The sequence below is a fragment of the Gobio gobio genome (genome assembly GCF_949357685.1).
Source record: "Gobio gobio genome assembly, chromosome: 12".
NCBI lineage: Eukaryota > Metazoa > Chordata > Actinopteri > Cypriniformes > Gobionidae > Gobio > Gobio gobio.
The window spans coordinates 35,901,410-35,973,498 of NC_137105.1; the positions used below are offsets into that span (position 1 = coordinate 35,901,410).

Sequence of the window (72,089 nt, forward strand, 5' to 3'; positions counted from 1 at the left end):
AACCTAGTATGCGTCATTCTGCATTTTTCTGAAAGGAAGATTTTATCTGTGATCTTAATAACCAAGATTCTTTTCTTTTTCTCTCCCCTATTCTCCAGTTTCCTCCCAGACAGTGCCCTACTTCTTTCTGGAGGATGCTCAAAAATCTTTAAAGCTGGCTCTTTTTCTCCAATCTTTAAAAGAGAAGAGATGGCATTTATCTTTGCTCTGTACCAAGATAAAAAAAAATTATTAATTATCTTTTAAACAAAACTTCATTCTATCAAGCTGTTTTAAGTCTCTCAAACCACTTGAAGTCTTGCCTAAGGGGTTCAAATCATGTCCAGCTGCCTTTTATTTCAGTGTCAGAGAAGAAGGAAGTCAGAGGTTTTATAGTGTTAACAGATAAATATGCATATCAAGATTCAAGATTCAAGAGTTTTATTTGTCACATACACAGTTATATACACAATATACAACTGGCAGTGAAATGTAAACAGGTCCGCTCCATGGACAGTGCAAATAACAGTTACAAGAAATTAAATAGAAATAGAATAAAATTAGAATAAAAAAGTATTAACATAAGTAGAATTATAAATAAATCAAGTAAAAGATAAAAATAGGAAATAAGATAAAAATAAAAATATAAAAAATATGTGGATATGATAAGTGAGATAAACTGTAGACTTAAAAATAAGTGGTTAACATAATATATATAATATGTATATATAAAGAAGTATAATGTGCAAGGTTTATTACAGGTTGTTACGCAGTAACAATAGGAACGTAAAGTGCAGTGCAATGCAGTATGTGAATGTTAATGTTTAAACTGTATGTTTATGCGTGTGCGGGGTGAAGTGAAGTCACGTGACTGAGTTCAGGAGTCTGATGGCCTGGGGGAAGAAACTCCTCCTGAGTCTTTCAGTCTTTGCCATCAGGCTACGGAAGCGCTTACCAGATGGCAGCAGGGTGAAGTGAGAGTTTGCAGGGTGATTAATGTCTCTGATGATTTTAGTAGCTCTACCTCTGCAGCGTTTGGTGAAGATGTCCTGCAGAGACGGGAGAGCTGAGCCTGAGATGCGCTCGGATAAGCGCACCACTCTTTGCAGGGCTTTGCAGTCGTGACTGGTGCTGTTCCCGTACCACGCTGTGATGCACTGAGTCAGGACACTTTCTATCGCCCCTCGATAGAAAGTTTTCAGGATGGCTGGTGAAACCCTGAATTTCCTCAGCTGGCGCAGGTGGTACAGTCTTTGCCTGGCTTTTTTCACCTGTGTCTGGATGTGTGTAGTCCAGGTCAGATCCTCGGAGATGTTCACACCCAGGTATTTGAAGCTGCTCACTCTCTCTACCGGTGTCCCGCTGATCATGAGAGGGGAGTATGACCGATGCTGTCTCTTCCTGAAGTCCACAATCAGTTCTTTGGTCTTGTTAACATTCAGAGAGAGACAGTTGTCCTGGCACCATGATGTCAGTTGCTCCACTTCGTCCAAGTATGCCGTCTCATTGTTGTTGGAGATGAGACCCAGGACAACAGTATCATCAGCAAACTTGATGATCGAGGTGGAGCTGTGTGTGGACAAACAGTCATGGGTGTAGAGAGAGTAGAGCAGGGGACTCAGCACACAGCCCTGTGGAGCTCCAACACTCAGGGTGATGGAGGTGGAGGTGAACTGGCCTACTCTCACCGCCTGGGGTCTGCCAGTGAGGAAATCTTCAATCCAGAGGCAGAGAGAAGAATTCAGGCCTAGATCCAGGAGTTTGTGTGTTAGCTTAATGGGAACTATGGTGTTAAAGGCTGAGCTATAGTCAATAAATAGCAGCCTGACATAGTTCCCACTTTTGCTGTCGATGTGAGTGAGGCAGGAGTGAAGGACGTGAGAAATGGCATCTTCAGTCGATCTATTGGGACGATAGGCAAACTGAAGAGGGTCCAAAGTGTCAGGAATGGAGGAGCAAATGTTGTTTTTAATGAGTCTCTCAAAGACCTTCATGACTAAAGATGTGAGAGCCACTGGACGATAGTCATTTAGGCAAGAGGGTTTACTGATCTTAGGTACAGGGATGATGGAGGATCGTTTGAAGGAGGTGGGGACAACAGATGTAGCAAGGGACTCGTTGAATATGGATGTAAAGAGCCCTGCGAGCTGATCAGCACAGGACCGCAGAACACGACCTGAAATACCATCCGGCCCAGCAGCTTTCCTGACATCCACACGTTTGAGTGCCCTCCGAACCTCGTCCTCCGAGACAGAGATCACGTGACTGTTGCTGCTCTGAGGGACTCTCTCTGACGCGTCACTCGCCGGAGTCGCGCTGCCGCGATTACCATCAAAGCGAGCGTAGAAAGAGTTTAACTCGTTCACCAGTAACGGATCAGCTCTCACCTCTGCAGAGGATTTAGTTCCAAAAGCACAGATGGTTCTCAGTCCCTGCCACATCCGCCGGGAGTCGTTGAGTTGGAAATGAGATTCCACTCGGTCTTTATAGCGGAGTTTTGCGGCTTTAACGGCGCGCCGGAGGGCGTAACATGAAGCTTTGTACTCCCTCATATCCCCCGTTAGGAGACCGGCATTGTAAGCGGTGGTGCGCGAGTTTACTGCAGTGCGAATTGAACTGTCCACCCACGGTTTCTGATTAGGGAAGGACGTTATAGTTATTGTTTGTGTGGCTTGCTCTGTCAGTGTGTTAATAAAGCAGAGCGCCACTTCTGTGAACTCGCTGACGTCTTCAGAACTCGCGCGGAACATGTCCCAGTCGACGTCATCGAGAGCTGCCTGTAGCGTGATCTCTGAATGGGATGACCAGCGTTTGACTTCCCTCCTCACCGGGGGCTCTTGAACGAGCCTTTGTTTATATTCCGGTGTGAGGAAAATGGCGGCATGGTCCGATTTGCCAAAAGCTGGCTGTGAACGAGCTTTGTAGGCGTTCTTAAACGGAGAGTAGCAATGATCCAGTGTGTTTGCTCCTCGTGTGGGACAGGAGACATGCTGGTGAAAGTTTGGCAATACTTTCTTTAGGTTTGCTTTGTTAAAATCACCCGCGACGATGAAAGCAGCGTCGGGGTGTTTGTTTATGAAGCCGCTGGTCACATCATGGAGGGCAGATAAAGCCAGCCCCGTGTCTGCTTGTGGTGGAATATAAACGGCAGTGGCGATGACCGAGGAAAACTCCCTCGGCAGGTAGAAAGGCCGGCACATGAGAGTTAAATGTTCCAAGTGAGGCGAGCAGGATCGCGAAAGAATGGAGATGTTCCTAGGATCGCACCATTTCTTGTTTATCATGAAACACACTCCACCGCCTTTAGATTTCCCGGCCTCGGCTGTTCTGTCCATCCGAAAAACAGAGAAGTTCTCGGACGGCGTCACGGCTGTATCCGGGACCGCTGGCGTGAGCCATGTTTCGGACAGACAATAGATGTTGCAGTCTCTCATGTCCCGTTGAAAACTTATCCTGGCTCTAAGATCGTCCATCTTATTCTCCAAGGATTGGACATTTGCGAGCAAAATGCTCGGGAGAGGAGGACTGAATGCTCTTTTTCTCAGTCTGTTGCGGATCCCAGCGCGTTTCCCGCGGTGTTTTTTGAATCTTCGCCGTCGACTCGAGTGGCCATTGTTCAACTCGGCGTCCCGGCGAATCTCAGATGGAAGATTGGAGAAAGTGTCCTGAAACAGGTCAGTGTAGCGGTAACCAATTTCCAGAAGTGTTTTGCTGTCATAACAGATCAAAGCAGATGATCCGTTGGAAAAAATAGAGAGTAAAAGAGAGTAGAATAATAAATAAAAGCAAAGTCTTAGCGGAGCGACCTGAACGGCGACCGAGCACGGCGGCGCCATCTTGTTGTTTTATTGTTGTTTTATGTTGTTTTATGTTCAAACAACATAAAACAAAATATGTTTTATGTTTATTGTTTATATTAAACCTTGCATTTACATTGGGACATTCTCTAGGTGTCATCGTTTAGTGATCTCAGTCTCCATACTGTAGGTATAGGTTGTGTACCATTTCAATTTATTTGCAGCATCTAAAACATTAAGGTGTGCAGCCACATTTACTGAAATTTCGCAGTCATTTTATAGTGCTTTCCTCTCAGTGCAGCTGACAACACTACAACGCCTCCACTTTGGGGTGTTTTTTCAGAAGCAGCAAGGGGTGGCGGTCCGGTGTTTGAGCTATCTGCTTCTGAGGAAGCGGATGTGCTCAGCATCGAGGCGGAGAATGTTGAATTCCCTTCCCGCTTATGAGGAGCTTGTGGAAGTTGTGACTCGTGCGGTGGACAGAGTAAACATCAGCTGGCCACCAGAGAGGCAGGTAGCAACAGTAAAAAGCATGCATGATGATTGCTTTCTGCAGCATAGGTCACAACCTCAATGCCGGGGTTTGCTGTTCTTTCTCGACTTACACAATGAGTTGTGTAAGTCATGGAACAGACCACATTCCTCCTGCCTTTCTAATTCACTGGTGTTGGACTACAACAACATAGTGGGGGCGGGAGAGAACGGCTATGGGAAGAGGCCGCAAGTGGAAGAAGCTTTAGCCAGCTACCTCTCTCCTGATGCGGCATCGTCCCTGAAAACCCTGGTGCTGCCCACCAAACCCTGTAGAGATACTTCTGCTATGGTGGGCAGGGCTTATATGGCACCAATGGTTGACCTTTTAAAAGATTTAGATTAGGGCGAGGGACCAACTCTAGAAGATATTGCGGAGTTGCGCAGAGCTACAGATTTGTCTCTCCGGGTCACCAAGGAGACGGCCCGTGCTATCGGCCGCTCCATGGCAGCTCTGGTGGCCACGGAGAAACACCTCTGGTTAAAAATGTCAGGTATCAAGGAGAAGGATAAATAATTTCTCCTTGATGCCCCGCACTCACCTTCTGGCCTGTTCGGCGAGGTACAGAAGGAGAGCGTTGCCTCTAGAGCCCCTCCTCAGGGAGCTTGGCAACAGAGGTGGCGCTCTCGCTAGAAGCCAACTGAGCAGAAGGTTGATCTGAGGACCATCCTTCAGGCGAAGAAGGCTTCGGGGAAGAGGTCTTAGCTTTGGCAGCACCTCTGAGGGAACACAGGAAGTTTCTGAGGTTCGCTTTCAGGGGCGAAGAGTTTCAATATCAGGTGCTTCCGTTCAGCCTAGCTCTCTCCTCTCGCACATTCACCAAGTGCATGGATGCAGCTCTCACTACATTAAGACTCCAGGGCATCCGTGTACTGAACTATATCGACGACTGGCTCATGTTGGCCCAGTCGTGAGAAATGGCAGTTCAGCATCAAGATGTTGTCTTTGGCCATGTTCAGAACTTGGGGTTGACACGAAAAATAGCATGTTGACGCCTTCCCAGAGAACCACATTCCTGGGAGTAGTATGGGACTCGACTACGATGCGGGCACAAATGTCTCCAGCACGTATCGAGTCCATACGGGTGATGGTCTCCAGGATGAAGCTAGGACACAACATCACTGTAAAGCAGTTTCAAAGACTCCTGGGGCTCATGGCAGCTGCGTCCAACACAATACCTTTTGCCCTGCAGCACATGAGGCCCCTACAGTGGTGGCTAAAAGCCAAAGTTCCCTGTCCATATGGAAGAAACTTTGGTTTCTGTCCCAAGGCCCAGTATTGGGAGCATCATGTTGCTGGAAAACTGTTTCGACAGACGCCTCCTTCACTGGCTGGGGTGCGGTCATGGACGGCCGCTTTGCCAGGGGTCTGTGGCAAGACCATCATCATTCATGGCATATAAATTGCCTGGAGATGTTGGCTGTGTTCAGGGCTCTGAGGAGCTTCCTCCCAGACATCAAGGGCCACCACGTTCTGATACGATCAGACAATACATCAGTGGTGGCTTATCTGAATCATCATCCAGATTGGCGCATCAGATCCTCCTGAGGTCCCAGGGGAAACTCGTCTCTCAGAGCGATGTATGTCCCCGGGGGACCAGAATCAGGGAGCAGACATTCTGTTGAGGCAATACAATACAATATGAACACAATAAGTACACTTATTTTTTCATATAAGTACAGTAGTTAAGGCCACCTAATGTAAAGTGGGACCAAAATGTGTGCTACAACCTATTTTTTGTTATATGAATATCTATAATTACTCATTACATTATATAGTAACACAAGTCTTTAAAGGGATTCAGACTTTAATTCTTTAATGGGTTGATTCATTAAACCCCTTTCCTTAAGTGAAAAAAAAAAATAAACATTAATTTTACAAGTCTCTTTAACATGGCCATAAAGTCATTCAGAGCTGCTTGCCAGTGGCATTTTAAAAGGGAGGCATTATGTTATCATGATTATGGGCATTAAACCTGAAGAGCCAAATATTACTTTCATTATCATGAAAGAAGTCCTGCCTATGCTACCAGCATTACAATGTGAGGAAAATCACCTCTGCAGTTGTCGGTGATACTAGTGCCTTGGATGCCAATGTTAACTTGGTTTGGTATGATGAGCTGCGATACAAAATTGTGTAGCTGTCTGCCATGCAGACTGTGTATTGATTCTGAAGAATGTTTGTTTTTATACAGGGTGCCATTTTGTCTCACTTTGATGTACTTTGAAATTGCACATCCTTCAAAAGGGTTGAAAGGGCATTTTTCTTATGAATATTTAAGTGTTGATTTGCATATACTGTACTCTTCCTGAATATGCCAAGACATGCCCATACCAAGAGTGCTATGCTATTACATACAATTTATGAATCTTAACCAGTATCTCAAATGATATTATGATGATATATTGTACCAAAAATGTGGTGTTGTTTTTTTTGTCCTGCAAAAAAAAAAAAAGAAATAATACGAGCATTTTCCTATTGCTCACTTATGCCAAGTTTAAATGGATGGTTTATGCGTACAATCATGCATAAGTAACATTCAAAACAAACATCACAGCAGATTTATTCTCCAGCGTTGCAGTATAATAAAATAGACAATTATAATCCTTCAGCATTTCAGGCTGCATATCTGACTGATTCTTCAAGATTAGCTGTTGCTGAGACGTTCTGTTCAGCCCCTTATTTTAATATATTGCTGATGTATATTTTGGTTCACCAAAGTGTGTCTTGTGCACACTTTGTATATCTGTCTTTACAACCACAAATTACCGTCCTGTAACATTTTATGATCCAATAAATATGGGTTATTGGGAGATGAAAGAAGCAATGTTCCATAAAACAGCTTTACCCTAAGGATGTGCAGATGCTGTTGAAACCTGCAATAAAATGTATCCCAGCAGCCCATAGCTAGTGCAGCTCTGGACACACGAAACATATTCCACCTGCTCATGATTAAGAGGGACTTTGAAGGGCACCATCTGCTCTCTGGATTTCTGACCAGAGCAAGAACGAAGGGAATAGAAAGATAACAACTGGTGAAGACCTCAAGGGAGCTGTGAAATTCAGTAAGACTAGTCTGTCTCCCAGTCACTTTAGCGCATTTACACTTCCTTGTGCTACCTTGAATCCTTGTCAAGCGGAATATACTGTCAAGCTAGTATTGAGTTTTTGAGCGAAACTGCAGGTTAATACACTTTTCTTTGACATCTGGAACTTAAGACTGCAGTATCATCTCATCAATCTGACTCTAAGAAAAAGTGGAACTATTGTGCAGCTTTAATTTAATTTTGTTATGTGCTTTTATCATTTTTTATTCGTTTTTGTTTTTAATATTTCTATTTAGATTTCATTTATTGTATTGCAGTTTTAATTATTTTAGTACTTTAATAAATCTTAAATGTCAAATAAAAATAAAATGTTAACATTAACAATCTTTGTTCAAGTTTTTCAAGTGCTTAATCAATAGAGTTTGGAAAAAATGACACACGCACACACACACACACACACACACACATACAAAAAACTGGCACATTATTTAAAAGAGAAATTCCAATTCTTAAATTGATTGCACTGCAAGTCCAGAATCCAGTGATTTATGAAGAAACCGGATAAAAGTTTAGTTTGCCATCTGACCACTGTCCTCATTCAGGATTACATGAAAGCTGCCAAAGAGAGAAAAGGGCAGTTTTTTTTTCATCTTTGACAACCTTCACATGAAGAAAACGTTTTGCAGAGGTGAATGATGAAAGAACATTCTTAACAAAGGTAGTTTATTGGTATCTATCCATGAAGGGGTCCATGAAGAAACTTAAACATCCATTGAACCTTTCCATTGCACAAAAGGTTCTTTATAGTAGAAAAATGTTTAAAAGATTTAAAAAATATTCTTCAAACTAAGAAAAAGATATGGTTCTTTTAAGAACTGTTTGCTGAAACGTTTTTGGGGACACCAAAACTGTTCTTCGATGATAAAAAAAAATAAAAATAAATAAATACTTTAATGGAACCTTTATTTTTAGCAGATTTAGGACCCTATCATACACCCGGCGCAATGCACACCACTCACATAGTATATATACATTAAATTACATTTTTTATTTGTCCAACTCATTGCTATTTTATTGTACTCACTCATCAACAGCACTTTGCCTTTTTGGTGATTAGATTCACTGATTTTTTTTCAGCCTTGAATTTAAACATTACAGCACAGTATGACGCGTTTGGTGTCCTGCACTCTAAAAAAAAAGGTTCTATATGGCACCAAAAATGGTTCTTGGCTCATAATCATAGGGGAACCTTTTTTAGTACTATATAGCACCATTGTTGGTGCTTCAGTGGTTCTTCAGCGGTTCTTCAGAGGTTCTTCATCAGTTCTTTGACTAAGGTGTTATATAGCACCTCTGAAGAACCGCTGAAGAACCACTGAAGCACCAAAATTGGTGCTATATAGCACTAAAAAAGGTTCCCCTATTATTACGAGCCAAGAACCATTTTTGGTGCCATATAGAACCTTTTTTTTTAGAGTGGGCGCGGCTCAATGCCTAGTCCTCCTGTCTTCTAACCGGCTTTATAGTAGACAACTGGAAACAAGAAATCTAACAGGACCAAAGACAAAAAATATATTATTTTAAAAGACAGGGGGAAATACCCAAGTCTGCTGCTATAATCAGTCCCTCCTGCACTCAAGATAAAAGCCTGGCACAGCGCACAGTGGAATTGATGAAAATTATGAAAACGGTGTTCATTCAGTTTTATTTTTGACAATACACACTTTCACATCCTACTTTCAACAGGCTTATTTTGAGCACTAAAAAATGCACATAAGTAGGGGAAGGAAGCTCAAGTAACATTAAATTATCCATTGCGTTTGAGTTCAGCAGATGATTATAGGGACCTGTTTTGATCCCTTAATTGTTTTAGAACTAAATGGTTACTAAGGACTTTGTTGCAACGCATAAAAGAACTTAAGGGAACTCTCTAGTAATTAAGTGACAGCCATAAAGTTCCTTAAGTGGACCCTTAGGTTTTTTTCTTGCAACCCATGTTAAGGGGTGCTAAGGGTACCCTTAACCTTATAACCAAGGGTTTTCTTAACGTAACCCTTGACCGGACCCTGAAGAGCACAAACTGGACATAGTAAATTAAGTTTCTCCTCCTCTGGCGTCGTGAGCGGTGGAGAACAGAAGGCTTCAAGAATGACTGGATGCACGGTCGAGAATGGAACTTTAGGAAGGTAGTCAGGGTGAGGGCACAAAATAGCCTTGACCAATCCGGGGGCAAAGTCTAAGCAGGATGGCAAGATCGACAGAGCCTGCAAATCCCCTTATCTCTTTACCAAAGTAATCGCCATAAGAAAAAACATCTTTAGAGTCAGAAGCTTGACAGGCGCTGACTCTAGTGGCTCAAAAGGGGTCTCGACCAGCCCCTCAAGAACTACAGCTAGGTCCCACAAAGGGAGGCTTTGACAGAAGGCCTCAGCAGCCTAGCTCTACCAATGAAGCGGGCGATCAGAGGGTGTTTTCCCAATGGAGCCCCGTCAATCAGGGCATGGCAAGCTGATATGGCAGCCACAAATATCCTGAGAATAGCGGGACATGTGCCTGCTGACAACTTTTCCTGCAGAAACTCCAGGACTGAAACAATCTGCCAGTGAACTGGGTCTGCACGACGTGCAGTACACCATCTTTCAAAGGCACATCATTTAAGGGCATAAATTATTCTAGTGGAGGGGGCTCTGGCACTCAGAATAGTCTGTACCACATCAGCTGGAAGCCCTGCATCTCTTAGTTGGTCCCACTCATATTTTGTCCCCTGCGCCTGAGACAGAAGGTCCCTCCTGATCCGAATCGCACAGGGTGAGCATTCGAGCTGGGATATTATCTTTGAGAACCAAACTCTGGTTGACCAACGAGGCACTATAAATAAGAGGCAAGACCCTTGTTGGCAGACCTTGGCCAGGACTCCCGGGAGTAGAACGGGAGTAGAACGTTGGCAGACAGCCCCTCCTCTTGAACACGGTGGGCAAGAAATTTTACGAAGGCCTCCTCATGCCTTTTCGGCACCCGGAACCTGCTGACAAAAGTATTTACGGAGTTGCCAAACAGTCAAGAAGGCGAGACGGGGCATCAAGCAGGAACACTGTCCCTGTCTTTGATGCCCATGAGGTTCAGCCACAGATGCCTCTCTGTGGCGACAAAAGCTGACATAGAACAGCCAATTGCAGCCGATTATCTGCTAAAGCCGGGTGCACACTATGCGATTTTGGCCACGATTTGGCCGTCTGAGACAAATGTAGCAAATCCTAAAAGATTCCTCTGATCCTAGGCTAAAATCTGACGTCTTTGATCGTTAGTTTGACATGTTCACTGGCTTAATGACCGCTGCGATCAAATTTTACCTCAGACGAAATTCTGGCAGTGTCAGAAGATTTGGCGCACAATCCTGCAGTGTGACTTCTCCTAGGACGACCGTCAAATTATCTTCATTTTTCAAGACAAACTATGACAAAAATGAGCGCTAGAGATTTCTTTGAAGCCACCATTTCCATCCAGCGTGTAATGCAGCTTACTGTCACCAAACACATCATTGATTGATGTTATTCTACGGGGCCGTTGAATGCTTGAATCTGATTGGCTGATGAACGTTCTGAGGTGTGCAATTATTTTCTGGGAGATGCACAGCGAACGTAGTTCCAGCAGCTCTCTTGACAGCATTACAGTTCCATATCACTTCACATAGTTAACTGTAAAAACGGAAATTACAGGACTAAAAAACAACAATATGACAGAAGATTTTCCTAAAGTAAATCGTCTCGGTTACGGATGTAACCCTCGTTCCCTGAGGAGGGAACGGAGACGTAACGTTAGTGACTAACGAATGGGGGTTTCGCTTAGAAGCCTATCAACTTCGAGTTTTGAGAAAACGCCCAATGGCGTGCCAATGCCATGGGCATGCGGAATTTGCATACGTAACTCCGCCTCACTGCGTGAGTATATAAGGAAGTACGAGGCAATATCGCATTATGTTACCTGCTTGAGGAGCCAAGACTGAACTCCTGCGTTCCAGGTAGCACAACTGATGTGGCAAGGGGACGTTACGTCTCCGTTCCCTCCTCAGGGAACGAGGGTTACATCCGTAACCGAGACGTTCCCTTTCGTTCAGTCACTACGACGTAACGTTAGTGACTAACGAATGGGGGTCCCAATATAATCCCGCCACTCAGCTGTCTTCCAGCGCCCTGCGTAAGTGTGAGTACCCTGTCGTAAGACTAGTACGGACGAAGGACTCCCACTTAACACAGGAATACCAAGGTACACTGGGAAGCATATCCCAGTGAGGGAATGCCAAAAATGCCTACCCGTGGGGAGGACTTAAGAGACACATATGACCCGCTGAGGGTTGCATATGGAAGATCTCTAGGGTACCAGCCGAAGGTGGATTTTTAACCCTAGGGGTGGCGGGGACACGCCAAGGGAAGAAACCCGCTCACTGCGGAGACTTACGGCGAAATACACATGTGGGGGTCGCCGGAGGGAACCATGCACATGGGGCACCTGGCCGGACATGAGGGTCTGGGCTCGAAAGGGCAGACTGAACTGATGTCGGCGTCGACAGTGCTGGAGGAGCTCAGGGCTCTCGGGGAGCTCACCTGAGGAAAATATCGCACGTATCCAGTCCGTGGAGTGGAGTGGCGAGCAAGCGAAGACACCTGAGCCTGGCCCATCACCGGCCCCTCGGGGGGGCGAGTACATAGTCGGACACTGGCTCCACTCGGAGATTGTAGAATCTGGCGAATGTGTTGGGTGTCGCCCAGCCTGCAGCCCTGCAGATGTCTGCTAGCGAGGCGCCATGCGCTAGAGCCCAAGAGGAGGCCACACTCCGGGTGGAGTGTGCCCTCACACCAAGGGGACATGGTCGGCCTTGCTGCTGGTAAGCCAAAGCAATGGTGTCCACTATCCAGTGAGACAGCCTTTGCTTCGAGAGAGCACTTCCCTTCCGCTCTCCACCATAACAGACAAAGAGCTGGTCTGAGGTCCTGAAACACTGCGTCATGTCTACGTAGGCGCGGAGAGCGCGTACTGGACAGAGCAATGCCAAGGCTGGGTCTGCCTCCTCCAAAGGCAGCGCTTGCAGGTTCACCACCTGGTCCTTAAACGGAGTGGTGGGAACCTTGGGCACATATCCAAGCCGGGGTCTCAGGATCACGTGAGAGTTAGCCGGCCCGAATTCCAGGCACGCTTCGTCAACCGAAAATGCCTGCAGGTCCCCGACCCTCTTGACTGAGGCCAATGCGGTCAGCAGAGCTGTCTTCATAGACAGAAACTTAATATCGACCGACCGCAAAGGCTCAAAGGGAGGTCTCTGCAGAGCAGTTAACACTACTGCGAGGTCCCAAGAGGGTACGAGAGGAGAGCGAGGAGGATTCAGTCTCCTGGCTCCCCTCAGAAACCTGATGACCAGGTCGTGCTGACTTACCTTCTTGTTCTCCAAGGGATCGTGGTGGGCAGATATTGCGGCCACATATACTTTGAGGGTGGAGGGAGACAGCCTTCGCTCCAGCCCCTCTTGGAGAAACTCAAGCACGGACCCGATCGGGCATTTCCAGGGGTCTTCTTGGCGGGAAGAGCACCAGGTGACGAAGAGGTTCCACTTCAACGCATAGGCATGCCGAGTGGACTCTGCCCTAGCGGAAGTGATGGTGGCGACCACCGTAGGTGGTAGGCCACTCAAACCTGCCGCGTCCCGTCTAGGAGCCACACGTGGAGGCTCCAAAGGTCCGGACGCGGGTGCCAATGGGTGCCCCGTCTCTGAGTAAGGAGGTCCGGTCTCAGAGGAATAGGCCAGGGAGGGGCTGTCGCAAGGAGTACGAGTTCGGGGAACCAGGTCCGGCCGTGCCAGTACGGGGCGACCAAAAGGACCTGCTCCTTGTCCTCCCTGATCTTGCACAGGAGCTGTGCGAGTAGGCTCACTGGGGGGACAAGGAGCAGGTCCTTTTGGTTGTGGCTGTGCGCCAGTGCATCCGTGCCGAGCGTGCCCTCGGTCAGGGAATAATACAGGCTGCAGTGGGAAGAGTCGTGGGAGGCAAACAGATCTACCTGTGCGTCGCCGAACTGTTCCCAAATCAGCTGAACCGTCCGGGGATGGAGTCTCCATTCTCCCGGGAGAGGCTGAAACCGCGAGAGCTCGTCGGCTGCGTGGTTCAGGACTCCCGGAATATGGACAGCACGAAGGGACCTCAGGCACTTCTGACTCCATAGGATGAGATGGCGGGCGAGTTGAGACATACGGCGGGAGCGTAGACCCTGGTGGTTGATGTACGCTACTACGGCCGTGTTGTCTGTCCGGACAAGCACATGTTGACCCTTCAGCAGCGCTCGGAAGCGGTGCAGGGCGAACCGTACTGCCAGCAACTCGAGGCAATTGACATGCAGAAGGCGCTGGGGTCCTGTCCAGGAGCCCGCGGCTGCTTGTCCATTGCACATGGCACCCCAGCCCGTGGCAGAGGCATCCGTCGATACGACAACATGCCTGGAAACTCGTTCTAAGGGCACACCTGCCCGTAGAAAGCTGAGGTTCGACCACGGGGTGAGCGTCTGTAGGCAGGCCCGAGTCACTTGGACCCGGAGCGTGCCAGACTGCCATGCCCATCTCGGGACTCGATCGCGAAGCCAGTGCTGAAGCGGTCTCATATGAAGCAATCCGAGCGGCGTTACCGCGGCTGCAGATGCCATATGCCCCAGGAGCCTCTGAAATAGTTTCAGTGGAACCGCATTCTTGCTCTCGATTTGTTGGAGGCAAGTCAGCAGAGACTGCGCGCGCTCGCTCGAAAGCTGCGCGTACATGGCGACCGAGTCGATCTCCATACCGAGAAAAGAGATCCTCTGCACGGGGCAAAGTTTGCTCTTCTCCCAGTTGACCCGAAGGCCCAGACGGGTTAAGTGGTGGAGAACCAGATCTCTGTGTCCGCAAACCTGCTCTCGAGAGTGGCCAAGTATGAGCCAGTCGTCGAGGTAGTTCAGGATGCGGACCCCGTGCTGCCAAAGGGGCGCAAGGGCTGCCTCGGCGATCTTCGTGAAGACGCGAGGGGACAGAGATAACCCAAATGGGAGAACTGCGTACTGGTATGCCCGCCCCTCGAAAGCAAACCGTAGGAACGGTCTGTGTCGAGGAAGGATGGAGACATGGAAGTAGGCGTCCTTCAGATCGATCGCTGCAAACCAATCGTACGGACGAACGCATTCGAAAAGGCGTTTCGCAGTCAACATCTTGAACGGAAGCCGGTGAAGGGATCGGTTCAAGATGCGAAGGTCCAGGATTGGCCGTAACCCACCGGTTTTCTTGGGTACAATGAAGTAGGGGCTGTAGAACCCCGACCTCATTTCGGCTGGAGGGACAGGCTCGATCGCACCCTTCGCCAGTAGAGTGGCAATCTCCGCACGCATGACGGGGGCATGGGCCCCGGTCATGGTATAGCGGACTCCCCTGTAACGGAGAGGAGCCTGCGCGAACTGAATCGCGTAGACGAGCCTGATGGTCCGGGCAACCCAGCGGGACAGCCCCGGAAGCTGAAGCCAGGCTTCCAGAGACTGCACCAACGGGGTCATACGGACGACAGACGTACCCTGGGTGGGGCAGCAAGGCAGTGTTACCGGCGCGGACAGGGGAGGCTGTTGGGCGTCCCCGGGTCGGAGCACGGTTAACGGCTGCGCCCTGACAGAGGAGACCAGGGAAGGACTCACGTTCCACTGGGGTCTGCTCTGCCAGGGGGCTGGCGACAGAGAGGGACGAGAGTGGCGAGACCCGAGGGTGGCGCGCACTGCCATCACCGATCTCTGGGGGCTCAGGGATGGGGTTGTCAGTTCTTTCTTTAACCACATTAGGGTGCTGCTGACCCGGGGGCCAGCAGCTGAACAAAAGATTCTCCCCCGGCCCTCCACCGGGGGAAGGAGCGGCCCTGCCGCCGTCTCCTGGAAAGAACTGCCCATCCCTGAGCCGTCCGCATCAGGAGCGCCGCTTAGCCTGGCGTTTCTTCGCGGGCTGCGGGGCTGGAGCGGACTGGGACGCCTTCCTGCGGCTGCCTCTGCGCGGCCCGGGTGGAGGCTGCTGCTTGGGTGGCGCAGAGGCGGAGGAAGCCACGGGAGGGCGTCCTCGGCGGCGAGCAGGCTGAGGCACCTGCGCGGGCGGTGGGGTGGAGGCAGCAGCTGACCGCCGGGGCAGGATGTATTTTATTGCCTCAGTCTGCTTCTGAGCGGCCGAGAACTGTTGGGCGAAGCTCTCGACCGCTCCGCCGAATAGCCCATCCTGCGATATGGGGGCGTTGAGGAAACGTGTTCGCTCAGCGTCGCGCATATCAGACAGGTTGAGCCATAGGTGTCTCTCCTGGACCACATTTGTGGACATCACCTGACCCAGGGAGCGTGCGGTCACCTTCGTCGCCCGGAGAGCGAGGTCGGTGGCGGCACGCAACTCATTGCTGAGTCCTGGATCAGCCCCTCTCTCGTGCATATCACACAGCAACTTGGCTTGGTAAGCCTGAAGAGTTGCCATGGTATGCAAAGAAGCGGCGGCCTGCCCCGCAGCTCTATAGGACCTCGCCACCAGGGATGACGAAAACCTACAGGCTTTGGAGGGGTGCTTTGGGTCACCACGCCAGGACGAAGCGCTCTGAGGACACAGTTGCATCGCAACAGAACGTTCGACTGGGGGGACCCCAGTGTACCCATGAGCCGCGGCTCCATCGAGAGAGGTGAAGGCGGAAGAGGCCGCCAAACGTTCACGGGAAGACAACGGGGCCTTCCAGGAACGCGCGACCTCTTCATGCACCTCGGGGAAGAAAGGTATTGGAGGAGCGGCCGGACGGGTGTCCGGACGCGCCGCCCCCAAAAACCAATCATCCAACCGCGAACGCTCGGGCTGAGGCGGAGGGTTCCACTCCAGTCCAAGCGCTGCGGCGGCCCGAGACAGCATGGCTGTCAACTCTGGGTCCGACTCGGCAATGCTGGCGCACCCGAAGGTGGCAGCACAGCCGAATCATCATCCTCAGATGACTCCAGCCCACCTTGTGATGCGGCGATAGACATCACTTCCTCTTCCGCCGCGCCAAACGCCACAGTCGGGACAGCAGGAGCCGGCCCCGATGTAGACGCCTGAGCGCGGACCGGGTCAAGTGCCTGAGAGGGGGGTGTGGGCCGAGGAACTAGCGTCGGAGCTTTGTTCCACACCGTCACCCTCAGATCACCCTGGTCACCAGCCAAAGTGCCGCCTCCAGAGGAGACCGCAGATTGGGGGGTGGCGGAGGGGACTCTCGTTCCGGCATCAGCACGGAATTCACGGAGTCTCGATCGAAGCACTGAGATGGCCAGGTTCCCGCAGAGGGAACATGAGTCATCCACGAGCGCTGCCTGAGCGTGCTGAAAGCCCAAACACGTCACACAGCGCTCGTGCCCGTCAAAAGAAAAAAGCGATCTACCGCACCCAGAAGTGCACGGACGAAACATCCTGAAAAGGACGTGTCACGTGCAAGCTCTTTTATGAGAGGAAACTTTGCAGTCGATGCCGAAGCGCCCAGGGAAACACACACCAGCTGGATGCAGACCACTGCACAGATCAGCAGGCAGGAAGTATGCGATCACTGGAACGCGCCGTCACACCAACACCGACTGGAAAGCTGCTCGTCTCGAAGAAGCTGACAGAGTCTCAGAAGGCTGTAGGAGTGAAGAGGTAGGTACTCTTGGCTCCGAAAGCAGAAACATAATGCGATATTGCCTCGTACTTCCTTATATACTCACGCAGTGAGGCGGAGTTACGTATGCAAATTCCGCATGCCCATGGCATTGGCACGCCATTGGGCGTTTTCTCAAAACTCGAAGTTGATAGGCTTCTAAGCGAAACCCCCATTCGTTAGTCACTAACGTTACGTCGTAGTGACTGAACGAAAGGGAACTTAATATTTACGGTGTATATAAAACGTTCAACAACTGGGCGGCAGCAGTATTAGACAGTCCAGATGAAAACCAACAGACAGAAGCGGACATCAAAGGCAAGCTTTTCTGTCTCATTACTGAAATCACACATGCTCGCACACGCACTACAGTTTGCACAGAACGGTGTCAACGCTGCCCTGATGATTTGATCAGTTAGCCTATATAGTGGAGACACTTAAAGGCTACATGTGACATTTTTTCACTAGCGAGGTAATAACAGCTGTTTAGAGACGCACAGAGGGAGCCTAATTCACACAAGCACTCGCTCTCTCTCTCTCTCTCTCTCTCTCTCTCTCTCCCTCTCTCGTTCTAATAACTTTATTAATAACTGCAGAAGAATGCCATCAGCGGCTCAAGCCTTCGTTAACAGCTTTAAAATGACGTTTCGGAACTAGCAAAAGAGCCGTTGGATGAGACGCGGAAGAAATAGTCCTACTCACAATAGCGATTTAAGTACAAAAACCGGACGAATCCCTTTAAATATATCTTCGGATCGATGTCTTGAGGTTTGGTAACCGTAGTATAAGCGGAATAATTGACTCCGGGGCGTTCAATTATTAGAACAATAATGCACACCCGAGGTGTAACGGCCACTCCGCTTTGCGTCGTGACCGCATCACCACCTCGGGTGTGCATTATTATTCTAATAATTGAACGGCCCGTCGTCAATTATTCCTTACATATAAAACTCTGGGCATGTTTTCTTGTGTGCATCCATTTTTAGCGCGCCTTGACTATCATACAGTCTGACATTAATGACAACTTAGATCTTACAGTGTGATATGGCTTACAGCGGAGATCATGTTCATACAGTCTGACAAGGAACAATCGTGAAGGACTATTATAAATCGCACAGTGTGCACCCGGCTTTAGTCGCCCAGTGAGACAAATCTGTGGCCCGACGAGGTCATCCTGGTACGCCTGTAACACTGCCATGGTGTGCAGAACAGCACCAGCCTGACCTGCTGATTGAAACGCTTTTCCCACCACCAGATGTTGTTTTGCATGGCTTGGGAGGAGCATAGGCTTTTTTAATGATGATGAGCTCCCAGGGGAGAGATAGTGCGCGAGGGCCTCCGGACAATCTGTCCTCTAACTTTGAGCGTCTCTTGTTCCTATGGCCAGTTCAGCTGTATCCTGGCCACTGCACGAGTCACCACCTCGAGTAACTCATCTTGCGCTTTATCATCCCGAGAGGAGTGCTCAGAGGCGGAACTCTCGAAATCCATCTTAACTGAAACAAGAGATTCAGCGTCCTCTGAGGACATCCCAATCTGAGGAGAGAACATGAGAAAGGGAAGGATCCATCTCCCACTCCTCAGATCAACTCACGAGGCCCACGATCTTAGCATGGGGGCTTGCCCTTGAAAATAGGCAAGGTGAGTGCGAAGCAACTTAATAGAGAACAAGGGCAGCATGCTCTTTCCACAAGCACTCAAAGAAGAAAGAATTTATCGTAATCAGGGATGGGCCGTGAACACGGAGGGACCCATCTCCTGATTGTTTGCAACATGATGTTCTCTTATTACTCTTTAAAAATGTCTGCACACTGACAACTGGAACTCTAACTCATAACAAAGTGGACAGATAGAGAGGAAGCACACAGTCTCTGAAGACAAAGAAACCTGAAGGCACACCTGTTTCTCGTCTTTTTATATCCTCTCTGAGCGCGCATTTCAATGCGTCAGAGGTTCTTGCCGTGTTTTCCACACATGCTTCACAACCGGTCAAACAAAGAATGTTCCCCTTGTATATGACCTCAAGAGTAGCTTTTAAAGGGAAACAGCTGAAGTGTAAAATAACTTTTTTTAAGTATTTTTATTAGATGGCTTATTTGTTTGTGTCAAATGCTTTTAACACCTCAAAACTTTTCTAATATTCCAATTTTATAAAAGTAAAAAAGCACTTTCTGTGAATTACCTTGAAAATTTTACCAGAGCAAATAATATTTTCCTTGTTGAATGTAGGGCTTTCTAAAAAGGTAAATGATTCATCACAAAAAAATGTTTTTTTTTTTAACAGCCTCCACGCTTGCATAAAGGTAGGGACACACCAAATCAACGGCAAAGAACTAGCGCTGATGAAAGCCGACTGTGTTGTCGAAAAAAGGCTGCACTTGAACACACAGAGAGAACTACAGCCTATGTGTAGATGAAAATTTCTGCAGGTATATTCATCTATATTCGTCATTCAAAAAGGGAAAATGACGCGGCAGGCTGCATATACACAAACCGTAAACACAGCAGCACGTGCTTACAGTTTTAAATATCAATCCTGCTGATCACTTTCTTTATTCCACTCGGCTCATGTTATTATTAAAATATTAGCCCAGGAACACTCAGGTAAGATGATGTAAAATTAGAACAGCCGTTTTGACTTCTTTGCCCGCTGTTTTGCTATTATTCTCGTGCACTGACACATTCACTAAGCTGAACAGCCAATCAGAGTTCTCTCTCTCACCGATGGCGATTCTACATGCTGAATCAGCCCAAAAAAAACATCACTCAAAAAGCAAATCAAAAGCACTCAAAAACCGCCAAATGCAGCCTGACAGCTGTGTGTCAGCGGCTTGGTGTGTCCCGGGCTTTACAGAAAGAAGTTTTTAAATGGCAAAAAAAAAGCCTTTTTTTTCTCAAAAAAACTTTTGGCTTTTCATCTGTACTCCTTAGGTAAGTAATAATTTTTTGATGTTTTCATACAAAATTGTGAGGGAGTGAAGACAAACACAGTAGGTGTTTGCAGTGACAGATCTTTGGGAGGCTTTAAAAACCGCAAATCGACATACAAAAAAGGTGCCGAAACAGGTGGAACGAAAAAGGGGCGTACTGTGCTTGTCAGCCGGGAGAAGTGAAGGTCAGGTTTTCCAGTCAGGGTTGTAAAGCCTCAATTGAATCTCGACAAAGAGTCAGCGGAGAGACATGATACTGTATTTATGGCAGCAGTGACAAGACACAATAAGCATTGCATCCACCTCGTCACACACTACCAGCAGGACTCTTCGTATCCACCTGCACCCATCATTCGCCTGATCAAGTGTTGGTGATCATGTTTCGAGCAGAGATGGACCATCCGTCGCAATTGCCTCTTGGAAATCACCTCTCGAATGTCTCCTCTGTAACATAATTGCGACTCAAAAGTGTAGATAAGGGATGTATAGTCAATAACAAATCAAAATGAGATTGTTATCGTTTGGCATTTACACATCCAAAGCTGAGCTGTGATCTAAAAACGTTTTTGATGCCCTTTGAAGCTCCCACTGAGAGAATAAAAAATGAAACTGATTAAAAACGTTAGTAAACTCGGATGTCTGAGAGTGTGATGGGGCAAAACAAGGAAAATGGTTTTTAAAAAATCCCTGCAGTGCAGAAAAACCATTTCCTAACAATTTCGGTACCGCTGAGGACTGAGAGTTGAAACGAGAGTTGAAACCGGCTTGAAAATCAGGTCATGAGAGAGTGTAATGATTGGAACAGCGCAGGTATGGCTGAACGCAGACAGACCTTTAAATAGTCATCAGTATTCCACGCTTGTTCTTTAGACTGTTTGGAACTTCTCTTTTATTATTCAGGAACAGAATAAAACAGAGGGAGGTCTCATTGACGTCTTTTGCGAACTCACCTTAATAAGCCCTCTGGCTCTAATTTTACTCTCACAGGAGGAATAAAAGCGTTTTACATTTGTACTTCATTCTTATTTTTGGCAACCGAAGGGCAAGGAAGACAGCAGCCCGTGGATCAGAGTCTCAATGCTGAGATCACAGTTTATATGAAAATCTTTTATGATTTTACCCAGAATTCCTACATTATCATATATCATCCTTTTTCTTGCAGTGGAACCAGCATCTGTGAATCTGCGATTCTCACTGAGTTTTTTTTTGTGTTAGTTTGTTTTGTTTATTTTGGCTGAAACTAGCATTTAATTTTAGGCCTGAGTGACAATATAGACTCAAGATGATTAATTGTATCATCTGTGTAAGTCTATCAGCAGCACAAAGAGGAGCTTCTAGCAGCAAGGCTATGGTTGTCTTTCTACACATCTCTTTATTTAGTTCACGAATGTCTTTAATCACTATAAAGAAAAGGCGGTTATGTTTTTCCAACCCCATGTTTCCATTTCCAAGAACACTCAGTCCCACAGGCCTTTACTTGCATGAATATTCATGATTTTTAGGCATTCATACTGATGTGCTTGTTTTGAGCAATGTTATAAAAAACTGGCTCCATTTAGAACCAGTCAGTCTGTCATCCATTCAGGTATAAAATGATCATCCTGCTAATGATCATGAAGTTGTTTTTCACAGCTAAACTAATGTAGAGTTTGTAATTGAATAGTTTTTAAGCTGTGCATTTAAAAATGTATGTCGTGGTATTGCCATGTGTGGACTGTTTATGGTTTTGCGGCGACATCTTGTGGTTGAAATGATATACGATTGTGGACAAAGATTTAAAAGATTAGCTTGGTGTGGTTGAAATTGCTTTACGGTCCTCTTCTAACTAATGGGTCAAAAACGAACAATTATCAACAAAATAAATAAATGAAAAATAAAGGGGGAGACTGGGGTAAGTGTAACATTTTCCTTGATAACATCTTTTGGAATAATAACTATTTGTGCCAACAGTAATAGTACATTTTAAATATTTACACTGAGAAAAAACTTAACATTGGATTTAATAAAACCAGTCAGAATGTTACATTCACCCCCATTGCAAGAGTTTGTGTAAAGGGAGTAAGTATCTCTCATAAGAGAAAACAAAGTAATATTGTATCTTAAATAATTATTAATAGTTCCTTACTTAGTTATTAGTTCCTTAATTTTTGAACTACCAATAAAAAAATGTAATGCTATTTAAAGGCTCTTATGTTCACCAAGGCTGCATTAATTTCAGTAAAATACAGTAAAAACCGTAATACTGTGAAATATTATTGCAATTTCAATTTGAATACATTTCAAAATGTAATTTATTCTTGTAATCAAAGCTGAATTTTCAGCATCATTACTTCAGTCTTCAGTGTCAGGATCCTTCAGAAATAATTTCTTATTATAAATTTTGAAAACAGTTGCGCTGCTTAATATTTTTGTGGAAACCATGATATTTTTTTTCAGGATTCTTTGATAAACAGAACGTACAAAAGAACAGCATTTATTTGAAACAGGAATGTTTGTAACAATGTAAAAGTCAGTCATTAAAGTATCCAAACTTTTGCGAACATGATCTTGTTGGATCAAGCTATTCAGCTATTTGAATGAAATAGTGTTTATTGCATATTTACCTGAACGAAAAGTAATTTGATCAAAATTCAGCAGTAATTCAATATTAATTTTGCAATTGTTTTTGATGTTATGTCAACCTGAGTTTGGGAATTTTGGATGAGATCTGAGGCAAGCTCGAGCTTTTCAAATCATTGAACCAATTTTCTTTGGGTTTGAACAGCAATAGGCTCCATCTACATACAGTTTTTGAGGTTACTTCATGAGGTTACGTCAAAACAACTGAAAGACAATTATTTTCTTATAGCACACATATAGTCAACTCCAGAATTATTGTCACCCTTGGTCAATATGAGCAAAGGTGGCTGTGAAATAATGCACAATAAAGCCACACTATCTCAAATACCGCTTCGGAGATCACGAGATGCAGAGGAAAATGTTCCACTGCAAGTTAAATTAATAAGATATTACATATAGTTTGTTAGTAAAACATAAAGTGTCGCACGTTTTATTTGTGCAAAGATGAGTAGGCTATGTGTATTTTGTACAACATTTCCAACTGCTTTTTAGAAGCACCACAATTTTAAAATGGTGTCTTCTGTTAGTTGCATAGCAACTACTGAATGACACTTTTCAAGTGTTGAAAATAAAAAAGCTCTGTGAACACTTAAATTTTTTGTGTCCCATCAGGTAATCAAAAGTTACATTCACACTTGCAGTCTTCACTAGCCTGGATGCCAGCCGAATTTAGCCCCGCCCACAACATTTGAGTTGTGGGAAATTCGGGAAATTCGGTCTGGACTTGATCTGTTGTGGAGCAACTGTGCTCGAACCAGAGCTGTTCGGACGAATCAAATTGTCAGGGCAGGCTTTATACGATGATGGACAGATGATCAAAAGTAACGTAATCATCCACGTCACCAAAGAGCGCTTGGGTCGAATTGTATTGTCGAGTTCTAATCCTAAACGGAAAACTTGTTCGTATATGCATTCACCTATACTATTTCTCTCAAAAATGATGATCATGTTGGTAAGTACTCCGTGTATCATTAAATTATTTTTACAACACCGGCAAAGATCGTTTACACTCATCTTCTCCTTCTGCTTCTTCCAGCGTGCGTGCAGTTGAGTTCTGTTGACAACTATTTGTCGCTTAACATACTCCACTTACTCCGTTGCTCTGATTGGTTGTAGGTCTATCCAATTGAGTGCAGAGGCATTTTCTTTCCTGGTTCGGTTGAAACACGCCCCCATAATCACAGCCCAATGGAGCAGGATCAGACTCATATTCTGACTAGAATCTGAGTATAGCCCCGTTTCCACCGAAATTACCCGGAACAATTTGTAGCAGGAACTTTTTTTACAGGAACTTTTTTCCCCCCAGACCTGCTACTGTCTGTGTTTCCACTGCGGTCTAAAGTACCGTGAAGATTAGGCAAATTAGTCCAGAGACGTGGGACTGCGCGCGACTGTTCCTCCCAGTCACCGACGGACAGTAATCATTTTTGTGCGATACTGTCTGCAACAATAACAAGTATGGAGGAGATGCAAGCAGCGCTGCTTTTGCTAGTTATGTAATTAACAAAACGGTGGAAAAGAGACGAGCACTGATACTAAAGCGTATTCTGAAAGCTCGTAAAGCTAGATTTAAAATACGACAACGCATGTTATTATTAGCTATTACGGACATTGACCGTGAGATGGCTGAGACGAACGCACGCCAACGGACTGAAAGAGCAAGACTGATATTTACTGAACGCAGAACAAACCTCGCAAGACTTTTAAAAATGCCGGTTGAAATAAAATGCTGCGTGAGCTCAACCAATCAGCATGTTCAGCGCCCAAGTCCCACCCCCGAAAGTTCCGGAACTTTGAAAAAGTAGTACCTCGCGAGCAGGGCCATTTGGAGGGGGAAATATTTACCCGGAACTTCATTTAGACCCTGGTTCCTGCGGTAGAAGCAGACCGAGTACCACCCCAAAGTTCCTAGTTCCTGGGGAAAGTTCCTGCGGTGCCCTTACGAAAATTAACCATGGTTTTATTGTAGTAAAAATGTAGTAACCATGGTTTTTTGGCTAATTGAATACCATTTATATAACTACAGTTTTACCACAAATACCATGGTTAAACTATGGTTAGAGAATCAAAACCATGGTTAATTTGCGGTTACCATGGTTTTACTACAATAACCATGGTTTTTTGGTTTTATTTGTAGTAAAACCATGGTTTATTTTCGTAAGGGTGGAAACGCGGCATATGACGACGTCAGGCTAAGTCTTCACGCCTACTTGAGCCAAATACAGGAAATACATCATGTACAAGTGGTCAAGTGCAAAGACCGCAAGTGTGGGTATTTGGACAGGGCATTTGTATGAAGGAATGGTCTCTGATCTCTTGCCAGGTGTTCTTCAAACTCATCAGGCATTATAGGAGAAGACTCAGAGCTGTTATCTTGGGAAAAGAGCATTGCAATAATTGGGTGCCAATAATTGCGGCCAACGTGAACTAGAGAAAAACATTTATTTCATAATGAGATTTTCCCCCCGCTTTCCATTGTTTTACTTCAATGATAGCTTTTTTAATGAAAGATCAAAAGGATAAACAATGTAGATTTATAAGTCCCCTTTGATCATATTTAACGAGGGTGACAATAATTCTGGAGTTGACTCTTTCACCACACTTCTTAATTGGGGTTTCAGCGTGAGGATGTAATATGATTTAGTTTACTGAATATTCATCATGCAGTCTCTGCAGATATTTTTATCTTTTCATAGAAGTTCGTATAAAATCACAAGAAACCTTATTTTCCTTCAGTGAGGTTCCCATGACAACTGATGTTCATGTCCATTGCATTACTTGTCCACTTTAAGTAAACTAGACAAGAGTCAGTATCATGAGGGAAACAGAAGAGTGCTAGTTTAGTTTTATTACAGTTTTACTCATATTTTGAATTAGCTTTTATTTTGTTCATTTTAGTTTACTTTAACAATAAACAGTCTTTCTTCAAACAGGATGGTAGGTATATTGCAGGCTGATAACAACCGTGAAGACGATGGTGATGATGAAGCGATGGAACACAGGTTGTACCACACGCACCCACACACCAGTATAACGCTGAGTACTGAATGACTGATATGTTTCCTCTTACAGGGAGTTTGGAGAACTGGAGACTGGCAGGTGCGGAGACAAGGAAAAGGACAAGGAGGTAGGTATCTCAGGTAAGGAATATCCACAAAGTTGAGACCAGAAAAATATCTTCTTTTGAATTTAAATTATGACAGAATTTTTTTTTTTGGGTGAACTAACATACCTTGTGTTAAAACAAGTCGCATCAGTCTCAAATTTATGCAATTTAAAACATGTTAAACACTTTGAAATAATCACTAGTACTACAACAATATACAGTATGTAAATTTTTACCAGTTGGATGCATGTTTGTGGAAATGCAGTGCATTGATCCCTGAAAGACAACTGAGTAAATACTCATAAATATGTGTGATGAGGCAAATATAGGGGTCACATGGCAGTCAGTGTCAAAGAGATGGTTGGCTCAAGCAACATCTCTTTTTTAAATTAACTTTTAATTAAATCAACATCAGTCCCATGAGTTTTTTGGATCTCACGAGGTCCCCGTTTCCTCACCTCAGGCCCAAACTGTGTTTGATGAGTCAGTGTTTTGATGCTGAGAGACCCAAATGAAACTGTAGCTAATGGAGGCACCAAGCAATGGAGGCAATTGTGCCCTTACAGGATGAGAGATTTGCTTCCTTTGAGTTTCTTTGCTTATGTATGTGTGGGGTTTTGATGAAGTCAGACTTTCTTAGGATTTTGTGAATCATTTGGTATCATCACTCTGTTGGTCTTGAGCCGGTTGAAGTTCTGTTGAGACATTAAATACAGTCAATTTCTAACACTATAACCTTTTGAAGTTTGTTTTTAATTACGCTCACAGTCAAAACAAAAAAAAAAGCTCCCATACATATTTTTTATGTATGGTCACAAAGGCTGGATTTATTTGATCAAAAATACTGTAAAACAGTAATATTGTGAAAAATATATTACTATTTTAAAATATTTAAAAAAGTAATTTATTCCTGTGAATTTTCAGCATCATTACTCCAGTCTTCAGTTCAGAAATTATTCTAAGGCTGATTTGAAGCTCAAGAAACATTTCTTATCACTTTTGAAAACATTTGTGCTGCTTAATATGTTTGTGGAAACAGGGATACTGTCATGAATGCCAGCTGGAGCGCCCTTGATGTCCATCAGAGGGTACTCCTCCCTAGTCTATTGTCATCTATAACAAACTGCATTTCCCACAACCCACTGCCTGGTCTAATTATGCCTCATCCACCTGTGTCTCATCATCTTGTTAACCCTGCCTATTTAAAAACCTGTGCGTTCATTCATTCATTGTGAAGTCTTTAGTATCACACTGCACTTCCGAATGTTATACTAGTGCCCTGTGTCTTGGGTTTGAGCTAGTGTTGGTGAGAGGAAGCCTCATGCAACATTGAAGCTTTTCAGCCAAATGGTTCACAAAAGGGTTAATTTCTCGAGGCTTCCTTTGCTCACAGTACCACCTGGTGGTCAAACAGTGTAAAACAAGCAGATACTTTACAGATGACCTGATGTGATCTGTGATACACTGTATTTTGCGTCAGTTAAGGCTTAGATATAACAGTGAAGACAAAAATTAATTTCCACCTAGACTATTCTTTTTATATGAATATAATGTTTATTTTCTGGTGGCATAATGATTGTATAACATAGCTGTGTAATAAACGTATTGGCTTGAAATGAATGGGGCTATAAAATGTGTGTAAATCAATTCTTTGGACATAGGCAGGAGGGGCAATATTATTATTACTATAAAACTGGAAATTGGCAGGGTTTAACTGGGAAGAGGGCGAGATTCAAACCGCTTTCTGAACCAGTCAGGCTGAAGCGAGGCTTCGGACGTTTTTCAATTGGTCTAAACGATACAAGCCTTGATAAGCACTTCAGATTGCTCTTTTTTTTTTAAGTTAAGTGACCCTTATTAAGTTTGATTTTTGCCTTAATTTACTAACTAATCGTAAAGTGTAAATTTGAAAAAATGTCAAAGTTCCAAAGGAAAGACTTGCAAGATCAAGCTGTTAAAAGTTTGGCAATATCCAATGGTGTGACGCCTAGCTCCGAGCTCATGTTGTCACCTGAAGGTAGCAATTTGCTGATTGACATTTGTCATGATTATTTTATAATCTGCTGCTGAAGAATTTCCACTCTTGCCTATGACCCCAAGCAAGCCTCCATCTAGCAAACATGGGACAACAGACAAATCCGGAGAAGATATTATATCTACTCTCTCTGAACTGATTAACACCAGCGGACGGTATATGGAAACTGATCAACAGCAACGCTATGAAAATAGAAGGACTAAAAAAGACTGCTGATTTCGTTTGCTCGGAGGTATAGGACTTAAAGATAAAGGTGACTACTGCAGAAAAATGCATTGATGAAGAGAACCACATACAAGAGCTGGAAGGGTACCACAGGAGATCGGACATGAAGTTGTATGGAGTCCCAGAGAAAGCAGATCAGAATGTACGAGCTGAAGTTTAATAAAGGCCTTCTGATGCGAAGTGGCGTGTTTGTGTAAGAAAAATATCCATATTTAAAACTTTATAGACTAAACTAACTTCCAGCGGAAAGCTGTACCCAATTCGACTTACGGCAAAAGAGTAAGTTAACCCCTGACGCGACGTAGAAGCATCGCAAGCTTTGACGCCTCTTTGCGGATAGGGCTGGGCAACAAACTCAAGCCCCTCTTCTCTTATATCGAAGTCCTCCGCCATTTCTCTTTAAAAATTCTTGTTTTAGACTCTAATTCATGACCAGTGTTTTGTTTTGCTCTATCCTCTGCGTTTGTCAATATGCATGTGTCAAGAGTTCCAGGGTCAAGGGTTACTCTTTTGCCGTAAATCGATGTGTACGGCAATTTAGTTTAGTTAGTTAGTTAGTTCGTTCTTTTAGTCTTTAAAGTTTTAAATATGGATATTTTTCTTACACAAACACACCACTTCGCTTCAGAAGGTCTTTATTAACCCCCCGGAGCCGTGTGGAGCAGTCATATGATGGATAGATGCACTTTTATGGACTTCATATAAGAGACAACAATTCACTGCCATTATAATGCTTGGATTAGCGAGGACTTTTTTAATATAACTCCAATTTTATTAGTCTGAAAGAAGAATGTCATACACACCTACTTGAGGGTGAGTAAATCATGGGCTAATTTTAATTTTTGTGTGAACAAAAACCCTTTAAGTCAACCAACTTATCATATAACATCTTGACAAGTTCCCTTTTCTGCTCTAAACCTTTGACTCAAGGTTATATTTGCTTACAGTTCTTTTCACATTATTTGTATTTTTTTCTTTGTTTTCATTAAATGTCAGGGGTATACCACATACTGTAAAAAGGAAGGCTTTATTTCTGTTTGCGAAACAACTGAAGTCTGATTTTAGTTTTTTCCAAGAATCCCATTCATCTGTTAATGATGCAAAATTCTGGAGATCACAATGGAGTAATGACCTTTGGTTTCCCCATGGAACTGACCATGGCAGGAGTTATTACTCTAAGGAATGCATTTAAAGGGAATATATTACATTCGGACTGTGATTCATATGGACATTTTTTGTGTAATGTCAAACTCGACTGTTATTATTATGGCTAATATTTATGGATTTAATTCATGGTCTGAGAATGCTAGTTTTCTTGAGTTTCTAGTGCATTTATTTTGGCATTGCCATTACTCTAAATTACCGTGGAAAGATTTTTCCCTATTTGTTATTGAGTACATTGACAAGGATTTTTAATATTTTCCTTTGATGTGATCTAGTCTGATTAGTTATATACCCGTCTTGTAACTTTTTTTTTCTTTCCTTTTTTTTTGTTTATTTGTTCTAAATTGTGACTGCTTCCTTGAAGATACGCGCTTCACTGAACGCTCCGAAGCCTCGTCACAGAACATAACGTCACTAGTTTAATTTTCTGCTTGTCTCCATGGATTTCCCTGTTTGCATGGGTCTTGGACCTTGTTTTATGTTTTGTTTTTTTTACCCTTTGTTTGGTTTCTGGATTATGTTTCTGGATTACCCCTTAATATTGACTGTGTTTGGATCCTCAACCCAAGTCTCAGAGCAGTTTGAAACAGATAGGGGACAGTTGTAACAATTAAGTAACTTAAGTAACATTATGAAATAGGGATTATAACAAACAAAAAAAAGTTCTGAAAGTTTTTTATTCAACAGAGGCTTTTTAACATAATTGATGTGTGTGCATGTGTGTAACAAAAATGAATAAAATGAGAAAATGCTCATTTTACGTCCCTCAATTTGTCTCTCTTCCAAGACCTAGGCCAGGGGTGTCCAATCCTCCTCCTGGAGGACCACCATACTGCAGAGTTCACCTACAATTGGAACGTCCTAAGCCCTTGATCACTTGGAATCCACTATGGAGTTGATTTATTTATTTATTTTTTTTCCTTATGAAATAGTTTAATGCAGCATTCGCTATATATGTGTTTGGGTTGTTTTAAATGTTTTAAAAAAATAATTAAAATATCATAGAGTTGTTTGTGGTGGGGTAAATTAAACACAATATGCGGTGACGTCACAATCGTGTTGCATTGTGGTATATCCCCCATCCCCTTCAACGAAGTGGAACGCACTTCAAAATGGTGTCGGGGATTCCCCCGAGGGGAAGTGCTTAGGGAAGTTTGCAAGTGCGTGTCTAAAAGTGGAGTGGAACACAGCCCTAGACACTTCCAGGCAGGTGTGTTGAGGCAAATTGGAGCTAAACAAAGCAGGACAGTGACCCTCCAGGACCGAGTTTAGACTCCCCTGACCTAGGCATACTGAAATAAAAATAAACACAACAAAAAAGGTATAAATACAACTAAAATGTACTTGCTGTTACAACTAAGTCTTAGCCATGAACTAGCTCACCTAACAGCTAACAGCCAAAACATAATGATCTACACAGACACACAATAAACATAATTTACCTTTGATGAGTTTAACTACAAAGCAGGAATTGCCATAAGAAAAATAAAGGAAGTAAAAAAAGTTACTTTTTTACATTAAAAAATCGTTTTTCTTGTCTAAAATTTGATCTGTCTGCCACAGGGCTCTACGTTTCACCCATGTGGAATAAGGACTAAACAGAGCATGTGTGAAGTGAATCAGGTGATTTGTGAGAAATCGGAATCGTTACAATTAACTCGTGTTACAACCATCCCCGGTCTCCCTACACTATCATTCAAACGTTTTTTTGAAATTGATCAAATGTGACAGTATATTTATAAGGTGACAAAAAATTTCCGTTTCAAATGAGTGCTGTTAAAAACGTAATTATACGTATTCAACAAAGGATCCTGAAAACAATGTAGCATCATGGTTTCCACAAAAATATTAAGCAGAATAATCAGCTTTGCCATCACAGGAATAAATTACATTTTAAACATATTAAAATATAAACCAGTTACTTTAAATTGTAAAAGTATTTCACAATATTACTGTTTTTACTGTATTTTATATCAAAATAATTGCAGCCTTGGAGAGCATAAGAGACTTCTGTCAAAACATTAAAAAATATTAATGGTAGTGTGTATGTATAAATAAACTATGAAATTAATTATTGCATAGTATTATATATAGCCTGAATAAATATTTAGGTTTACAAAGGGCAATTTGTGAGTAGAATCTTGAGTCAGATGCAATAAACCTCTGTCTGGTCCACCAGATTTTTTAATTCAGGCTGATTTGGATGACATATTAAGAAAGAATTTTCACTGCCCCATGCATCCCACCCACACCCCACCTTTTCTTACCTGCAGTAAAGCACTGTGCTATTGATGAGCAGCATGCAACACAGGCACACATCCCTCAGCCCAAGAATCAATAGCACAAGGCCGAGGTTCTGGGTCCTCTTGCCAAAAGGGTTCATGTTCTGGATCATCCCCCTCATCTCTCATCAGGAGAAGACATTCTATCGTCTCAACCAGGTTATTTTGCGCCCACCAAACCGAGAAGGGTATCAACTGGAGGGTAGGAAGTTTGTGTATTAGCTAAATTAATGCCTCATTAAAACAAGTAAGCTATTCATATACAGTAAGCAGCATACAGACCTTAATCGGGGTAAATGCCAATATTTAATGTCTAATTATATACTTATATGGCAAGTAGCCGTGTAATAAGTGGGATAATGTACACCCAGCCGGTTCTTATAGCAGAATAAACCCCTTCAGGGTGATGCAAGATCCTGATCACCCTGTCAGGGTTTATTTTGCAATAACAACTGGCTGGATGTACATTATCCCTTACCTAAAATCCATTGAACACTGAAGTTTTTTAAAGTTTTTTAAACCACTAACAGGTGAAGTGAATAACACTGATTATCTCTTCATCACCGCCCCTGTTAGTGGGTGGGATATATTAGACAGCAAGTGAACATTTTGTTCACAAAGTTGATGTGTTAGAAGCAGGAAAAATGGGCAAGCATAAGGATTTGAGCGAGTTTGACAAGGGCCAAATGATGGCTAGACGACTGGGTCAGATCATCTCCAAAACCCCAGCTCTTGTGGGGTGTTCTCGGTCTGCAGTGTTTAGTATCTATGGTCCACGGAAGGAACAGTGGTGAACCGGCAGGGTCATGGGTGGCAAGGCTCATTGATGCACGTGGGGAGCAAAGGCTGGCCAGACGAGCTACTGCAGCTCAAATTGCTAATGTTCAGTTAATGCTGGTTCTGATAGAAAGGTGTAAGAATACACAGTACCTCGCAGTTTGTTGTGTATATGGGGCTGCATAGCCACATACCAGTCAGGGTGCCCATGCTGACCCCTGTCCACCGCCAAAAGCGCCAACAGCGCCTATAACTTATATGTATAACATGGCATAACCTATCCTAAATAGGCAAATAGGCATAACAGCCAAAAAATTGAATACAAGTATATGGAATTAATTTTTACAAAGCAGATCCTATAATAAATAGACATATTAACATTAATTCCATGAATTTTCAGCTCACCTGACTTTTTAAATACACCTGATAACATCTGTCCATCACTCTTTCCATTAGTTCTGTTATAATGTCCACCACCACCTCCTCACCCTCCTCCTTTGTGAGCATGCTGGTCCAGGTGGACTCGGTTAGGAGGCCCGGTACAATGTCCACGGTCTCATCGGCCTGGGCCGCGGGTGGCGGTGGAGCTGCACTAACTGGGACAGAATCAGTGCGACTTTTATCGCCCCGCGATTTGGCAGCTGAGCGACGCATGGTCTTCACTTCTCTGGCAAAAATAAAATAAAAATAACTGGGAGCAGAGGGAGAGCAACAGGAAACCAAAAATGCAGTCTTGGCTCGCTTTTGGAACATGCAATATGCATCTATGCCAATGCAGTACAATGTAGAATAAACAATATGATAAATTAACAAAGTTGTCAAAATGGGTAAATCTCAGAGTTTAAATCTATAAAGTTTTGAGGTAAAATAAAATTATTAAAATGTTTTTTTATCTATTAGTGAGGCTAGAGTGTCTGAATTCGGGAAATGAATACTAGTATATTACTCTTACTACTACTCGTGCCATATAAATTACATGAGAGAAATAGTAAGAGTAGGCCTACTATGCTAGTATACCAACTCCTATTCTGTTATATAGTATGCAAAAACAGTATGCCAAAAGAGTATGTCCAAATACATAGTATTCGAGAAACAGTAGGTGAAAAAGTACTGGATGACCAACTACTTTCTGTAGAAAAGTGTGCAATCGATGAACACTTTACTAGTAGTAGGCCTAACGTTACCCATATTCATACTATAGAACATACTTTTTTAACAGTCTAAAGTAAGTTCAAATTCAAATGTAGTGCCTACTCAGACATGCAATTTCAGACGCAGGGCAACAATACTTATGAAATAATCATTCAATTTGCCATATTAATTTAAATATGTGCAATTACACCGTTAATGAAGTTCCAATTTAGTAAATTTAATTCAATATATTTAAATAAAATATTAAATTACACACTACAGTTAAAATATTTTTTTTACATGTGCTTTAGGATGTTAGTCAACATTAAAATAAGCATGACAAAAGATTGTAGACCTACTTTATTGAAAAACAAAGAGGATGCCTTTTTAAAAGTGTAAGTTATTTAAGTTAAGAAACAGTAATGAAAGTGTACTCTCTTTAAATACACATTATATTTCATAAATATTATATTATCTGCAAGTATTTTTTTTTTTGGGGGGGGGGGGGGGGTTTAGACGAAATAAGTTAACGTTACACTGCAAGTGCACATTTGCACACTTCAATTAAGCACACTTCTTTTTCTTTTTCAAGGAACGCTTCTAACGTTATACAATTGAATTAATCACGGAATTTGCAACATTTTTACAACAGTTTCAGTATTAAGCACTCGACACATTAAAGATGACATACTATCGGAAACATTAAAACCCTTACTGTATGTCTGTTGTTGATCCTGGTTGCCAAGCAAGGCGCCTCTGACGATGACGACAGCGGAAACGACGAGATACTGCAGCCATATGTTACAGCCATTTCAGAACAGCAATACTAGGCCAGCGGTCAACAGGCAGAGTTTTACAACACAGAATTATGGCGGAGAGCACGGTACGTTGGTGTTTTTGTATTGTTTTGTTTATTTTAACATTATCGCTGAACACTAGTACTTTTGGTGCACGCGCGATTTCCGCTTGAAAAGGCGGTCTGGAGTCTGCAGTGCCATGTTGATTTGAACGCGACCAGTGCGAAATCACGGAAGTGAATCCTTCTTGATTAAGTTACACTTGCATCGTTACAAACTCTCTGTCGCAATTCCTGTAGTAAAATAAATGTTTTAACGCCTCCTGAATTGCCTTCTGCATTGCCTTCTGCATTCTCCCTATCTCATCTCTCATTCTCTCTGCGTGTGTGTAAAGTTCTGCAAATAAACAAAGTAACGGAATTAATAGACCAGTGAAGTTTGAATCTTTCTTTTTCTGAGTCGTTACCAAAAGGGTCGTTAACTGTTTCCTTTTTATTGTGCCCCTATTAAACGACTGTAAATGACTCAAATCTAACGCGGTCCGGCGTGACAGAGCTTTTAAAGAGTCAGTTCACACAAAAAATAACATTCTGGCATGATTTACTCACCCTCATGCCATTCCAAACCTAAAAAGCGTTGGTTCTTTCTTTGAATCACAAATTAAGTTGTCTTTACTGAAACCTGAGAAATTGTCCCTTCATTCAAAGTACTTTCCTCTAAAATGTTGATGCTTCAGAAAGTCCATAAGAGATTGTAAAAGTCAGTTTGAACAGATTAATTTAGGATTTATTCACATAAATATTGATCAATACGCATACATAGATCACATCAAAAGCATGTTTTAACTTCCTTCAGAATCGGAGGTTCTTGGATATATACGAGTTGATCAAATTTATGAATGAAAGCTTCAGTTAAATTGGTTTATCGTACAAAGAGATGTTTCTCTTAATATTATGGATTACCTTTACAATGTATTAGCACTTGAAGTGTCTATTTTGGCTACATAGACTTTCAATGGTGCGACAGAAATCTCATTAAAATATCTTCATTTGTGTTTTGAAAATGAATGAAAGTCTAATGTTTTGAACATCTATGGCCAAGTAAATTAAGACAATTTTCATTTTTGGGTGAACTATCCATTTAATGCATAGCTACTGGCATGCGCTCTATGCAGTGCCTGGTTAAAAGAAATGTTGTCTTAACTATGTTTTTTCTTTCCTTTGCAGGGACATATTACAATTCAGAAAGGTCAACAATTCCCTCAGTTGCAGAGATGCACAAAATGCTGCAACAATTTTCATTGTCCCTTTTGTATGGCCAGTGTATTTAAGCCCAGCAGACTGGATAAAGTCAAATTACATCTGAAAAGCCACTGTAAAAAAGCAATTGTCCATGGAGGTATGAGTATATAGCGTATAATGTACATATACCGTGTATTATGTGTAGCATGTGTTTGAGCCAAAACTTTATGACCACCTGCCTAATATGCTGTTTGCCCTCCGTGTGCTGCTAAAACAGCGCCAACCTCAACAAAACTTGTTGTTCCAGCACATACCACAGATGCTCGATTGGACTGAGATCTGGGGAATTTGGAGGCCATGGCAACACCTTGAACTCTTCATCATGTTCTTCAAACCATTCCTGAACAATGTGTGTAGTGTGGCAGGGTGCATTATCCTGTTGATAGATGCCACTGCCACCAGGGAACACCATTGTCATGAAGTGGTTTACCTGGTCTGCAACAATGTTTAGATTGGTGGTACATGTAAATTTACATCCACATGAATGGCTGGACATTGCTCAGAGCATCCACTGGCATGCCGCCATCCATGCCTCATGGTGCATCGCTTCCCCAGTTAAACCAGATGGAGTAGCCTTTGTTGCCATCGTCCGTTGATGAGTTTTGGACACCCAATTCCCTGTTGCCAGTTTGTGGTTTGTCCCTCCTCTGACCACTATTGGTAAATTTTCACCACATCTGACCTTGCCATTTCACTGATACTCTGACCCAGGCGCCTTCTCATAGCAATTTGGCCCTTGCCAAAGTCACTCAGATCTTTTATTCCTGCCCATTTCTCCTACATCCAAAACATTGATTATGAGAATGGATTATTTGCTTACCATCTAATCTGCCCAGACCTTAATATGTGGCCTGGTGTGGAGAAGATCAATGATATTCACGTCCCCTGTGACTGGTCATAATGTTTTGGCTCATCAGTGTATGCATGTAGCATAAATATATTGTACCTCAATATTTTACTAATATACCAATATATGTTTTTTTAGACTTCACTTTTCACAGGTGTGGACTGGGCTGTAGAGCATCACTTCATTTCCACTGTATGTACTGTTCAACAACAGTTATGAGGAGAGATGATTTTAAAAACCATTTACAAGTCTGTAAACATAATCCACGTTCAGAATCAGCCACAAAAATGCGGTCAAGCACCAGTAAAACAGTGGCCGCTCGAAAAATCATAATCATCCAAACCATCAAATCAAAACCATCAATCATCAATACAACAGGGACAATACCTGCAATGATATCCACACCGTCAGCCACCAGTACAGACGTGACCGCTTTGGGGGTCATAGATGGGCTGTCACCCACCAGTACAGATGTGACCGCTTTGGGGGTCATAGATGGACCGTCGCCCACGAGTACAGAAGTGACCGATTTGGGGATCAAAGATGGACCGGCGCCCACCAGTAAAGGCAAGATTCGTGTGCGGCCTGTTATTAAAAAAAGATGCCCAATGTGCAGTGTCCTCATCAATAAAAACAATCTACAAAAACATATTGAACGGAAACACTCAGATCAGTCAGAATTGGACATTGGTGACACATTTCAGCTTACAAGCCAGTGTATAGACGAGACAAATGGGATATTTACAGTTCTTAAAGTTGTAAAAGGCCACAGCGTCCCGCTTCACGTACGATACAAGACAATGGGAGAAAACCACGAGATTCTCTGCGAATCAAATGAGTGCCAGTTTAACATAGACATTGCGCAGAGGAGTGGTATCACATCGTACCAGTGCGTGCATATCAGTGCAGCGAGCTTTTGCAAGTCTTCAGCTGAACCAGTCTCACTCAAGGAAGAAGTTTTAACGGAGATGGTGATAGGAAAATGGTTCAGCGAGAAAAAGAAAAAGGAATGCCTTGCTCTGCAACAGCTTGCCAATAGTAGCTGCATACCACTTTCCGTTAACACCTCGACTGGCATCTCGACAACAAAACAGTTCATTTCAGTTTTCGAGCCCAGCGTGTCCTCCTTTAGTCGTTTGGGCCGTGTCATGGTTGTTTATAACACCAAATTAAACACGTGGCACTGTCCCTGTACCAAAGTGCGACGCTCATGTCTGCACAAATATGTTGCCAAATGGCATCTATTTCAAACGCACCGTGAGCTATTGAGTACTGATGGATCACCACATCACACGCCACATTCAGAAGAGGAAGGCATCACAGAGGACCTTCATGTGTATCCCCCGAAAGGCCTGGGACTGGAGTATATGGTGAATTACATTCTTCAGACCAAAAAGATGCCTACTGTTCTTCCAGAAGATATGCGCATTGCATCGCCACACAAGGATTACCCACGAAACCTTTGTCCGAATGAAACCTTATGTCAGGGATGTCCAGGCGAAGTCCCTCTCAGTGATCCTACGCTAATTACACAAAACGCCAAGATAGTGACCAATTGGTGCATTATTGAAGGTAGGATATATTGGCCTTATGCTTGTGCTCTATTCAGCTACATTGTCCTGTAATGTATTACTTGTTTTAATTTGCTAGATGTTGCCACATACTGCAAGCAGTGCCCGCAGTGTGGGATGTTTTATCGTTACCAAGAGTGGAAAGACGGCCTCCATAACTTCAATGACCACATCATCCTTGACATACCTTTGTGCTTAACCTTCAGAAACCTTCTACAGGTAATCTTCAGTCTGGCTATATCAGAGTCAGTGAGATGATACTCTTTTTCTTCTTCTTTTTGTCCTATTTATTCCAAAATAAAGTCAAAAATGTCTTGGTACAACTGTCTTCATTAGAAGAAGGTAATTCCTGAAAATAAAACCTTATTAAGTAGTTTGGCATAATTTTTTAATATTTTAAATAAAATATTTCAATAAAACTGGTTAATATTTGAAATATTTTTTTCTGACCAATTTAAATTCATGTGGTCCAACATGCAGAAATAAATTATCATACAGTTCATTCAAATGAGGTTCATTCTCACGTCACCCAGCACGTTTGAACTTTCACAAGAACCAATGAGGTTCATTCTCCAGTGTTACGCAGCACGTTTGAACTTTCACAAGAACCAATGAGGTTCATTCTCCAGTGTTACGCAGCACGTTTGAACTTTCACAAGAACCAATGAGGTTCATTCTCCAGTGTTACGCAGCACGTTTGAACTTTCACAAGAACCAATGAGGTTCATTCTCCAGTGTTACGCAGCACATTTGAGCTTTCTCAAGAACCAATGAGGTTCATTCTCCAGTGTTACGCAGCACGTTTGAACTTTCACAAGAACCAATGAGGTTCATTCTCCAGTGTTACGCAGAACGTTTGAGCTTTCTCAAGAACCAATGAGGTTCATTCTCCAGTGTTACGCAGCACGTTTGAACTTTCACAAGAACCAATGAGGTTCATTCTCCAGTGTTACGCAGCACATTTGAGCTTTCTCAAGAACCAATGAGGTTCATTCTCCAGTGTTACGCAGCACGTTTGAGCTTTCTCAAGAACCAATGAGGTTCATTCTCCAGTGTTACGCAGCACGTTTGAACTTTCACAAGAACCAATGAGGTTCATTCTCCAGTGTTACGCAGCACATTTGAGCTTTCTCAAGAACCAATGAGGTTCATTCTCCAGTGTTACGCAGCACGTTTGAGCTTTCTCAAGAACCAATGAGGTTCATTCTCCAGTGTTACGCAGCACGTTTGAGCTTTCTCAAGAACCAATGAGGTTCATTCTCCAGTGTTACACAGCATGTTTACTCTTTCACAAGAACCAATGAGGTTCATTCTCCAGTGTTACGCAGCACATTTGAGCTTTCTCAAGAACCAATGAGGTTCATTCTCCAGTGTTACGCAGCACGTTTGAGCTTTCTCAAGAACCAATGAGGTTCATTCTCCAGTGTTACGCAGCACGTTTGAGCTTTCTCAAGAACCAATGAGGTTCATTCTCCAGTGTTACGCAGCATGTTTACTCTTTCTCAAGAACCAATGAGGTTCATTCTCCAGTGTTACGCAGCACGTTTGAGCTTTCTCAAGAACCAATGAGGTTCATTCTCCAGTGTTACGCAGCATGTTTACTCTTTCTCAAGAACCAATGAGGTTCATTCTCCAGTGTTACACAGCATGTTTACTCTTTCTCAAGAACCAATGAGGTTCATTCTCCAGTGTTACGCAGCACGTTTGAGCTTTCTCAAGAACCAATGAGGTTCATTCTCCAGTGTTACGCAGCACGTTTGAACTTTCACAAGAACCAATGAGGTTCATTCTCCAGTGTTACGCAGCACATTTGAGCTTTCTCAAGAACCAATGAGGTTCATTCTCCAGTGTTACGCAGCACGTTTGAGCTTTCTCAAGAACCAATGAGGTTCATTCTCCAGTGTTATGCAGCACGTTTGAACTTTCACAAGAACCAATGAGGTTCATTCTCCAGTGTTACGCAGCACATTTGAGCTTTCTCAAGAACCAATGAGGTTCATTCTCCAGTGTTACGCAGCACGTTTGAGCTTTCTCAAGAACCAATGAGGTTCATTCTCCAGTGTTACACAGCATGTTTACTCTTTCACAAGAACCAATGAGGTTCATTCTCGTGTTTTACTCAGAAATTTGCATTTTATATTACATATAGAATAAAAAATGCATTTATTTAAACTTTTAACTATAATGCATTTTCATTTAATTGTAACATGCTGTTAAGTGTCTGAACATTAAATACAGTTCACACTTAAGTAAATTCTTTAAAAGTGTATTATTTAATCATTTTAAGTGCTATATAAATGTATGCTAAAGTGTACTTCTTTTTCAAAAGGGATACAAAGAGTACATTACTAAGAATGTTACATGTAGATTTTTAAACGTTTTTTCTTTATCATGAACACTTTATCTGTGTCACTGATTCATGAATGTGTTAAATTTGTTATTTTTACATTCAAATGTTGATATTGTTTGAAACTTCTTTTTTTTCCTCTCTCTCTCTCTCTCTCTCTCTCTCTTAGGTCCATACTTCGGTAAGCAGAGCAGTTGAATTTTTACAGCTTATGACAGGTGTGGAGTTTCCACCTCCAGACACAATGCTGCAGGCATATTTACAGTTTGAAGCCCTCACAGATCATGAGTACAAGTATTCATGCCCCTCCTGCGGCGATCATCCCCCAGTGGTGATCTTGGGTGTACATAAACCGAGCGCTTCTCACTTATCAGGTAAAAATTTGATAATGTTGTTCATCTGCCAGTTTGTTTCTTTGATACTTTTTTGACATGTTTTGTCATAGTAAAATACTCATGTTATGTTTTTAGAAAATGACATTAAAGAACCACCAGAGAATTTTAAAGGGGAGGTCAATCTGGAAAATTTCTGGGAGGCATTATCCAAAGAGAGGATTTGTCGAGGATTTGTTGAAAGTACATGCATACAGTGCTTATTACACTATTTTGTGAACTTTTGAAAAGAATGCTTTATCAGATTTTTGTTTCACCTACTGTTTTAGATGGAGGACGTAATCCATTTGCAGTTCCACCAAATTATCACTTTTGGGCTCCTTGGATAGGCAAGAACACACGGCAGTCAGACACTGTGCTAAACACAGAGTTTGAGAAAGTTTGCCCTTCAAAGTCTGCAACAGAGATTTTAGAAATGACAACTACAGAGGATAGACTCAAAGAAGAACTTTTCAAACAGAAGGTTTGCTTTATGAGTAGAACAACACTTTTAATGCTTTTTTAATGAATACATTCAAATGAGCATTTATGGAATAATATTATTTTTGTTAGGATGATGTGATTAGAAGTTTATGCAACGAATGTGGTGTGGACTCCACCGGATCTCGCTGTGATCTCCTTCTTAGATTGGCCAGTGAAATGAAATCCAGGGAAACATGTGACAAAATCTATGCAAAAATCTGCAGTTGTTATGGTGAGTTTAATGTTTATTCTACTGTTTTAACTGTATTTAACTGTATTCCTTTAAATGTGTGGAATTATTGCCAATATATCAAAATTATTTGTAAAAAAAAAACAAAAAAACTTTTACCTTGAAAAGTATTCACTACTGTTTAAAGATCAAGCAATAAATACAGTAATAATGTTACAATTTCTAAGAACTTTCATATTTTAATAGATTTTTTTTAAATGTAATGTATTCCTGTGATGCAAAGCTGAATTTTCAGCATCATTACTTCAGTCTTCAGTGTCACATGATCCTTTAGAAATCATTCTAATATACTGATTTAATGCTCAAGAAACATTTCTTATCATCATCAATGTTGAAAACAGTTGCTGCATAATATTTTTTGTGGAAACCGTAATGCTTTCTTTACTGTCACTTTTGATCAATGTAATGCATGCATATAAATGTATCTAAACACAAAAATTCTTACTGACCCCAAGTTTTAGTGTATTTTAAAAGTAAAAAACATAATAATTTAATAAAGGATATAGATTTAAATGATTTTTCCTTTTCAATTTGTCACTGACCCACTTTTTATTATTAAATGTTACTTTCTAAATCATAATTCTTCTCTCTTCTGCTTTTCTGTCCATTTTTAGGAGGCTGGGGAGTCATTATGTGCCCATGTGGAATTGTTTACAGTCTAAAATGCAATCTCCGAGCTGCGGGCCCTCGAGACTTTGCCGATTTGCTGTTATCATGGCAACATATGCCTAATGTCATAATTTATGACTTTGCGCAGGGTCTTGCTACGCACACCAATCTAAGGGCACCGGAAAAGGTTCCCATCTCTCCATTTGAAGGACGATTGGTGGAGCCAACTCAAGCTAACTTAGAACTGGCCAAACGTGGACAGCTGAAAGTGTCACTGCCTTGGCTGGGTGAAAAAATGGGAATGGCGGATCCTCACAGTCACCCGGTGACCGGTTCATCTGATCATTACGTACTTCATGAAAGCAACACAAAAGACAGCAGAGATGTTCTGAGGAAACCCACACTCGTGCCTCAGCTGGCTGGCAAAGTGAATGGTGAGGTTGCAGAGCAACTATTTGCTAAAATGAAGAAAAACAACTACTTCATGAACATGTCATCAACGCATGTGTTTCTAATGAGGAACATCATTCACCACTATAATGAAAACAAGGCCAACAAAGCGAGCACCAGATTAACAAAGAGTTCTGGATCCAACTTGCTGACTGATGCGAATGGACGAGCTGTGTTGGGTAAATTTAGACGTAAATGATATCAAACAACATCAGAAATGTAGTGGAGAGACACTGATAAGTAAATACAGACTTGTAACTTTACATTTGTTTGTGTTGTAATAGAAAATCCAGGAGGAAACATAAACACAGATGATGGGATGGAGGATTCAATCCTGCCATCTCTGATGGACCTGAGCAGCGGTACGTGTTTTTATTGTCCTATAAATTATCCTAATGATCTGTTACAAACTGCTGCCAGTAGAGTGTGTTGGGATTGTCAGCAATGGCTCACAGACTATGATTTTAGTTCTTTTCATGTATTAATAGCACATATGTTCTGTGTGAAAAAAAAAATTTAAATAAATATATATATATATACACTGTGTATATATTAATGTGTTTGTATTGTTTTTTTCTGTCTTAAAGCTTGACTGGGACTTCAGTACAGACAACCCACTGGAATTGGAAATAATGTTGTAAAATCCTGTGATCCAATGACTTTGAATTAAATGTTAATGATTCCGTTAGTTGCGGTTAAAACCAAATGACTGGGAAACCTTTTATTATTATTATTATTCCTAATAATTAATATTGCATTCAAAGACTGCTTTGTGATTTCTGGATACTGGATGTTATTTGTTTTTTTTATGTAGCATTGCATTATTGTCTGCAAATTGCTTAGATTTTTTTTTAGCTAATCAGAATTATTTTGTTTAGTTCAAAACGTTTATTTTTGTATTTCTGACTGTTAATATAGTTGAACTATATTGTTTGAGTATTTCAGTTGTGATGTTTTATTTATTTTAGTTTTACTTAAAGTAGAATCAATATGGATGGCATATTGTATTCATTATTGAATGTTTATTTTGTGTTAAATATGATTAAACATTCATGACTACAAATGCGGACACTTTGTGTCCTTAAGTACTGTTTGCAACATCACAGACAAAAAAGGAATTATATTATCACAGTTAAATATTTTTTTTTAGATGTAAACATTTTAAATGTAAAGCATTGATTGAAGTAAATTGTATTGGGGTAATAACATTTTGATTTCAGTTGTTTTATGTATGCAAATGTTATTTTATAAAAATAATTGTGGCATTTAAAAATTATTTTAATACTTAACTTTTAATTACTTGAAATATCTATTTAATAACCCAGATAAATTTTAATCTAATTATATATATTGAAGCTTTATTGGAATGACAGCAAAAAAAAATACATTTTGTATTGCCAAAGCATTAAAAAACATAGAGAATGATTTATAACAACTGAACATCTGAGTAAAGCATGTGATAGTAAGATAATAGGAATAACAATAGAACTAAATAAAAAGACAATATTAAATGTTCACATGGCTAGATATAGCAGAAATAATAACATATAATAATTATAAAATAAATAAATATAATTATAATACAGAAATCATGTAACAACTGAACTTAGAATTACACTCATGAGTGTAGGTACAATTCTCTCTCTCTCTCTCTCTCTCTCTCTCTCTCTCTCTCTCTCTCTCACACACACACACACACACACAGTGTATACTACGTGAATTTATTGTGGGTTTGTTTAACAATCATAATGGTTGTTTATTATTATAAAGCAAACAAATGTCAGCTTAAATAAATTACGCTCCAAAACTGTAGGTGGCGCAAATGTAATGTATCATTGGCTCCGCCTGGAGACAGCTGGCTTGGTACTGCTGTCGCGCCCGTTTAGGTTGATGTTACTGCACTGGAAACCGGAGTTTGTACACAATAGCGATGGCAGAAATATCCCTTTATCTCTCCAGCGTCAGTATAACTGTGACACATGATATGGACCCTAACAAGGTAAATCATATATATTTGATCAATTTAATTAATGCGTAACGTTACATGACTGTATGACTCAGATAAATAATCCAATTTACTCTAAATCCCAATAAATCATATTGAAAGTCTGCTCAGTTTTATTGTACTGTTATCACTTAGGATTAAATTGAAGCATTCCCATTGTAGCCTACCAGGAATAATGGTCCCGGTCTTTTCTATCATTACAAAGCTATAAAAACAAGCATAATAAACTAATTAGTGCTAATGATTATTTACATAGAAACTCCAAAGCCGGTCAGATGTTTTACCTGCAAAAAGTACTACATTAATAATTTTTTTAAGTGACATGGGATTATAGCTATTACCTGTCGTCTAATAAAGAAATGAGAATGTCTGAAAGTTTTGAAGCAGAACCTAGCCTATTTGTTTCTCTCTTTTTTAAGCAGACCCATGGACGTTTAATTTGATATTAAAATAAACAACAATACTGTGGTATTTTGGGAACTAATAGTGTTAAATTATAATTTTTTTTAATGGCACTAGGTTAATTGTCTTCCCTCATTCCAGTTTAAAACCCCATCATATTGTACATAATCAACTTTGTGGCTGTGAACAGAGCTCTGGAAAAGAGAAAGAATATGAGTGTGTGGAGCTTGGTGATCTAGACAGAAAAGAGAAGACCCCACGCCGCATTATTCATTTCTCCAGTGGGGAAACCATGGAAGAATACAGCACAGATGAGGAGGAGGAAGACAAAAAACAGAACGCAAATAAAGAGCTTCTGTCTTCCATAGACACAGTATGTGTGTTTAAACAAATCCTCTGAACCTGAATGGCCCTTAAAGGGATAGTATGTCATCATTTACTCACCCTCATGTCGTTCCTAACTTGTATGACTTCTGTGAAATGCAAAAGAAGACATTCTTTAGAAAATCTTTTGTGTTCCAAGAAAGTTGGTTTGAGACAACATGAGGGTGAGTACATGTTGGGTGCATTATCCAGATATGAAAAATAAATAAGAATAAGACAGTGTAAAGGTTAGACTATAACAGTACATAAATATAACTGTATTTTTTATCTTTGTTTTAAAGTCCAAGCTGACTTGGGGCCCGTATGTCTGGTTTCAAATGTGGAGAGCAGCTTCAACCACTATATCGGGTAAGTGAAGAAAGTCTGTGATTTTGTAAAATGTTCCAGATTAAAAATATATTTGCTTAAATGTTCTTCATGTTATAGCCAATATCTATCATGTTTGTCTTCTTTCACTGATATAGTATTTGTTACAGATTTGTCGCACAAAAATTAATCAATTAATTTTGCTTTTTTACATGTTCAAATTCTTTAGTATGTAATTTTGCTGTTTGAGCATGAAAAATATCTGCAAAATTACAAAGCACAAAGTCCCTCCAAATTATGTAATTTTTTTATATTAGTTTGCTGTTTCTGAACTCCCTGAAGCACCTTGATAGTAGTCTTGAGTTTTCTTCTGGGAACGAACAAGTCATAATATTCTTCATTTAAATAATTAGAGGCTAGGCCACGAAGAATTCATCTGTTGTATCCTTCATTTTACAAGAAACGAAGGACACATTTAGAGGCTGCGTTTGAAGGAGCCTTCGAATGGGGCATAACATTTCTGAAACACACTCAGTTGAACAAATCATAACACACTGGTCCGGCCGACTAATCAGAGCACATTGCACTTTTCGGAAGAAAAGCCTTCATAGACTCAGGAACTAGACAGAGGGCCCTATTTTAACAACCTGAGTGCATGGTCTGAAGCGCATGGCGCAGGTGCGTGTCCAAAATCCACTTTTGCTAGTTTAACAACGGAAAAAACAGTAAGCGCGCCAGGCACATGGTCTTAAAGGGATAGTTAACCCAAAAATGAAAATTATCCCATGATTTACTCACCCTCAAGTAATCCTAGGTGCATATGACATTCTTCTTTCAGACGAATAAAATCAGAGTTATATTACAAAAGTCCAGGCTAATCCAAGCGTTATTATAGCAGTAATAGTTGCTCTATTTTTGAAGTCCATAAAAAGTGCATCTGTCCATCAAATAACGTGCTCCACGCGGCTCAGGGGTGTTAATAAAGGCCTTCTGAAGCGAATCGATGCGTTTGTGTAAGAAAACTATCCATATTTAAAACTTTATAAAGTAACAAAGCAACTATTATTGCAATTCTAATGCTTGGATTAGCCTGGACTTTTGTAATATAACTCTGATTGTGTTCGTCTGAAAGAAGAATGTCATATACACCTAGGATGAATAAATCATGGGCTAATTTTCATTTTTGGGTGAACTATCCCTTTAAAGGGTTGTACCTAGTCTCTTAATGAGTCATGGGTGTGTTTTGGGCGTAACATGCAATAAACCGATCAGAGTTTCATCTCCCATTCCCTTTAAAAGCCAGCTGCGCTTGTTCCATGGCGGATTCGATATTTACATGGCAGAATTTGAAAGCGGAAAGACTGAACGCTTCTCCAGAGAGGAATCCTTTTATTTTTCATATTTAAAAATGTTTGTGTGCTGCTGTGTGTGTAATAAGCAAAGTGTATACACGTTGTGCGCCTGCCTATAGGTGCATATTACTAACATGCCCTTTAAATAACACGTGCATTATTTATTAGTTATTATTTAAACAACGTGGCGCTGGACATGAAAATGATAACTGCATCAGGTGAAACTAGCAAAAAACACTTGCGTTGCGCCTGGCGTCACATTGCGCCGGGTGTATGGTAGGGCCCAGAGTGTTACTGACAGACTGGGAAGAGAGGTGCTGCAACAATGTAAACTGTATAATGTGTTTTTTAACATTCAAGCATAAAAGCCTATTCCAGTAGACCCAAGAAACAAAATCAAGACGTTGTAAAAAGGGCCTTTTTAACATCACATCTGCTTCTACTAAATTAGCAACAATTTTAGCTTCTTCTTTTCTTTTCTTTTCTTTTGCAAATAAAACTGTTACAAAATCATATTCACATTCTATGTACAGGCATAATGACTGAAATGTGCATGAGTAATCATGCCTGGGGATTAAAAAACGTTTTTCTGGCTTAATGTTTGTGTCTGTGCGATTAGCCAGGAAATCTTCCTCGGGCCATTGTGGATGATGTTGAATGGTTATGACATGACGGTTTTGATATTTTATGCAAATATGCAAAACACTGAAACATGTTTGATCTCTAAATATATGATTATTTTTGTATGCTGCTATCTAGTTCATGTTTAGTAAAGCACCACATCATAAGATTTTCTTTAAATGTTTGAAATCCTTCAGCTCTACAGAGATGCACTAATCTTTTTAAAATGTAGCATCTTAAAAGGGCAGAAAATTGAAAATGTATGGATGGTTGGGTGAACACATACACAAGAATTAAAGCAAAATATGTTCATATTCATATTCTATAACCATCTCCCGTCTTACAGCTTGTGACTACCTGGGTGAGCGAATGGCATCACTTTTTGGCATCACAACAGCAAAATACCAGTATGCCATAGATGAATACAGTAGGTCAAAGAGGGAGGTATGGCAGTCATTTATATTCACTTAATATAAAACTAATATCAGAATTGTCATATTGTAATGTTTTTTATTGTTTATTTAACAGGAGGAGCGAGCTGAAGATACACAGCTATCTGAGGAAGAAGAACACCTGTTTGAAGAGCAGCAAAATGGTGATGATGAGGACCCGAAGACCAACCAGCCTGAGACCAACAGTACTCAGGTGCAGGTGACCAATGAGCTGGACTGTCAGTCTTCTTTAATACACAACACAGTTCACATCCCTGTTCTTGTTACAAGCACTTAACCAACACAAGTACAGTCATATAATTGTGGTTTAAACACTAGTCTTTATTCTTTAAAGCACTTACCACAGGGACGTAATCAGGCTCTGTAATAGATTTCATATATTAACTTGTGACTTTGACTGCCTTACTGCACTGATCTTGGGCCAGTGAAACAATATATACTGATCATGGTGCTAATGAGGAGATGAGCCAATTCTTTAGCCTCTGACCAAAAATGAATTTGTTTTGAAATGCCAATACGCTAACATGATTACACTGAACATTTCTACATATGTGTTTTTAATTGACTCTGTACAGTATGTATTTTTTATTATTATTAGTGTTATGAAGCATTTGACGGACTTATCCTCCATCAATACAGAGACACATACCCGTACCTCACACTGAATTTTCAGTATTTATTTAATATACTGTTAATGCTTGATAATTGTTGTGTCATTGTTTTTTAAAGAGAAAATGTAATTTTTTTTTACCATTTTGTGTTTAACATGAATAAAACACTACAGTATTATATCTTGTGAGATTAAAATGTATCAGTGTTTAGTTCAGGGTTCCTACAGAGTTTGGGAAATGCTTAATTTTAACCATTACTTTTTCAAGCTGTTTGAATTTTAAAGGTCCAGTGTGTAAATGTTTAGCCACCATGTTTCTACAGTAGCCCTAAACGGACAAACTGCTCTACAGAGCGCTAGCTTCTCTCTGCTGTTTCAGACAACAACGTCTTTGTCCTGTGTCAGCCACGGTAGCTTCTCTATGTGCTTTGAAAATTAGGTGTGAGCGCTAAATGGCGATACATTTACACACTGAACTGTTCAATTGTATAGTCCTTAAAGGAACACGCCGACTTTTTGGGACTTTAGCTTATTCACCGTATCCCCCAGAGTTAGATAAGTCCATACATACCATTCACATCTCCGTGCATGCCATAAATCTGTCTGAATGCACCCACTGCTAGCCTAGCTTAGCACAAAGACTGGAAGTAAACGGCTCCAGCTAGCCTACTGCTCAATAAGTGACAAAATAACGCCAACATTTTCCTATTTACATGTTGTGTTGTGTATAGATAATTGAGGAAAATGAAAAGTTGCGATTTTCTAGACTGATTTGGCTAGGAATTATAGTCTCATTCCTGCATAATGGATCTTTGCTGCTGTACCATGGTACAGCAGCAAAGTTAATTGATTATTACGTAGGAATGAGAGTATAGTTCCTAGCCATATCGGTATCGGCATATCGGCAACTTTTTTTTCTTTCAGAAAATCCTGCATAGTGCAAACCAACTGCCCTTGCTTGAAACTGATGGTAAAGTGCTCCACTCTTAAAATATTGTATGAGCCCTCTAAGTTGGATGGATCTGCATGTGTTGTGTGGGTAGATTATGTTCTACAGTGCTCTCCCCTGATAGATACTGATTTGTCTTTGGAAACAAAGGTCTCAATGTCTGTGTGGTACTGAAGGCCAGTTGAGCTTGTCCTCAGTGTAACCCTGCTCATTTGAGTAAGGCTGTTTTCATCCAGACAGAGAGACATTCATTGTGATATGATCCAAATTAGCATTATAATACTCTATCAGGTATATACAGTAAATTGCACAAAACTAATTTTCAGTTTGCAATGACATGATGCATATAAGATAGCAATAACATGAATAATACAAATAAAATAATGAAGGAATGACTTTGAATACATTTATTTATATTTTTATATATTGGTCACATTATATATATATATATATATATATATATATATATATATATATATATATATATATATATATATATATATATATATATATATATATATATATATATCCTAGATCAGGGGTTTTCAAACTTTATGATGCCAAGGACCCCAAATATGGCAAACCTTTATGAGGGACCCCCTTCCTTCTATATAATTTATGGATGAAAAAAAAACATTTGAACTGTTAGATAATTAGCATGTGTGACATTATAAATACAACATATTGTTTCTAAACATTCTAAACATAAATTGGCTATACTCAATGTTGGATGTATAAACCTGAAGAAGAACATTTTTCAATGACAAATAATTTGTATAAGCAAATTTCACAATAAATGTATGTAAGCAGTTTACGTACTGCATTAAGAATACTGCCTTACAACCCCAGTGAGCAAGACAAAGGGGACTATAGTGAGAAAAACTCACTAAAGATACAAATCAAACGTACAATTCTGGAAAGTATGTATACGACAAGAAAGGAGAGAAACATTTAGAACTGAAACAGTTAGAATGTTTGCTAGACCATTTTTGTTTTTGTCTTTTTATTCTCTGATAATGTCTGGGGACCCCTAAAAAAACTTCTGGAGGACCCCTGGGGGTCCCCGGACACCAGTTTGAAAACCCCTGTCCTAGATCACACTATGAAGATGGATATACTAGCACAAGTGGGATTGTTGATTCAGTCCGCACATGATATGAATCCGTAGCCTAGAAATCTAGACGCACCCTAGCGGCAGCAAATCTAATTTGCAGCCAGGGTAGTCTAGCAACTCTCCGTTGGCTTGCGAGCTGGAAAAACCAAACTCTGGTCAGGCCAATCACATTGTAGCACTTTGCTAGCTGACTGGAAATCTCTGACCTCAACATCTAAGCCTTTTGTGGCTGAATTGAGGACATTGTTACACCTCTGAAACGAGGGGCTCTGCAAATGAGCTTAAGTTTGTAACCGTTCAGTATATTATCTTTTGACCCCTCTTTGACATGCCATGCCGCAGCAAAGGTTGACAGCGGCTGGGGCCCTTTGTGGGGACAACTTGCCTCTTAACAACAGGGGGTTGGCTGTGTGATGTGGGGAAGACGGGAATAAGAGGAAATCACTCTAATGTTGAAATTTGTTTTTGTTCTTTATTGCACTGCATCGTAAACAACATCGTAACAGTGTGGTAGGGATGAGCGGACTTTGCCATCGGCTCGTCCTCTTGGCTGTGCAGCGCCCATCTCAGGAACGCAGCAGCAATTCTGCCACTGGTTTACTTGGGCCCTGGCACTTTGGTATAGGGGAAACGGGTTTTTATTCCCCTGCATCTTGGGGTGCACCCAGTCTGATGTTGAAATATATTAATAACAAAAGGAAAATAGTGTTAATTATGAGTTCTAATTACAACCTAGAAATTTGGTACTTGTTCTTACCTGAAATTGAAAATCATCCCAAGAAAGAGTCAGGTCACTTTCCACCTTCATTCAAATGTTGCCGTTTGTTTTAGCCTAGAAATCTAGACGCACCCTAGCGGCAGCAAATCTAATTTGCAGCCAGGGTAGTCTAGCAACTCTCCGTTGGCTTGCGGGCTGGAAAAACTAAACTCTGGTCAGGCCAATCACATCGTGTATATGTTACACCCCTGAAAAAGGGGAGAAATAATCACAAGAGTGATATGGGTGTTTCCTCATTGAAAACTTTAGTGTTATATATTTTTGCAACAATAATACATTTCAAAGATCAACAGATCTATATCTTTTACAACAATATCTTTTCTATATCTTTTATTCAAGTCACAACAGCTATTCACTGGAACATACTCATTTTTTAATATAACTTTAGCTCAGTAAACCATGACTACATTTACCATGAATGTCAATAAAGTGCTTAAAACTCATTATACAAATAACACCACAAAATAGATTATTAACCACATGTCTGTTAATTCACAATTGACATAAAATGGCGGCTGCTCTCGTTAAGAAGCTATTTTTCTCCGTAACCGAGCGGGAGCTCCGCTCACACACGCACATTTTACACTCTGCAAACTTAACTCTCACTTACTCAAAATGTTACTAAAACACAGCTTTAACACTCTTAACACGTCATATTACATTTACTTAACTCAGTTTTATGTCAATAACGTACCTGAAAAAGGGGAGAAATAATCACAAGAGTGATATGGGTGTTTCCTCATTGAAAACTTTAGTGTTATGAGGAAAAGACCGCGATTTCCCCGGAGAACAGGGGTGGAAGACAAAAGCAATCGATCACGGGCGCATAGATTAAGATCACTTTGGCGATCACAGATTAACACTTTTTACCCTTTGTACACTTCAGATTTTAACTTTTTAACACAAATATGAATTGTATCAATCCTTATTACCTTTATAATTATTTTTAACTTTAGATATTTTAAGATACTCACATCCTACTAATTTACTAGAACCTTTTAGCCCATAGTATTTCCTTTAACCTGTTACACTCTCCCCGACAAAATGAATGTCGTCGCGACATTACCAACATTCATCTTAAACAGTCTCTTATGCACTGGACCTAGAAAATCATCTTCTGTGAGCCAGTACTTGAGCAGAGGTCAAAGGTCAAAGGTCACAGCTCAAATACAGTCAACGCATTATCCACAGTTCATATTTGTTGACCAGCTGTAAACAGTCCATAAACAATCTTTAATCAACAGTCCATATTTGTTGACCAGCTGTAAACAGTCCATAAGCAATCTTTAATCAACAGTCCATATTTGTTGACCAGCTGTAAACAGTCCATAAGCAATCTTTGATCAACAGTCCATCAGGCTCAATGATCTGTATGCATAGTCTGCAAATTGTCTCTTGCCACAGTCTGTGAAATCAGCCAAACCTGTCATCTCTATAGCGTTATGCTTGCTGAAGTCCATACATGCAGGGTGGCTGAAGGTAATATTGGTGTGGTGATGGCAACCACGGAACCAGTCCTGGTGCAGGGTAGACAGAGATCAATTGCGGTTGTGGCTGGATACTGTCCAGGAAGGGCTACCAAGCTGATCATAGGTGATACGTCTTGGAGGGTGTCTTTCCCTTTGTGGCCGCTGGTAGGCTGGGTCATCAGGTTCATCAACAGTCGTTAATGAAGGAAAGGCCCTTGGTGGACGATCATCAGGCAGATTTTCATCAGGCAAGTTCATCTCTTCAGCAGGTAAGTCTTTAATGGTTGTTGTCTCACCCAACTGCTTCTCAACAGGGAGCTGTGCTGGTAGCATATCAGGAACTGGCACTACAACTGTCTCTTTCCGTGGTGGAGGCCTGTGTGCTGACTCTCTCGCTAGTTCAGTGTAGGTGGGGACCGGTAGCAGCTCATGATGAAGGTCATATTCATCCCCGCTGTCTTCATCAGAGTCGAGAGACTGTGATGCAGGCTGATGTTTCCTTTTGTTCTTACTTTTGTCTTTGTTAGTCATTTCTGGTTGTGTCTCAAAAGGTAAGTGGTCACAGGACATGAGCAGATTTCTGTGCAGAACTCTGGAGTGTCCTCTACCCTTTTCTGGTCTCACTTCATAAATTGGCAGGTCTGAACCCATTTGTCTCACTACTGTGTGAATTATATCTTCCCAATAGTTACGGAGTTTACCTGGTCCTCCTCTTGGTGTCAGGTTTTTAATCAGAATTCGCTCGCCAGGCTGAAGCACTGCACTCCTAACTTTGGTGTCATAGTACTTCTTACTTCTTTCAGCATTTTTCTGAGCATTTTCATTTGCAATGGCATATGCTTCCTCCATTCCCTGTTTCCATTTCTCCACGTAGTCTCGCTGGTTACTGGGACCTGCCTCTGTGCACAATCCAAATAGCATATCAACTGGAAGCCTGGGTGATCTCCCAAACAGAAGATAAAATGGTGAATAGCCTGTCACTTCGCAACGGGTGCAGTTATATGCATAAACTAGTTTGTGCAGAGACTCTTTCCAATTTGACTTCTGTGTCTCAGTTAGTGTCTTTAACATTTGCAACAAAGTTCTGTTCATACGTTCCACTTGACCGTTACCCATTGGGTGATAGGGTGTTGTTCTGGACCCTGCCATGCCACTGAGTTTCTTTAACTGATGGAACAACTGATTTTCAAACTCTCCCCCTTGGTCATGGTGGATGCGGACAGGGAACCCAAACTTCAGGGCAAAGTCATTAAAGATGAGATTTGCAGCAGTTTTCCCTGACTTTGACGTGGTGGCGTAGGCTTGCGTGAAACGTGTAAAATGATCAACAATAACGAGGGTGTACTCGTATCCGCCTTTGCATCTGTCAAGATGGAGGAAGTCTATGCATACCAGTTCAAATGGCTGTGTTGTCACAATGTTTGTCAGAGGAGCTCTTATTTCATGGTTTGGCTTTTTCTGTTTGACACAGCTACAAGCTTTAGTCACATAGTGCTCAATGTCAGATTGCATATATGGCCAGAAGAAGCGGTCACGTACTAGTGATACAGTGCGGTCAGTACCTTGGTGTCCCATGTTATTATGTAACTCTTTCATCACTTTACCTTTGTACTGCTCTGGTAGAACTAACTGTTTGCGGGCTGTACTGATTCTGTACAGAATGCCATCACTGTCAATTGTCAATTTGTCCCATTCTCGGAATAGGCATTTTGTCTTTGGACAAGATTCTTTCTGCTCCTTAACTGGCGGTTTGGAACCAGACAATTTGAAATCGAGCACAGGACGGATGATGGGATCAGCTTTTTGTGCTTCTCTTATCTCATCTTTTGGAATCGAGCTGATTGATGCAGCGGTTGTCTCACCTTCAACTGATACCGACATAGATGCAGCTGAGAGTGACCACGTAGCAACAGACTCTTTCTGTACCTCAACTGCTTGTATCGTGGCGGTAATAGCGTCTGGTGGAAGCTCTTCAGAACATTCTCTCATCAGTGACTCTACATCCAGTGGCATCCTTGATAAAGCATCGGCATCACTGTTCTCTCTGCCCGGCCTGTACTTGATTGTAAAGTGAAAATCAGCTAATTCTGCAACCCACCTGGAAGTGGTTGCGTTCAGTTTTGCAGTAGACAGTATGTAGCTGAGCGGATTGTTATCGCTATACACAGTAAATGTCGGCGCATAGTATAAATAATCACGGAACTTATCAGTGATTGCCCATTTTAGAGCTAAAAATTCTAGCTTACCAGAGTGATAGTGATAGTTCTTCTCAGCTGCTGTTAATGTTCGACAGCCATAAGCAATTACCCTAAGCTTCCCATCTTGCTTTTGATAAAGAACTGCTCCCAAGCCTTGGTGTGACGCATCAGTGTGTACAACAAATGGCTGGGTGAAATTAGGGAAACCTAAGACTGGTGGGTGAAGCAAACATTCAATCAACTGTTCAAGTGACTGTTGGTGCTGGTCACTCCACAGGATCGGCTTGTTTGAGGGCACCACGTGACTTACTTTCTTTGTTTTAGTTTTCCGTGGGTGGTCAGTTACTTTCTCTGAATTTGCTTTCAGGAGGTCATGCAGACAGCTGGCCTTCCTAGAAAAGTCTTTGATGTACTGTCTGTAGTAAGTGAGTAAACCAAGCATTTTTCTGAGCTGGCCCACTGTCTCTGGTCTGATTTCTTTCAACGCTCGTACAGCTTCAAAATTGGCTGGGTCAACTTTGCTGCCCTCCGCAGACACTATTCTTCCCAAATAACGGACCTGGGGTTTACAGAGGTCACACTTACTTGGCTTGAGTTTGATGCCATACTCTCTGAGGCGCTGCAAAACTTTACGCACATCATTCACATGGCTGTTGAAAGTTTTACTGAAAACTAGTGTGTCGTCCAGATAAGGAATGCAGATGTTATCCCGGAGCCCTTCCAGACATTCCCCCATACAACGCTGAAAAGCTGCAGGTGCGTTCATGAGACCGAATGGCATGCGTATCCATTCATAGAGTCCCCACGGGGTCACAAATGCTGTCAGTGGTCTGCTTTCTTCAGAGATAAACCCCTGGTGATACGCTTTTCCCTGATCTAAGAGGGAGAACCAGGAATGACCACCTAAGCTGTCCAGGATGTCTTGGACCCGAGGGATTGGCTGGCGGTCGGGATGCGTCTTTCGGTTCAGCTCTCTGTAATCTATACACAACCGGAGGGTCCCGTCTTTTTTTCTAATGCACACAACAGGTGAAGAGTATGAAGAGTTTGACTTCCTAACCCAGCCTTGAGCTATGAGGTCATGAAGGTAACCTTTCATCTCCTGATACAGTGGCCTGGGTACTGACATGTATGTGCGATTGACTGGTTCCGAGTCCTTGAGAGAAATAGTCATTTCCAATCGTTCAATGCAGCCTATGTCATTGTCTGATCTGGAGAAGGAGTGACACTCTTCTCTAAGCATTTGTCTAACTACCTCTCTCTGCTCTTCGGCTAAGTGACTTAACTCTACTGGTGGATCCCACTGTTCACTAAAATTACATGGGGTTTGAACGCTGGTATGATTCACTGTGGCTGAGGTGACAGCTTTTTCAAAGACTTGGGCAGGTAACACAGTCAGAATGGTTTGTACTGTACCGATTATTGTGCGTCCTAGCAGGGCAATGTCGTGGTCAGAGGGGTTAGAGACATCAAGCATAATGACTGGACAAACACCTTTCCTGACTCTGACTAATGTGTCAAAGAACTCAAGTCCATCTGGCCACTGAGGGTTCAGGTCTGGCTGAAAAAGCATTGTCGTGTCCTCTTTAAAAGGCTGGGAAGCTACACGGCACTCAATCTGAATACTACTGTGTTTTGGTACAGCAGCCTTCTTTTCCTTTATTTTCACTCCATATTCATCTGTCTGTTCTGCGCTAACAGCCTGTATAAAAGCGCTCACCTTGTTTCTTTTAAGGCTTGGAAAAGCTTTTCTCACTGTACTGTACCGTTTAGTCTTTTCGGTCCTTGCCAGAATGTGCTCGATAACATTGAAACCTATGATGGGATGAGATAGGTGACAACCTTTCATTACCAGCACTGGGATGATCAGTTCTTTTGTTTGGTCAGTTTCAGAGGCTAGCCGAAAAGTTGTCTCAATCCACCCCAGGTACGGCATTTCAGTCCCATTTGCTGCAGTCAATCTTAGTTCATCAGGTGAGTCCAGGATCTCTGAAACATCCCTCAGCCTTGCGTTTGGGAGGGATTCCTCTTTCCATCGTTCATCAATGACTGAAACCTGAGAGCCCCATAGAGCTTGGAGGTGTTGGTGATTCAGGTGACACTCAACAAGGCACTGTCTGCCGACTAACGAGGTGACCTTATGGGGGTGGCAAACCTGTGCTAGAGATCGCAAAGAGTGGGCATTTTCCTCTATGCAGGAAAGCTTTTCATTGGTAGAGTCAACTTTCAGGTGAGTGCATTTTCCCTTATGTTTGGTCCAATGTTGGTTTTGACATGTTTTGGAACAATACAGTGTCTCTTTACATGATGAACATTGTTTCAGGTTCTCAATTGAATCTTCTCTGTCACAATTTGCACATTTCTGGGACTTTTCGATAGCTATGGTTAACACTCGTCCCTCAGCGGTAACCGTTTCCCGTTTAAAGGGGCCTCTCTTGATGGTCTGACTCCCCGGATTTTACATCCAGCTTGAAAATGTTCTCCACTCCCACATCGGAAGCAGTGTGTGCAGCGTTCACCTGTTCTGGCCTGCTGGCAGACAAAACACCTCCTTGTAGCTTGAGCAGAGTGGTTTGTATACCAATTAGGTGCATATTGATGCTGGTCAGGTGCTTGGGGCTGACTATAGTTGCTGTAATACTGCTGCTGGGGCAGCGGTGGCTGGGGTTCCCTATCTGGCCTCCTGACTGGAGGTGGGGCATAAGCATAAGGCTGTGACTGAAATATAGGCTGCTGTAATGTCTCCTTAATCTGAGCTATCTCTGCACTGAGACCTTTTAGAGAAGCTACACCAGTCTTAAGTTCAGCTAACTCTGTTAATAGCTCTGCAGGTATCTTAGCCTTGACTTCCTTCACAGAACACTTTGCGGCGTATACTTTTGGCGTATCTTCTGACTGGACTACACTTACAGTTGTAGCAGGCTGTGAGGCATTAAACCGCTTTTTGTTTCGTCTTTCTATTTCATTAGCACAAGCAATGTTAAGCTTCTCTAACAAAACCTCATCTGATATTTCACTATCTAGCAGGAGGGGCTGCATATCTATCCGGATACTGTCACTCTGGAGACCTGTAAGGACGGTGTGTAAACACATGCGCTGGACCAGCGCAGGGTCATACTTAAGTCCTGATTCTGACTCCTGGGACGCAAACAGTACTTTCTGCCTCAAATCGAAGACACGCATCAGGAAGCTTTGAGGGGTCTCCTTGCAATGCTGTGATTCTGAAGTTAGCTGTTTGTAAAGCTCTGTTGCGCTCTTCTCTTGAAAGTGGGAGCGCAGGATGCATCTAAGTGTGGGAAGAGTTAGCTGGGGTTTACCTTCCAAGTAGCTGCGGAGCTGTGAGCCTGGAGAAATAGCCCTGATTACCGCATCTACAATCTCTACCTCAGGATAACCCCTGTTAAATCCATTCTCAATCTGACGGGCAAGGCTGGAAAAAATCAGTTTCTCTTTCTGGCCCGGTTCACCTATCTGCCCAGAAATTTTAAACTCTTTGCGCCAGTATTGACTGGGCTGTGGCTGAGCGCTGGGTGGGGGCTGCATGCTCACCTGAGAATGGACAGGGGTTTGGGGTTGGCACAGCGAATCACTGATCATTGCATTGACTGCAATAATCTGCTCAGTTTTCACTCCTTGTTGTGAGGTTACAGCTCTCGGTTCCTCTGTTCTGCGATGTGCTCCTGTTGTTTCCATGTCATGTTCAGTTCGCTCTGTTTTGTTATCCATGCCGCTGATCATCTCCTCCATCTTGTCTCGAAGTAGCAACAATTCCGACATGCCGTCATCTTCTAACTCCGCCAATTCCTCTCTTTCAATGCACATCATAATAAGAGTCATCAATGATATGCGGGATTTGTCTTGAACATTTCTTCTCTGTTCGCCTGATATGCCAAGGAAATCACATATTTCTAGTAACTTGTCTTTAGTCAGGGTGTGCAATTTCCCTACTAACTCTCCCTGTAGCTCTTCCAATGCGGTTGTCATGTTGACAGGACAGGAGGAACTTTTACCGTGCAGGACTTGACTCTGGTCTGTCACAGACTTACTGTCTCTGATGACCTCTAAATGGCCTCAGTTGACACGTACTTAACCACCAGGATCCAGGTCCCTTCGCACAGCAACACTTTCCTCCCTGCCCGGGTTGTTATGGGGGGATTTAACTGGCTCGGAATTCAGCGACCAGTATGTGGCCACCGGACATCTGAACAGCAATCCCAGCGGTGCCTCCAAAATGTTACACCCCTGAAAAAGGGGAGAAATAATCACAAGAGTGATATGGGTGTTTCCTCATTGAAAACTTTAGTGTTATATATTTTTGCAACAATAATACATTTCAAAGATCAACAGATCTATATATTTTACAACAATACATTTTACAGATCAACAGATAATAGTAGCTTTGTTGGGAATTGAGCTTATTCAAGTCACAACAGCTATTCACTGGAACATACTCATTTTTTAATATAACTTTAGCTCAGTAAACCATGACTACATTTACCATGAATGTCAATAAAGTGCTTAAAACTCATTATACAAATAACACCACAAAATAGATTATTAACCACATGTCTGTTAATTCACAATTGACATAAAATGGCGGCTGCTCTCGTTAAGAAGCTATTTTTCTCCGTAACCGAGCGGGAGCTCCGCTCACACACGCACATTTTACACTCTGCAAACTTAACTCTCACTTACTCAAAATGTTACTAAAACACAGCTTTAACACTCTTAACACGTCATATTACATTTACTTAACTCAGTTTTATGTCAATAACGTACCTGAAAAAGGGGAGAAATAATCACAAGATTGATATGGGTGTTTCCTCATTGAAAACTTTAGTGTTATGAGGAAAAGACCGCGATTTTCCCGGAGAACAGGGGTGGAAGACAAAAGCAATCGATCACGGGCGCATAGATTAAGATCACTTTGGCGATCACAGATTAACACTTTTTACCCTTTGTACACTTCAGATTTTAACTTTTTAACACAAATTTGAATTGTATCAATCCTTATTACCTTTATAATTATTTTTAACTTTAGATATTTTAAGATACTCACATCCTACTAATTTACTAGAACCTTTTAGCCCATAGTATTTCCTTTAACCTGTTACATATAGAGTCAGTGGGCGGGCTTAACATAATGACGGCAGAGTTGCCGCGGTTCCGCGTGCTACTTGTAAACAAAGAAACTGGCGAACAGCGGTCTTTCGAATCGGCTTTGGCCATGACTCTGGAAGACTTGGAGTTAAGCTTTTCTTTGAGAAAAGAACAAAGAACGGCACTGAAGTCATTCTTAAGAAAGGAAGATGTGTTCTGAGTTTTGCCGACCGGATACGGCGAAAGTATAATCTATCAACTAGCTCCGCTTCACCTTCTTCGTTGCTCTGGTTGGTTGTAGCGCTATCCTATTGCGTGCAGAGGGAATTTGAACGACAACCGTTTATCCCGCCCCTCGGATTGAGCCCTGCCAATGGTGAGTTCCCAGACCCAACATCTTGATGTGGGTCTGGCTTGTCAGGCTAAGTTTGTTGTTCAAATAGGGGGAAAAGGTGTTAATTTTTAATTCTATTCACAATCTAAAAGTAGTTACTTTTTCTTACCTGAAATTGAAAATCACTGTGAAAAAGATACAGGCCTATTTCCACCTTCATTCAGATGTTGCAGTTTGTTTCTCAAAATATAAAAAACAATAGTATTAATTATGAATTCTATTAACAATCTAAAAATAGGTGATTTTTTCCCCCTGAAATTGAAGCCTACACAAAAAAATGGTGCTATATGGCACTAAAATTGGTTCTTGGCTCGTAATCATAGGGGAACCACTTTTGGTGCTATATAGCACCATATCTTAACAGGTTCTGTATATGGTAGCAGTGCTATATAGCACCTCAGTCATCCCAAAGAACCGGTGAAGAGCCACTGAAGCACCAAGATTTGGTCCTATATGGCACTTAAAGTGTTTCCCCTATGATTATGAGCCAAAGAACCACTTTTAGTGCTATGTAGCACCATCTTTTTAGAGTGTAGGCTTATTACATATTGTTGAAGAAGTTTTCTCCATTCTTTCTTATCATCTTTAGGAAATTTCACCTCTTCAGTGTCCAGCAGGAGATTGACTTTTAGCCTCTGCAGTTCTACAGTGTTCTGTGACGTCATAACATGACTGAAAACAGACAGCAGAGGGCAGCAGCAAGGCCAATTTGTTGTCATGACAACCAGATTATTTGCAGCCGATTGAAAGACATTCTACAATGAGATGAGTATTAAGAAATACACTTTAAATGGCAAAAACAATATATGTATTTAAAAGAAAAAAGTCATTGAGCCTAAACAGCTGAAACTGGGATATAATTAAATTTTAGTCTGCAAAACAGGACTAAAACAATGTGTTCCTCAAAAGAGACAGTAGATGGCAATGTTAACCGTTTGTTGTCAAAAAGAGCCAAGTATAATAAATCTTACATCACATACAAACCATTGATTATTATTTCTGTTTTAATGTTTAAAGCAGCATCACAGGTGGTATAATAAAAGGTTTTAGAGAATTCTGTTATGCAAAACTGGCTCTGTTCTTACTGCACATTTACATACACTGAAGATCTAAGCAACAAGTTCTGTCTCTAAGCACAAACAACTGTCCTTGATGTTTTATAATTTAACCATTTTTATGGCTTCAGAAGACTTGAAATATACAGAAGTTTTATGGAATACCTTTTATGGTATTTTTTAAACATTTTGGAGCTCAATGGAGCTAGATCCCCATTCACTTTCATTAAATGGAACAGAGTAGCCAAAAAAGTCATGGTTTTGGAATGGCATGACATTGAATAAATGATGACAGAATTTATATTTTGAGTTTATTTATTTATTTGCTTGCTTTTTGGCTTTAATATACAGGAACGTTGAGAGCAACAGAGAATAAATGTGATTGGGACACAGATGTACCAGACAAATAAAGCATGAGTTCTTCCTGTAAAACACAAATTAATATTTATTGTAAATAACATTAATTTTGTCATATGCAATCTGTAACTTCCAGCAATAGTTCACTGAAAGCTACATATTTACTGTTGTATTGTTTTATCAATTGTTGTATTGCAGGTTGAAAAGTTTTGTGTATTTTACTAAGAAAGCAACCTGTCCTAATGTATTTTCTACTGAAATACCTTTTGTTCCTCTTCTTTTTTCTTTTTTATTGACCTAATACCAGATAATTTATGTTAAGATTGGTTGTCCAAACATGATTCAGATGCTTGAATTTGTTCAATTATGACTGTATTTTAAAAAAAATTCCAGTAGAAATGTTCTATCCTGTTACCAAGACCTTTATTGGTTACACACCAATTGGTTATTTTGCACAAATATAGACAAGCGATGTCCTCAATTATACTGTCATTGGCAATGATTTATAATCAGCGGGAAACCCCAGATTACACAAATCTTTAAATAATAGTATTTAGCAACTCTGTGTTTATCTGTGCTAACAGTTATTGTGAATCTGTATCTTGTTATACTGTGGGAAAGCAATACTGCTTTCTATCACACTCATCCATCTCTTAATATTTAAATGGAGCTCAGAGTTTCAGTTTCTGGTTTACTTCATTATACGTACATGTATTCAATCCCCTGAATGCATCACAGCTAGTGACTTCCAAAAATAGGTCACACACCACATCTCTCGTCCTCTGTGATTGTACCCTTCACAAAGATTTGTTTCTAAACTAGCAGGGGGATTCTGTATTATTTGTTACATCCGTCTAGACTCTGCACACTTCAGAGATTGTTCACCTTTTCCACTGTGGCTTTGCGTCAGACAGCTGCAGAAAAGTGGGTGAGACTGGGCTCTTTTTTATTTTACCAGGGAAAAAAATAGACATGAATGCACTCTGCAGAAACTCCCAGGCTGAAAATAGATCTGCACAACCATTAGCTGCACTGCATGATTCGAAACAACTTCCCTTAATTCAAATCCTTGTCCTGATCCCACAATAATATCAAACAACTGTCTGGATATTGTCCAGTGCGGTCATAGTGCCGAATGCTTGTAGACTGCCACTAGTCACTATGAAATCAAAATGTACTATTCTTATTTTTTTATTAAATATTTATCCGTGCACATCATTAATATTATTATTTTTTTTAATTCATATGTCCTCATAAACTTTATCAATTTAACTCTCTTCTCTGGTGACGTATTTAAAGGGTAAGTTCACCCAAAAATTTAAATTCTGTCATTAATTACTTATCCTCATGTCGTTCGACACGCGTAAGACTTTTGTTCATCTTCGGAACACAAATTAAGATATTAATTTTAACCCGTTAATAGCGCGAGGGCGCTGTGAAAACCTATCCTCACATAGGATCGACCAATAGCAAACCAGAACCAGCCAGTCAATTCCTGATGGACAAAATCCCTACTTTTTTGTCCCCAGAATGGGTCGGTGAAGTTTCACCCAAAATACCCCACAGATCATTTATTATAGTTTGTCAAATTTGCCCCTATGTGGGTGAGAGCAAAAAACGTGCCATTTGTGTGTGTCCCTTTAAATGTAAATGAGAAAAAGAGGGCGGAGCCTTTACAGCTTGTGTTTCAGGCAACAACAAAACTGGAGAATCTCATGCAATCAAAATCTCAGAAATTGTCAGTAGAGGTTTTTTTTTTTTCTCCAAAATATAACTTTTGTGCACATTGAATTAACCCTTGTTTGTGAAGCAGTCCGGCGTAAAATGATTAACGCAAATATATAACACTTTAATGACTTTCTTCAGCACATTTCCTTCATAAATGAATGAAATTCAACCAGAGTGTCCTCAGTGGCTCAGATGCCAGTCAATGGAGACCTATGTTCGTGGTTATGTCCAATAACAGAACATTTGTAATGTGTTTTTGGCATAGACATTATATATCTCTAGCTGCTATAGCGAGGAAACAGAGATTGCTGCGGCTCACTCAGGACGGTATACGCTATTAGGGCAGTCATGGACGGGGCTTCCCCTACTCTTATGTTTATGATTTATGGGGATTATAAAAGGGAGTGGGTGGATTTTTACCAATATAGGCTGATTGTTTACATAAACTGTGGACACACATCTGTGTTCAAACACCTTATAAAAGTAAGTTTTGGATAAATAGGTTACCTTTAAGCAGTTGTTGCCTAACGGTTAGAGAGTTGAACCTCCAAAGATCCTCCAAAGTTAGCTAAATAAACTGCATAACGTAGCGATTGGTGTCATTAATAAACAGGTCCCCCGCACAAATGGACCCACACTGGGACCTGGGGCGTTTCATTTCATATGAAAATGTCCCATATTGCTACTACTGGGACAAGTTAATTTTAAGGATGTTCACATTTGGGTTCACTCTTTACAAGTACCAACTAACACCACAAGTTACATTACAAATATTTGTTTTAAATTCTAAACATTAAAACCCTAGAGCTTTTAATGCCAAATCCCCAAGCTTTTATTTTGGGGGAGTATTTCTGAATTCTCTAAAGCCCACAAAAAAATGTTGGAAATTATGTGAACGTAAATAAAGTGAACCATTTCATTCCCAATTGCACATAAAACTCACCTATGCAGAAATAGTTATCTTGGGGAATCCCTGACCCAGTTTGTAATAGCAGCCTAGCGGCTACGCTATCATTTCTCTGTTATTGTGTGTTAGCACTACTGTAGCCTGTTGTATTGTTCAACAGGTGATCTCATTCTGGGTTTATATTAAAATGTTCTTGTTATTATCTATATGTTCTTACCAAATAATTAAAGGTAATATGAGATTTATTAGGCGAACAGGCGCACGCTAAGCTATGCTGTAGTTTGCTGAGCAGTAAAAGATAAGAGAAATATTTAATTTCACAATATATGCTTGTCACATAATAAATTGACTGCACTAAACGCATATTCATTTTGGACTGACCTATATTTGGACCCTGCAACAACAACAAAATAAAAAGCTATTTTTATAAGAGACACCACAGATCATTTTGTTGATCATTTCTGTATTATACATTTTATGGCACTACTCACTACTGTGTTGTAAAACTCTAAAAGCAATTCAATGACATCAGAGTTATAATATGACTGACTTACGAGGAACATATGATCCAAGATGACTACTAAGCTTTCTTCAATAATACAGAGGTTATCATCTCCTTAATAAGTAAATGCTGGTTATGCAAATTCGCAATATTTTCCACAGTTTCTGAAAGTTCTGTTTATATGAACCCTAAACTTTGCCATCCAAATCTTGCCTTTTAACTACGGGTGAATCTCCAGTTGTCACTGATTATTGTCGTTTGGACCGTTCTGGATTACAATCCACCGTCAAAATTATACGTTTAATTATTCCAGCTGCTGTGAGAAAAGGCTATAAAGGATCCGCCACCTGCAGCATCCTCACATGTGATAGCCTATCCGGACTCCTTGTTTATGTATACAGACTTGGCGTAATGACGCAAAGACATGCTCAAATTTCCTGTGGAAATCCACCAGTACCACTCAAATTACACATTATTACAAGTTTACCATTGTGAATCGGGTTAAGGTAAGGAGATAGTTTTGAACACTGGCTTGTTATGTACTTGCTCAAAAATTGATTTTGGATAATTAAAAAAAAAAAAAAAGTTACGGACTGCAGCTTTAACTTCATTATTAAATGCTACGTGCCATTTTAGCCAAAATGGGATTTAGGCTACTTTTGTTGCACATGAAAAAGTATGTGCAATGTGGGCAAATGATGACAGTTTGTAAGCAACTGAAAATGAATATGCCCAATTCCAAACAGGAGGAACCACAAAAACTGGTTTTAACAAAAGACTAGTCCAAAAATGCAGCTGGATTCCAAATACAGCACGAATGGCCTGCACAGATACATTCTGAAGGGGGTTTCCACCACCCATCCTCTTTCCTGTTGCTTTACCCAAAAACCCAGATGTCTTCTTTCAGCACACTAGAGCTGCAGACTTTTCCCAATCGTTTTGGCTGCTAACTGCGATGTTGTTAGAACAGGTCAAATTCTACCCTTTCATCATTACTAGACTTTACTGAATTGCTAGACTGTCTAAAATTTCTACATTGACAAACATGCACATGCACTAGCTAGTTTATATTATCTATCTATATATCTATCTATCTATCTATGTATCTATCTATCTATCTATCATCTATGTACAGTCTATCAAAGGGTATCAAAACCACCAAACGAGCATATGTAACTTGTTATACCGTGCTGTGAGAAGAGCGTACTGAAGATAAAACGCTGTTAACTCCCTCAGCTCTGGAAAGTCCCCACCAGCCTGCTCTTCGAGCACAGACCTAACTTCTGCAAAGGCAAGAGGTCAGATATACCCTCACTGCAAGGGTGTAAACTACAAATTCTGCATGAGTAGGCAAGCCAAAACAAAAAAATGGAATCAGTTTTCCCTTTGATAGTGAACACCTATTGGGGAGTTTTTTGGTATTTTTCAGTTTGGCAAACCATTTCAATCCTGTATGTTTGCTTGTGGTTTAGACATCATGTGCAAACGTGCATGCCAGCACACAACAGATTTGGTTTAACATATGTGTAGCCCTCATGAAGGCACTTCATTATTGGTTATATAACGACCTGATTCATAATTTGGAATCGCACGCAAGTTTTATTGCACAGGGATTCATATCATTGCATTTGTAAATGTGTTATAATCTCCCACCTCATACTTCTAAAGGGATTTAGAACTAAAACAAATAAATGAGGGTGTTATATACAGAGGAATTAATCCTCTATTTAATAAGCTGTGGTTAACAATACAGGCCAGTCTGGTCACTCCAGACATGAATGAGCTCACTCATAGAGGACTGTCAGTTGGGGAAATTCAGGGACATTCTGTCCAGCACTAAGCATAGTTCCAGCATTTCCTCTTCCTTTCTAAGCCTTTGCTTTCAACAGCCCAGCAGAGCATGCAAGCATTATTAGAACAGGACGACTTTGTTTTAGCTTTAATGTTTAAACTAAAAGGTGAAGTGTGTCATTTATTTGATGATGTAGTTTCTCCTATCCCACCTTATGCAGAAACTACTATTTATAGCTTTATTTCCCCACAAAGTGTAAATGCTTTGAATTGATCACATTGTGTTTGTTTGAACATCCTGACCAGCCCAATACAGCTACATTTACTCAACCACTGGAGTGAGTTTGGGGTGGGACTAAGTGTTTGTACGGCCATTGGCAGACAGGCGGCGTACTTTGGTTGTGCAGAAATGACACACTTTGTATGCAGCTGACTAAGTCTTCTGTTTGAGGTAGTTTAACGGTTTACATGCACACCAGTAGTCCGATTATTGCCTGAATTACTGAGACATGGCAAACCTACGTTAAATGAGGCTGTTTTACAGCCACTATTCGTTTTATACACCAACCCACAACACAAAATTCTCAATTCAGTTCAACTGGGCTGTAATAGGCACAGATATGAAATGTTTATCACTTCTGTTTATCAGACTTTCTTAATTTTGTCAAAAACAATACAGTATGTCTCCATTCCAATTATGTCCATGAGTATTACAGGAGCTGCGTGGAGGTCTGAACATATGTGTATACGAGTTGAGCTTTAGTTGTGTTGAAATAGTTGAACTTAGACTGTATGTGACCGACAGAGATGTGATTATTCTAATTATTCACTCCAATTGCATGTAAAAAATAAATTTATTTAATAGAGAATTCACTGTGGGGTTTTTTTTTTTTTTTTTTCAAGGAAACATTATTGAAAAGAATCAGCTATCATTAAAAAAAGTAAAGAAAGGAACTCCCCTTATCTCTAATGTGGTACATGCGTGCTGCTGACACCACTGGATGAATACCCTTAAAAAGAGCCCCTAGAGAGGCATGGTTCCTTTTACATATTGTCACATTTAGAACATAAAGAGATGAGAGTCCTGTTTCATGTCTTGGGGGAAAAATATACAAACCCACATCAAAGATTTGTGGTAAATGCTCTTGCAACATTGTGCACTGCATCAACCAACCATTCCCATAACTCAAATAGCCATGTTCACACATAGTAGAGCATGTTGTTTTGAAGTTGGCCCTCTACTAAAAAAAACAACTTGCTGTCAATGTGAAGGTGTAACAGAAGTAGCAGATGTTGACACCATAAGAAAAGCGCTTGCCCGCTGAGGTTTGGTTCATGTTATATTATATGCCTCAGTCATAAAAGCAAATAGATGCATGCACGGGGGAATTCCCCCGAGTAGCTGATCAATTACAGATGTGTAAATCCCCACTCCATGTCCTCCGCCAAGTCTCCTCCCTTTGACAGGAGCACAATATTATATTATCTCAATGCTATGGGAAGCAGCTGGCAGCTTTGCACTTTCACAAATGACAGTTAAACAAACTCTTGATCAATTCAAAGTCCTGTTTCTGCAATGTTATTGTTTTTGGTGAAGTGCTGGGATGCGCATTATCACGCACCTGGGGCCAGACATGACAGGGAAAGTTCAGGGGATTTTAAAGAAGAGGAACTGTAACTATTTAAGGGAAGCTGATGAAACTTAAAAGAGAGTGAATGTTATTCAACATTCTGTGTGTTCCTACACTACACATCCACAGACGTACTAAATACACCTTGCTGATAATGAATTACGCCTTATTTTGAGCTTTTATAACATGATTCTATTTTGGGTTTTGCAGGATGAGCCTACGCAGTGTTATATTGAGAAGTGTGGAGTGCTGGTTCTTGTTAAACAACTAAGTATATATATATATATATATATATATATATATATATATATATATATATATATACACTGTGTATGTATAATTTATCCTCCCTCTAAATTCCCTGTCTTCCTGACCACACATTTATTTTTGGCACAGTCCAATACGGTCAACAAAATAATGACTTCATGTTGACTGTACAAGGGGAATTTTGGGATATCCATGATTCACTGGCAGTGACTTTGCTAAGCGTTGCCATGTCAAATCCATAACATGTCGAGACGCATGTCCACTCCAACTTGTTTTTTCATACCTGACTCCGCCCAAGCATTAGATCATTTGTCATATTTCAAAGGTTAAATTTAAGAGCACGTAATAGCAAAGACAGTAACAATGTTTCGCTGGCATAGCAGAAACAAGCCTATACTAAAAAGTATACTACAGTACTGTCAGTTGGTTTTGTCTTGAATTGAAAAGTATTGAATGGTGAAAAAAAAATATTACTTAAAATAATATCTAAAGTTAATTGTTTTGGTAATTTAGTATTAGCAGCTTAAAACTTTGCTGTAAAAGTTACGTCAAGTCAGCATTAGTGATTCTCTTAAGTGAAGTTGCATCCCAGCACATATAAAATGATGTCTGGCCTAGGAAAATGTACATATTTACCCTTTATTCAAATATTACTAAAAAGTTTTGTAAGCATATTCCATAGTTGAGCTTGAAGTCAATTGTTTTCTTTGTGATAACACACAATGTGGACATCATTTTTACAAAGAAACTATGAACACATGCAAAAACAAGAGAGAACCACTGAAATATTAATAATGGTCAATGTATGCTTTTTCCCGTGAGTTTTTGGTTTTCTATGCCGCTTTTGTATAGTAAAATAAAACCTGTTTGCCTTTTTTGCCTAAATAAAAGTTTAGTGTTTAACTGGTTTAATCAGACTTGTAGTGTCATAATTTGGTGTATAGAAGCAATTTTATAACATTTTCAGTTTTCTCAAACTGACATTAATTAACTGACAAAAACACATTAATTTTGAGTTCACTGAACATATATTGTATTTCAATGAAAGCTGACAGACCAACTATTGTTAAAGGGATAGTTCATCATTTACTCACCCTCAAGTTGTTCCAAACCTGTATGGATTTCTTTCTTCTGCTGAAGACAAAAGAAAATATTTTGAAGAATGTTGGTAAACAAAAAGTTTCTGGTCCCCATTGACTTCACTAGTATTTTTTTGGTAACACTTTACAATAAGGTAGTATTAGTTAACATTAGTTAATGCATTAGTTAACAAAAGAAGATATTTTGAAGAATGTTGGTAAACAAAAAGTTTCTGGTCCCCATTGACTTCAATCGTATTTTTTGGTAACACTTTACAATAAGGTAGTATTAGTTAACATTAGTTAATGCATTAGTTAACATTAACTAACCATGAAAAACCCCTCTGTTCAGCATAAGTTAATCTTTGTTAACGTTAGTTGATATAAATACAGCTGTTTATGGTTTGTTCGTGTTAGTTCAAAGTGCATTAACTAATTTTAAAAAGATTTTAATAATGCGTTAGTAAATGTTGAAATTAACATTAACAAAGATAAATAAATGCTTTATAAGTGCAGTTCATTATTAGTTCATGTTAACTAATGAACCTTACTGTAAAGTGTTACCTTTTTTTCATACTATGGAAGTCAATGGGGAACAGTTTTGTGTGTGTGTGTGTGTGTGTGTGTGTGTGTGTGTGTGTGTGTGTGTGTGTGTGTGTGTGTGTGTGTGTGTGTGTGTGTGTGTGTGTGTGTGTGTGTGTGTGTGTGTGTGTGTGTGTGTGTGTGTGTGTGTGTGTGTGTGTGTGTGTGTGTGTGTGTGTGTGTGTGTGTACAGGATTCATCCACCATTTATTTATTTATTTTTTAACTTTAACGCATGTACTAATCCAGCGTTACTCAAAGTGTGGGGCGCGCCCCACTGGTGGGGAATAGAGACATGACAGGTGGGGCGCGACAAACGGGAGGAAATGTGGTCATTTTTGAGCCCATCTCTATTAACCTTTTGTGCGGTCCCACATGTGGGATTTTTATTTCTGTGCACCTGAGATGAGATGTGCTGCGCTGGTGGAAACACGAGACCATGACACCGTGACTGTCAAGATGGCTCGCACAGTGTTTAGAGTGGCGCGGGGCTGGCGCGGGGCTGGCGCGGGGCTGGCGCGGGGCTGGCGCGGGGCTGGCGCTATGCAACGCATCGCCACAAATGAGTCTGGGAAGAAGCGCGCGCAGTCAGCGGAGGCTCGCGCTGCGGAGCCAGGCGAAAGTATAAACAAGGCTTAAAGCAAGCCAGCACGCAAACTGCCGCAAGTGAAACTGAAAATAGGCAAAAACACAATCATCTTCATTAAAACGAATGAGACTAAATGCTCTTACCAGTGCTTAGGTCGCTCTCTCATATTGTGGTCTTTGATGTTGAAATGAGCTGATATATCCTACCTAATGCAGCTCATATCTGTTGCTTTCGTTGACGTGAACTCCGTTAAATGTGCATATAGCTCAGGCCGGGAATTGAAGTTCGGATTTATATTCATTTTGTAGAGAGGTGTAAGGTAAGACAAACAGCATGTTTTTTTTGTGTGTTTTTTTGTAGCCCGTTTTGTTTGTGAGAGCCGTTGCGAGCAGTATCTGCCTCAGCTTGTAAAAAAAATGCCTTTTTTAGGCTGAACCGGTCACTTACTTGCATGTGTTTCGGGAGAAACTGATAAATTCACGCAAATCTGACTGACAGGACTCTCTGAACTGCGACGCAAACAAACATGGGCGCCCATCTCACATTATAGATCAAGATAATTTTTTAAATGGCAAAACACACTCACTTACACATATTTGAGAATTGGATTATTAGATTTGATTACATGGTAAGCAGGTTTGTCAAGTTCATCTGATATATCGGCCTGTATATAAACACAGAAAAGCATATATAGATTTCCCTTACATTAGTTATTTGTAGTTATTCATGATCCCTCAGCCTCTCTAAAATGTGATAATGCTGTTTAAAAATAAACTTGTTTGTTTTATGGTCACAACAGAAAGGAACATAAAAATATATTAAAGTTCTGATAAATAAAATGTATAAAAACTATGAAACGCCAACACTCATAATGTGGTTGAGCGGTGTTTCGTCCGTTTTTATAATTTTGTTAAATATTCATTTATCGGCCATTATAAATACAGAGACCGATAGTTTGGAAAACTTTGTTGTGGCGATTGGGGACAGGTGGGGCTCGGAACCCTTCACTACCTCCAAAGTGGGGAATGGCAGAAAAAGTTTGAGAAACACTGTACTAATCTATTTTGCTGCCAAAATTGTGGTGTCAAAATTGCTTCCTGTAACAGAAGTGACTTCATTCACACTTTTCATTATTATTAAAAT

General features: G+C 41.1%; 3 protein-coding genes across 4 annotated transcripts; 2 read left to right on the forward strand and 1 right to left on the reverse strand.

Moving 5' to 3' along the window:
- Nucleotides 1-25,413: 25,413 nt before the first annotated feature.
- c20h2orf81 (chromosome 20 C2orf81 homolog) lies at nucleotides 25,414-34,044 on the reverse strand. Its single transcript, XM_079830854.1, has 4 exons — nucleotides 34,014-34,044; nucleotides 32,573-32,834; nucleotides 31,376-31,585; nucleotides 25,414-26,379 (listed from the first exon to the last, which is right to left on the reverse strand). The coding sequence occupies exons 2-3, from the start codon at nucleotides 32,819-32,821 to the stop codon at nucleotides 31,394-31,396; spliced, it is 441 nt and encodes a 146-aa protein (XP_079686980.1). The 5' UTR covers nucleotides 32,822-32,834; nucleotides 34,014-34,044; the 3' UTR covers nucleotides 25,414-26,379; nucleotides 31,376-31,393.
- A 12-nt stretch (nucleotides 34,045-34,056) lies between these two features.
- Nucleotides 34,057-43,525, forward strand: LOC307134831 (uncharacterized protein). 2 transcript variants are annotated; one of them, XM_079830853.1, is made up of 11 exons: nucleotides 34,057-34,181; nucleotides 35,322-35,493; nucleotides 36,382-37,815; nucleotides 37,894-38,033; nucleotides 40,331-40,535; nucleotides 40,632-40,736; nucleotides 40,823-41,016; nucleotides 41,106-41,247; nucleotides 41,880-42,503; nucleotides 42,609-42,686; nucleotides 42,912-43,525. In XM_079830853.1, exons 1-11 carry the CDS (start codon nucleotides 34,167-34,169, stop codon nucleotides 42,914-42,916), a joined length of 3,114 nt encoding a protein of 1,037 aa, XP_079686979.1. In that variant the 5' UTR covers nucleotides 34,057-34,166; the 3' UTR covers nucleotides 42,917-43,525. The 2 variants fall into 2 exon arrangements, with proteins under 2 accessions (XP_079686979.1, XP_079686978.1); XM_079830852.1 differs by having other exon boundaries at nucleotides 34,092-34,181; nucleotides 41,880-42,515; nucleotides 42,912-43,038.
- A 652-nt stretch (nucleotides 43,526-44,177) lies between these two features.
- LOC307135571 (protein FAM177A1) lies at nucleotides 44,178-49,795 on the forward strand. Its single transcript, XM_079832146.1, has 5 exons — nucleotides 44,178-44,323; nucleotides 44,922-45,104; nucleotides 45,397-45,463; nucleotides 47,741-47,838; nucleotides 47,923-49,795. The coding sequence occupies exons 1-5, from the start codon at nucleotides 44,255-44,257 to the stop codon at nucleotides 48,121-48,123; spliced, it is 618 nt and encodes a 205-aa protein (XP_079688272.1). The 5' UTR covers nucleotides 44,178-44,254; the 3' UTR covers nucleotides 48,124-49,795.
- Nucleotides 49,796-72,089: the final 22,294 nt, after the last annotated feature.

Excerpts from the sequence above, each read along its gene's own strand:
- LOC307134831 (XM_079830852.1), top strand. Across the intron at positions 37,816-37,893 it reads CAATTGGTGCATTATTGAAG|ATGTTGCCACATACTGCAAG; the intron begins GTAGGATATATT and ends TTAATTTGCTAG. Across the intron at positions 41,017-41,105 it reads AAGAACTTTTCAAACAGAAG|GATGATGTGATTAGAAGTTT; the intron begins GTTTGCTTTATG and ends TATTTTTGTTAG.
- LOC307135571 (XM_079832146.1), top strand. The coding sequence starts at position 44,255 with ATGGCAGAAATATCCCTTTATCTCTCCAGCGTCAGTATAACTGTGACA. Across the intron at positions 44,324-44,921 it reads ATGATATGGACCCTAACAAG|AGCTCTGGAAAAGAGAAAGA; the intron begins GTAAATCATATA and ends GGCTGTGAACAG. Across the intron at positions 47,839-47,922 it reads ACAGTAGGTCAAAGAGGGAG|GAGGAGCGAGCTGAAGATAC; the intron begins GTATGGCAGTCA and ends TTTATTTAACAG.
- c20h2orf81 (XM_079830854.1), bottom strand. The coding sequence starts at position 32,821 with ATGCGTCGCTCAGCTGCCAAATCGCGGGGCGATAAAAGTCGCACTGAT. Across the intron at positions 31,586-32,572 it reads AGGTGTATTTAAAAAGTCAG|TTGATACCCTTCTCGGTTTG; the intron begins GTGAGCTGAAAA and ends CCTACCCTCCAG.